The sequence below is a fragment of the Gobio gobio genome (assembly GCF_949357685.1).
Source record: "Gobio gobio genome assembly, chromosome: 19".
Classification (NCBI taxonomy): Eukaryota; Metazoa; Chordata; class Actinopteri; order Cypriniformes; family Gobionidae; genus Gobio; species Gobio gobio.
This window is the reverse complement of record NC_137112.1, coordinates 35912261-35984349: the sequence shown is the minus strand read 5'-3', so window position 1 is coordinate 35984349 and position 72089 is coordinate 35912261. Positions and strand designations below refer to the sequence as shown.

The 72089-nt window shown below is 39.4% G+C and overlaps 1 protein-coding gene across 6 annotated transcripts; it reads right to left on the bottom strand.

Annotated features, from left to right (window-relative positions):
* Positions 1 to 36763: 36763 nt before the first annotated feature.
* On the bottom strand, positions 36764 to 59134 carry alpl (alkaline phosphatase, biomineralization associated). Of its 6 annotated transcripts, none has more exons than XM_079843873.1 (12): positions 59012 to 59134; positions 53903 to 54028; positions 53017 to 53136; positions 47598 to 47713; positions 46653 to 46827; positions 44688 to 44863; positions 43496 to 43636; positions 42999 to 43068; positions 42785 to 42919; positions 41024 to 41215; positions 40801 to 40920; positions 36764 to 39240 (listed from the first exon to the last, which is right to left on the bottom strand). In XM_079843873.1, exons 2-12 carry the CDS (start codon positions 53970 to 53972, stop codon positions 38978 to 38980), a joined length of 1578 nt encoding a protein of 525 aa, XP_079699999.1. In that variant the 5' UTR covers positions 53973 to 54028; positions 59012 to 59134; the 3' UTR covers positions 36764 to 38977. The 6 variants fall into 6 exon arrangements, with proteins under 6 accessions (XP_079699999.1, XP_079700001.1, XP_079700000.1 ...); XM_079843875.1 differs by having other exon boundaries at positions 58832 to 59024; XM_079843874.1 differs by lacking the exon at positions 59012 to 59134 and adding an exon at positions 56374 to 56660.
* Positions 59135 to 72089: the final 12955 nt, after the last annotated feature.

The following is a 72089-nucleotide window of genomic DNA, read 5'->3' as shown; positions in this document are numbered from 1 at the left end:
AAATATCTGCACAGACTATACCAATCACAACTGACTGGGTCATCTGACCAATCACCGCAGATTAGCGTCACATAAAGGCGGGGTTTTGAAAAGTGAATCACTAAAGGAATCATTTGAGAATCGCTGTCAAAACAGGTAAAAATAAATGCATATTATAAGAAAACTAAAGTCTTTTTTGTCATTGCATGCATGCAAAACTGTTGTTGGGGACTTCTAAAACAATATTTGGAACATTTTAGATGCCATGATAGGTGCTCTTTAATACATGATTATTCATGTACTGTTATTGTAAAGTGTTACCCTTTACTCTTACTTTATGTCAGCTAATTGTCTCTCTTCTGTGCATTTTTATGTTTCCTACAGAATTTAAGGGGAAACAAGTGTCAAGTTGATACTATACTTAAATTAAATATAACTCCAGTAAGTGTCATGAGATTTGAAAGAGCAACCTCTGAGCAGTAAAACTGTACTTTTAGGAGGCAGATGGAGATCTTGTTGCGTGCGTAATTGTCTCTTTGTAAACACGGCTTCTCTTTGTAATGGGCCATATCTTTTATTGCCATCTTAAGGGCTAGACGGTTTTATTGGCTGAATGTGAGAGCACTCCAGAAGTTTTCAGATTGGATAAGTCACATTATTATCAGCAAACATAATACAGGGTCATTAGACAGAGGAGACTGACCTTTTTAACGCTCTGTCAACAGTGAAAATCATCGGTCCAATAGACCCTATGAGATCTGTGCGGCCTGCACACACTGCCAGCATCCTGCACATGGAGACCACAACATGTAAAACATGTTACTAATTTTATTTTACACAAAAGAGACAAATATATATGTAAGTGTGTTTCATAAATTGTTTGTGTCACGTGGTACAAATCTTTCTTTTAAACAGAAACAAAATTTGGTTTTAAATGGAGATACTGCCCCCTAGTGAATATAATCACTATTGCATATACTTAAAGGACCTCTACATTCTAGTGATACGTCGCAGCAGTTAAGCTTTTTCCGGAAGGCGGTCTGGTAGAAGATATTTTACTTTATAAAGTTTGAAAATATGGATATTTTTCTTACAAAACCCCATTGAATTGCTTCAGAAGGCCTTTATTAAGAAGGCCCCCCTCTGCCTTATCAGACAATGACTTGTAAGGCAGCGTTTGTGCATGAAGGCACCTCACGATTTCGGACTTCTAAGGCAGTGTAAATGTTTAATGATCTACAGCAAAATAGAGTGAGCTTTGGTGAGAACTAAACAAATATTTAATTACTACATTAGTCATTTCCTGTTAGAAATGACATCAGAAGTGGAAAATGTTGGTCAAAAACGTACATTTACAAACAAACTGACCAGCAAACGCAACTTTGGGATGCCATCTTTTTTTTTTTTAGCTCAACTGTCACAGAATGGAACGCACAGGATTGTAGGATCAAAGGCAGCGAAGGATACATTTATGATGCCTTTAAAAATCCACCAGATGAAGGTCTCAGGAGGCAGGTAGTGACACTAACATTAGATTCGGACGTGCCTATGCCTTCCTACCTTGGAATGTGTCCTCCGAAAGCAGCATCTTCCAGGTTTCGGACGCAGCCAAGGTGTGTTGTGAATGCAATCCTGACTTACATTCGCCATGTTGTCGTTATCATGTGACCTACAAGCGTCAGTTGTGTCGCTTCACTGCCATACACAAATCACCTGGGTCAGAAATCGTATACTTTCTTGAGTTGGTACGCTACTTATTTTGAATTAGTAATTACTTTACGACCACTAAGTACATAGTCTGAATGTCTGTAGTAGGCTATGGGTCTAATCTGGACATATTAGCCTGGTGATTTATCAGTCAGTTACCATCACTTCCATTCACAAATCCTCTCCCGTGGCCTCATGGGATAGTAGCTGTGTCGATCTTATGCGCACTTCAGAATCTCTCAAGAAGAAGTAGGTCATCCGGGTACTTTTTGCCTACTCTTTTATGAGCACTGTGAATTTGGACATTATTTTGTCACATACTGTTTTTCGCCTATATGTTTTTACTATATAGTAGGGGTAGTAGTATATAATTTCGGATGCAACCATACTCTGCCATAGATTTATGGGATAATAAAGTGTCCATCAAATGCACACTACAAATCTCGGCGGAAACACTAGGTCATCCAGGTAGCCTACTTTTTGCCTACTCTTTTATGAGCACTGTGAATTCGGACATACTACTCTTGTAAATTATGCTACTACTCATGTCACATACTGTTTTTTTTTTTTTTTTTTGCCTACTAGACTATAGTAGGGAAGAATGCGATTTTGGAAGCAGCCAATGATACATTTCTAGGTATTCACATAAAGGCAAGGTTGTAGCTATGGATTCTGGGTCTCCTAACTATATATTGTCCAAGGCCTTAAAATTAAGAAAATATTTCTTGGTCTAAGAATTATACATATTTTATATAAATCTTTGTTCTTGTTATTTACTCATCTTTGTTATTTGCTCATTTGAAAAATTAAATTAAATGGAATTAATTTAATTAAACTGTCTGAAAAGTATTCTGGATTATGGAATAATGCATTTGTTATATAAATTAGCATATTTTAAAGTTTCTTTCATGTGGTCTGCTTTGTAAACCTTTTCACTGCTGTAACAATGGGTTAATAAAATATTTAGAATAAATGACATTTTAAATATGTCCATTTAATTTCAAAGATGATGATTATTATAAAAAGCTAGACAAAATGCATTTACTCATTTCTTACACTAGAGGACAGCACTGTCCCAAGTAATGTTTTGGTCTTTCATTGATGTCCAGCTCTGTTGAATATTAGAAACAGGTGTTCATAATGTAAATTTTAAGTACATTTCCTTCAGGCAAGCACTTTTCTTTGCCTATAGCAAGTAAATATATTAAGCTGTAGGTTATGAACAAATAATAGTTGGCTGGACAGAGTTGCCCCAGCTCTTTGGGAAAGTCCATGTATTTTGTGTACTTGAGAAACAGATGTAGGCTATTATATATTGGTTTTTACATCTCTTGATTTCTGCGTTTATTCGCATAAACAACCTGCACCGCACAATTCCTAATGCATTAATAAGAAACTCCAAAAGACATTTTCACTTGAGAAGATTTCACTTGAGAAGATGTGTTTGCTCGAAGCTTCCAAAAAAATCATGAACGTGTTAACTACGATTTGACAACCCATCAGTCTGTGTGGTTTACAGCTCACATCAGATCAACAAGCGGCAACGGTTCCTGTCCAAAAGCATCAAGCATCGAGCCTTTTTTTACAAGCACAAAATGACTGTGAATCAGGCAATCTCACATAGAATACTAACAGCTAATGTGTTGTTTTGAGAGCCAGTTATGTAAGGATATCAAAGTGGTGTTTGCGTAGGGAGAAGAGACCAGCCTATTTGTATTTTATTGTCAAATTTGTTTGATGTGGCTTCTATATTCAACAAATCTGTCGATGGAATCCGTGTCCAATAACCAAAGACTTTTTCGGGATTTCTGGGGGGGGGAGACAAGAAATGGCAATTAACACACTGACATAAATGTGAAATTTTATCTGAGCATTAACTGTTTTATTTACAACTTCAGAAATTATGTCCAGCTAACAAAAATATATTCTAAGAATCCCTAATTTTGGGAACGCTACTTTAGAATGTTCTCTGAATGTTATTGGAACATTTAAAAAAAAAAACATTAGATGAACTAAATCCAACTAAAATTATTCCGGAAAAAAAAACGTTCCATGAACGAATATAGTTTTTGTGTTAACATTTTGAGAGCATTAAAGACGTTGAACAGACATTTACAGGAAGAACGTTCGTTCATAACATTAGCCAAAGTTCCGGGAACGCTCGCTGTTCACTGGGTGTTATCTTTGATAAATTTACAGAGGGGGTTCCTAGATGAAGTCACCTAAGGACATCCCTTTGCAAGAATATGTTCACTATGCCTAAATACACAATGATGTCGTAACCCAACCTCATTGTGTCCATGTCAGTGGGTGGCATTTTCAGAAAAGGGTCTTTTGAACGATTACTTAGCTTGACCCGCTGTGATCTTGGCTCCTTGCAAAGATCTAACTTAGAACAATATACACATACAAACAAGCCAAGCAAATGAACTTTTAACAGCGAAATAATATGTTAAAGAAAACTAAACAAAAACCCAGGACAAAAGTCAGCGGGTAGGCTGTGATAACATGCAGTTCCTGAAATCTGACAGAATCCCAAGAAATCACATTCTCATGCTCGTCCTGAGCCATACACTTCTGTTTGTAATTTTGACAATGGCGTTGGACTTGGGAATGCTGATGGTGACAGCTGAGTAGGGAAAATGTCCTGGGCATTACTGAAACCCTGGGGTGGGGGGCGGTGTTGACAGATGGAGTCTTGTTTAGGCTTCTGTTATTTCTGTTGCGTTACTCTTTTATTATCATCTGCCTTTGCTGTGCTTTGCTGCGTTGTATTTGCTAAGCCCTTTATATTGAACTTCTTGTGCGAGAAGATATTTCACTGCAGTTTGGTAGATTGATGTATTCATTCCCTCCCACACAAATACTTCAATAGGCATAGCTATTTTTCCCACTGAACCTTTCAGTGACTCGTTATTTGAAATAAGCGACACCATTATGTGTTGAAACGTACATGTGTTTTCTAGTTGTTTTTTACTTGTGTTGTGCAGTTTGCATGTTATATAGTTTTGTTGTGACTAAAGTATCCAGCGATATCTGGAGGGTATCCATTGATGTCTCTTTCCCGCCGGAAAACGCCTTCTCAGCCGGACTGAGTGGCAAAAGAGCCTGCTGCATGACTGGATTTAATAGGGGAAACTGAGAAAACACGAGTAAAACAAACAATTATCAATTTAAAACTAAAGTTTGGACTCGATATTAACTACTTACAATCCAGCAATCCATAGATATTGATATGCAGTCAGGAAAAGTGTTTCTTTACATTTATGTGCCTGATTTCGATGCCTGGGGAAATACATGAAGCAAATTTGCCTGTGAACGTATAAATACAATGTAGGTTGGTCTAAATCTGGGTGATCACTTCAATGTTATATATATATCGTCATAAAACTGGAGTCCAGTTGTGTCTGTGAATTGCAGTGATCCATTTGCTTCTCTTTTCTGTAGCTTTCGGCAGTCTGTAAAATATACCTAAGATTTCTTATCAAATCTATTTGTACACTCAAACTCAAAGCTCTGTGACGTCACATCAGACGAATACAATCGGAGTTATATTCAAAAAGTCCTGGCTCTTCCCAGCTTTATAATGGCATTGACTTGTTGGTTAGTTTTTGAAGTCCATAAAAGTACATCTATCTATCTATCTATCTATCTATCTATCTATCTATCTATCATACAACTGCTCCACACGGCTATAGGGGGTTAATAAAGGCCTTCTGAAGCGAAGTGGTGCGTTTGTGTAAGAAAAATATCCATATTTAAAACTTTATAGACTAAAATAACTAGCAGCTAGGTGTAGATAAAATAACTAGGTGGTCGAACAGCAAAAGAGTAACCCTTGAGGCATGCGTATTGACGAACGCAGAAGCGCAGAGGATAGAGCAAAAAAAAACACTGGTCATGAATTAGAAGTCTACAATAAGAATTCTTTAAGAGAAATGGTGGAGGTTTTCGATATAAGAGAAGAGGGGCTTGAGTTTGTTGCCCAGCCCTATCTGTGAGAGGCGTCAAAGCTTTCGATGCTCCTATATATCGTGTCAGGGGTTACTCTTTTAGCGCAAGTCGACTTGTGTACCGCTGACTGCCGCAAGCTAGTTATTTTAGTCTATAAAGTTTTAAATATGGATATTATTCTTACACAAACGCGCCACTTCGCTTCAGAAGCCTTTTATTAACCCCCGGGAGCCGTGTGGAGCAGTTATATGATGGATAGATGCACTTTTATGGACTTCAAAAACAAACTAACAAGTCACTGCCATTATAAAGCTTGGAAGAGCCAGGACATTTTTAATATAACTTTGATTGTATTTGTTTGAAAGAAGAATGTCATATACGCCTAGGATGACTTGAGGGTGAGTAAATCATGGGCTAATTTTCATTTTTGGGTGAACAAACCCTTTAACTGTATCTTTCTTTCTTTATTTATAATGCTTCATTGTTCTTACTAAAAAAAAAGAACGGATGCGGATGCTAATAGTTTTTCAAACCATGGAGTATGTGGGGATGTACAAAATGTATTTGAAATTTAACTGAAGATATTAATTAAATAAATAGGCTTTGCCTTGCCAATATTTTCACACATCTATTGATATTATTACTGTTTTATTCTGATTTCTAAAAACTGGTTAAAAATCATGAACTTAATCTCAGTTATTTTGTTCTATTTACATCCCAATTTTTAACGGCAAAAATGAAAAGCTAAATATGTTTATTATTATTATTAGCCTAAATATAATTATATATCTTTCTATCTGTGTTCAGTATAGCCTGTATGCACACACAGTAGCCATATAGGCCCTACAGTTGTGTGTGTCAATGTAGCCCAAACTGTTATAGGCTATTGCTGAACTGAATTGACCCTCATTTTCTTCCAGGCCTACTCTTTGTTAATATCAAATTGGCAAGATGCTATGTATTTGCTGAGGAAATAACATAGTTTATAAACAGCTATTTGAACAAGTTACAGAGTTTGTCTTCCAAAACATTACAGTCTAGTCTACATAAACAGAAGACCTTGAGAGGACAAAATGTATTCTTGCCAGACTCTAAAAGGCTACACAGCACACAGGAGCTTCTCACATTGTGCCATCCCATTTCCAATGTGGATACAGGAACACCTCACCCAGTCTAAACCAAAGTTTTGTTTTACTGACTGTTGGAAGACTGACAGGTACCTGGGACACTCTGAATACCATCCAATATAAAAATAAGGAGGGGACATTGTTTGTAAGGAAGGATAGTGTTTCCCTCTAGAGCTATAAAATATATCTTTGAATCGTCTGGGTTTGGGCTTTTGGAAATCAGCGCTAAATATACCAATTCCACCCGGAGTCCCTGGCAGTAAGCTGCCGGTGGTTGTGGCGCTCTCTGGAGTTCCACTAATAATCCCATTTCATGGGCAGATGGAATAGTATGGTGGTGGAGAGGGGATTAGAGACTGTTAATTATCATCTGATTTACTGAGGGACTGTTTGAAGGCGCAAGCCGTAGTCACTGAGAGAGAATGTCCTTGGATTGTCTGAGCCATCTGCTAAAAGGCATTTTGAGCACAAGCAAGGTGTTCAAGGATTTCATCATCATTGTTTTTGGGCTGATGTTGAGAATGAAGGTGAAGGTTGAATGAGGTGGCTCTGAATCATCACACTTCAGTTCTATTTGGTCTCACTGATAGCTGTAGGTATGTAGTTTGTTGTTAGGTCTCATTTTTCCCTCTGAGCATTCTGTTCATTCTGTTAAACGGATAGTTCAACAAAAAAATGAAGATTCTGTTATAATTTACTAGGGCTGTGCAATATATCGAAATTATCGAAATATCGCAAATGTAAATATCGCAATAGGCATATCGCAAGGGCACGCAATATCTGAATGATTTTAATAGGCTACTTTAATATTGTGAAAAGTGTACATTTTAGGTTGATGCATAGCAGAGAATAGACTGGGAACATGACTGTTACTTATGTGACTTGCTTGACGTTAAAAAGAGTTATTAAACGCAATAACTTGCGAAAAACAACTCCTTGCAGTATCGCGCTGTCTGCTGTCTGACACACACACGGAAACGTGCGCACAAGCTGTTCTTTTTGACGCAAACTGTCAAATACACACAGAGTTATATCAAAATGGCTGTCTTGATGAGTATTCATGAAAACACAGTCAGTTATGCTTTAAGTGAAAGATATCAGTTGGGGAAAGAAATAGATTTTACACACTTAAAGCAATATCGTATCGCATATCGAATATCGCATTATTTAACAAGGATATCGCATATCGCATTTTTCTTAAATATTGCACAGCCCTATAATTTACTTACTCACATGTTCCAAACCTGTATGACTTTCTTATTACTTCTATGGAACACAAATGAAGATATTGGGGAAATAAATCTTAGTGTTTTTTTGTTGTTGTTCAAAGTCCCCGGGGTCAGATGTTGTTTGAACCCCAATTTTTCCAGTAATTGCTAAAAGCATGTCGCTTGATTGTTGTACGTAGCCTTTAGCAGCAGTTCACTTCAGAAATGAAATGTCTAGTGAGTGGCGCTAAAAGTTTAATTCTCTATCGCGTTTTAAAACAACTCAACACATACACTAAACCAGACCCTAAACCTAACCGATAATGTTAACAAAAGCAAACTTGAGATAAATTTGGCATTTGCTGGAGCAATTTTACAAAAGCTATAGAAAATGGATCGGATCATATGGATCTGGTTATGTGGTGCAAACGTCAAAATGTATTAGTTTATAAATCATACACTATGACAGTGGTTCCCAAACCTGTCCTGGGGACCGCCCACCAGTGCACGTTTTGCATGTCTCCTCATCTAGCACACCTGATTCAACTTATCAGCTCATTAGTAGGGTTAGACTTGAATTTAGTGTGTCTAATGAGGGAGACATACAAAAAGTGCAGTGGTGAGGGCTCCCCAGGACAGGTTTGAGAACCACTGCACTATGGTCAAAGTGTTTTGAATTCATATTGTGCACAGAACAATGCAAAAATAAGTCTTTATTAATTGATAATCTCACTCTGCTATCATAATTTGAACATTTTAATTGCAAGGATGGGTACATTTTTGGAGTAAAAATGTAGGTAGAGGCTCGTTTCAATGAGCCTTTAGGTCAGGGATCCTCAAATCTGGCCCACGAGATCCACTTCCCTGCAGAGTTTAGCTTTAACCCTAATCAAACACACCTGAACATGCTAATCAATGTCTTCAGGTTCATTAGAAAATCACAGGTAGATGAGTTTGAAAAGGGTTGGAGCTAAACTCTGCAGCGCATTGGCCCTCCAGGGCAAGACTTGAGGAACCCTGCTTTAGGTTGTTCTTTCATGTTCCAAAGATTTGTAATTTTTGGGTGCACTGTTTCTTTAAATAATAGTGCTATTGTTGTAAATGTACAGTGTTGGGCAGTAGCGACTAGCTACAAGCTTAACTACATTTTTCAGTATCTTGTCAGTAGCTCAGTTACTTTTAAAACAGTGTAGCTTTTCCAGTAGCTGTCAGGGTGTGGTTTATGAATAAGGAGCGAGGACTCAAGTGCAAAAAAAGATGGGATTTATTAAATACAAAATAAAACAAACACAAACAAAACATCCACGAGGGGAAAATCAAACTAGAAATACTAAAACACAAGGAGCAGGAAGATGGAGCAGGACAGAGAAAAGACGTCATCCGACATAAGACAACAATCCAGCACAGAACTGCAGACACGAGGAGATTATAAAGAGTGACAAATCAGGCAGGAAATGAGGGAGAACAGGTGGGACAAATTAACCAATAATCAGATAACAAGAAGGGCGGGGTGACAAGGGACCAGAACCAAAACCACCACATGTGCTGCAAAGGACAAGACAGACATGTGACATTACCCCCTCCGTAAGGAGCGGCTATCAGACGCTCCACCAGGGGACAGACCAGGGAGGGACGGGAGGGACAGACCAGGGAGGGATGGGAGGGACAGACAAGGGTGGGACGGGAGGAACAGACCAGGGACGGGTGGGACAGACCTTGGACCCTGACCAGCCCTCTCTGGACGCTGGTCAGTGGCTGGAGCCATCTCTGGACGCTGGTCAGGGGCTGGAGCCATCTCTGGACGCTGGTCAGTGGCAGGAGCCATCTCTGGACGCTAGTCAGTGGCTGTCTACAGCAGAGCAAGATGTATGGGCGGTGCGGGCAGAGCAAGGCGTCTAGGTGGCATGGACGGAGCAAGGCGCCTGGGCGGCGTGGGCAGAGCAAGATGCCTTGACGGCGCATTAAGGATTGCAGCGACCTCCGGGATGGTCTTGCTTGGGACCACCGGATTCGGGACCACCAGACTCGGGACCACCGGACTCGGATCCTCCTCAGCAGAGGTCTCCGACGAAGTGGGTCCCTTCTTCCTCCTCCTTCTCCGTTTCCGGGTTATCGGAGGGCTGGGGCCTCCACTGACTGTAGATGGCAGGGAACAGTGAGTGGACTGGGACTCTACTGGCCGTAGATGTTCTGGCTCACCAAGATGGTAGATGTGGTGGACAAAGTTCCAGAATCCCAGATGCTCCAGCTTCTCCATCTCCCCCAGGCTGAGAGGCATATCTAAACAGATATTAAGCACCTCCTTAATCTCAGCCTCCATGTAGACCATGTGATCGACCTTAACGAGCAAACTGCAGGCGAAGTCCCTCACGTCAGCTCCCTGCTGACGGCGCGATCACTTGCATTGCACATGAACTGAAGCGTGTCTCATAAATAAACTGAAACTCAGCAGGCTACTTGCCTCACAGACATGAGAAATATGTGTATAGAAAGCTTGAAATGTCCACTTTTAAATGAAACAATTTTAAACGAAACGATCACGACTACCCAGAGAATTTCTGCTCAAAATGCTGCGCGCTCCATCACTGCATATTAAATTTAAGTAGCATACATTTTGTTCTTGCACTGATGTTAAATGTGTAGCCATTTTGCACTTTGACAGCCAGTTTGAGGTATAGGCTATATTTGAGTATTGTGTGTATCGGATAGTTTACTAAATAAAATGATTCTGACAGTTTTTGCCATTGAAATGACTGGGAAAAAAGTGTCCCAATCAACCTGAATTCACCCTATACTCTTCAACATCATAATTACATAGCATGTTGCTTGAAACCCCAAATATTAGAACATTCTTCATTAACAATTATTCAGTTATTTGTAACAGTCTTTTTTTTTTTAAAGAAAGAAAAAAGAAAAGTAGTTTCAATATAGCTAGCTACTTTTTGATAGTAACTTGTAATGTAGCTAACTTCTTTTTCAAAAGGGTAGTTTGAATGTAACTTAACTACTTACAAGTAGCTTGTAAAGTTTCAGAGTAGCTTGTCCAACACTGTAAATGTACAGCTTATGATGTGAATGCATTAATGTTGCAGTAGAATTTCATAAAATAAAGCTACCATGACTGAACGATAACAAGAAGAGTATCCTGTGGCTCTTGGATAAAGATACTATAATGAAGTCTGGCCTAATGTCCTCTTTAATTTGGTACATTATCCTGTGTGGCAGTCATTCAATGGGCATCATTCAGGTTCACCAACCAGGTTAATTGGATGTTAACAGAATTACGCAATGCATTAGAAACAAAGACAGCCAACATGAATCAGAGAGGCTGTTTGTTATGCATTCTGTAATATGATTAACTGTCAACTGGTGAACAACAGCGTTTACATCGGGCATCATCATTGTTGGAAGAATGCTGTGACAGAGATTATGTAAACCCCGGACTCCACAACAGGCACTTTGAGAGATTTCGGTCTGATTTTATGTGTCAGCCTTCAGAATGAGTATTTTATCATGAAGGAGAAATGTCTCATCTGCTCTTATCATGTCAACATTTTTGCATACAAAAACAGCATTGATCCACCCCACCCGCTGGGATCAGGAAAATGCAACCTTAATAATATAGTATGCTGTAGAATAATGTAATTGAATAAGAAGATCATATTTCAAATGTCATACTCCCAGACCCAAATGGTTTTTTGTACATGTACATTGAGCTTGTACTTCAGCGTTAAATTCTTGCCATTGATATATGACATGTATTGTCACAATCTGACCATGATTTTTGTTAATGACTTGACTAGTTGTTGTAAAACGTGTCTTGGATGCCATTATGCCCCCTCTTTGGAATGTAATGCCAAACCCCCTAGCTTCATTTGGCGGTAATTGGTAAGGAGAAAAAGACTTGGCACTGTTTCATATAGCATTTGGGGGGATGGTAGCTTCTGTCTCAGTGGCATGAGTGCTTGACAGCTGTTATGGGCTCACATTAAAGGCTGCAAGAACGATGCTTGGGTAAATGCAGAGTAGATTTAGACATCCTGACTTCTGACTACTGCTATGAGTCATTACACTTTTCATGAGTATGTGGTAACTGCTATTATATTGAGTGGGCTTTTTAAAGGGCTAAAATGGAAACAGAATTTTTTTTATTTATTTCTTTTATTTTCATGAGGTTAGAAACCACACCTCCAATGAAGCGATGCAAATCATGTCATATTTAAAAAAATGAGGATGCACTATAAAACTACAGACTTAATTTGCAGTATAAAACAATATACATCAATGATGATTATAGGGCTTTTCACACTTGAAATAGTTAATCCTGCGTCATTCCAAACCCCTTGTAAACTGAATCCTGGGCTATCTTGCTTCACATTTCACACAGCTCATAATTTACCCGGGGTTAACAATTAAGTATTCATAAACTGATGTTTCACATTGTAGGCTACATTCCTAAAGCCTGGGTTAACGTTATTATTTGCATATTTGCGGTTAGTGTCATTGATTGACCTGTTTACATAAAAGCTATAGCATTGTGCATTCTCGTATTGCTGAATGTAGCCTACTATCGAGTTTATACTGAATGGACATTTCGGAGTATAAAGGTGAAGGTGAAAAGTCTCTTCTTCACTCAAATTGTCGCATTTTCTTTCAGCATTTGACATTTTCCTCTGAAAGGCTGCATAGTTCAACTATCAACAGAACTATCAAAGGAGATAGTTCACCCAAAATGAAATCCCATAATTTACTCACCCTCAAGCCATTCTAGGTGTATATGGGTTTCTTCTTTCAGATGAAAACAATCTGAGATATATTAAAAATGCCCTGGCTCTTCCAAGCTTAATAATGGCAGTGAATGGAGGCCAAAATTTTGAAGCCCAAAAAATTCCATCCATCAAATGTACAGGCGCCGGGGCGTTAATATTTGCGGATTTGTCGTCTTTACAAGTGTTGTGCATCAGCGCGGATTAATTTAAAGTCCGCTTGGCTCATATCACATCAAACCGTGCAAATTATTATTAGTGTTATACTTTGTTCTCCAAGTTAATGCTAACAACATCAGCATTGCGTGACTACTTGTATTTAGTGTGTATGATTGTAGTTTGGACCTTTCTGGATTACAATCCGCCATCAAAATGATCAATTTAATCATTCCAGCTGCTGTGAGAAAAGGCTATAAATGATCCGCCACCTTCAGCATCCTACCCAGGACTCCTTCTTTATGTATAGAGACGTGACATAATGACGCAAAGATGAACGGCGCCATGCTCGAATTTCCCACGGAAAGCTAGCAGTAGGCCTACCACTCAAATAAGCCATTATTACAAGCTTACCATTGTGATTCAGGCTAAGGTAAGGATAGTTTCGAACACTTGCTAGTTATGTAAATCTCAAAAATGTATTTTGGATATTTGTTTCACCAAAACAAAGTTAGACTGCAGCTTTAAAGTGTAAAATGTGAACTGTATTTTTATTAACTAACATTAACAATGCTTAATAAATACTGTAACAAATGTATTGCTCATTGTTAGTTCATGTTAGTTAATACAACTAATGTTAACGAATGAGACCTTATTGTAAAGTGTAAATATCTTTTATGGATGAAATTAAACATATGGGCACTATAGACAGAGTAAATAAGTAGGTAAACGGGTGTGAAATGCTGAACTTGTCATCATAAGCTTACTCTGTCAAAAATATTAATGTTTAACAGTCTGTGGCTAACAGATTTACTTTGAAAGACCTCAAAGTCCCTTCATTATGTAAGTTTATATACATAAATGGGCCTTGCATTGTTATAGAGTCCAGAACTAAATATTATGGTCACTACAAACAACACAATGACGTCTCTGTCTAAAGAGTTAACTCTGGCGTATTTTGTGTTTAGTTTTTATTTGCCAGAATGGGCTGTTCATGATTAAGACTGTGCATGTGATGTTTGTAAAAGCATTAAATGGATGCCCTTTGTAAGTCTCAGTGGAGCTGTACTGTTACTGGAGAACTGTGGGAGAGACTAATGATATACATGTTTCATATACCGGGGCCTGCTCTGTTTTTGAACATTCGTTTTCAGTCACGCAGGGTACGGTACACGCTGTGAGTCTGGTCGTCCTTGTACTGCAAAGCCTGATTTCTAAGTCTCTTTCACTGTCTTTTTGGGTGCTTTCTTTTACTGTCTATGGTGCTTTCACACCTTTTTGCCTGGACCGAACCCGAGTTCGACTACTCCATCCCTGCCCCCTGCCCCCGCTGGACTGTGTTCATATATTATTTGGGTCCGAACCGTGGTGCTTTGCGTCATCAAAGCAGCAGCTATTTACCCCATTGCTTGGTAATGACTGCGAGCGAGACGTGGCAAAATGCATAGCGTTGCTCACCTCACTTTTATATTTTTGTTTTTGGTTTTGTTACCAAAGCTTCAGTAGGCTAGGTAATGGCACTTGCGTCTATATTCAAATGTACTGCAAATGCTCTAAAGTAATGTCCTATCGGCGTTTAAACAGTCTTTAAGATGTTTATGAGTTGGAATCTATGTTAAACTGACATCTTTAAGAAGTCTATCAGATGTTTGTAAACAGCAGATGCTTTCCAGATGAAGTGATATTTAACAGACATCTTGCAGATGTAGACTACGTGTGCTATCTGGGAAGGACCCCCAAATATGATGAACCTTTATGAGGGACCCCTTCCTAAAATCCATCTATTTTTATGTATGAAAAACATCTAAACTGTTAGATAAATAGCAAGTGTGACATTATTATAGATCATTTATAAATACAACATATTATTTCCTAACTTAAATTGGCTATTAATGTTGGATGTAAACCTGAAGAAGAGCATTTTCAATAAAAAATGATTTGTATAAGCAACTTTCACAATAAATGTATCCAAGCAGTGCCTGCCTTACAACCCCAGTGAGCAAGATAAAGGGGACTAGTGAGAAAAACTCACTAGAAAGATACAAAGCATACATATACAATTCTGGAATGTATACGGCAAGAAAGGAGAGAAACATTTAGAAATGAAACGGTTAGAATATTCAGTAGACTTTATCCATTTTTGCTTTGTCTTTTTATTCTCTGAAATTTTCTGGGGACCCTTATAACCTTCTGGAGGACCCCTAGTTTGCTCTAAACCCCTGCTCTAAAGAATGCTGAAGACGGGCAGAAATTAGATCTACAGCTCTGTGCTTTCAGTACGCTATGTCAGTCACGCTTGTCAGGAAAATGAGTGAAACACACATTTCTATCAAATCATATGTCATTTATAGCGGTTCACTTCAGCGATTGTGCTTTCACATCTCTAGTTCGGTTCATTTGGTCCGAACCAAGGGCAATCAATTATACATTGTAGCATTTTTCAGCTTTTTTGGTTCCTTTTCACACCACACTGATTGCTTTGGTCGTAACCAGTTGAAACAAAATGCAGTCACATGACAACATCCACATGACTCATTGGCCATGGCGTATTTCCTAAACTGCTCTTCGATTGGTCAGAATTTACGTGCGGGAAAATTCCAACAGAAGAGGAAAAGCCAGCAAACAACACGGAGACAACACAACTATGGAGAGACGACTTCGCGGGCTGGTTTTGTCCCTGGTCATAATCTATTACATTGTTTGTATACACCACAATATGCAAACAATACATTTCTATAATGAAGCGCGGATGCGGCTTGAAAACAACGTTCTAATGCACTGTAAACGACGAAGACAGTTTCTCTTCAAGGAGGTCTCGGTACGCTTGTTTGGTCCGCTTTTGCTGCACACCCGAGTGCGATTGCTGCTTTCACACCTGACCAAACGAACCGCACCAAAGGGGAAAACGAACTCTAGTACGATTCAACCAAACTAAATGAGGCAGGTGTGAAAGCACCCTAAGCGGACCTGGGTACGGTTCCCGAGTTCGGAAAGTTATTGAACATTCTCAGCCTAAACAAATCATCACACTTAACACTGTAATGGACTGACCCATAATAAAATGACCTGAAATATATCTTTTAATCAAAATAGTTGAGATAAAATCAGACTAGCTGCATCGTAGTGCAAAACTGAGAAATGTATTTTAATCCATTTTATTTTAATTATTTTAGTTAATCATTATGTCAAATTAATAAATTAATATATAATCTCTTTAGAACGCAAAAAAAACCCAACAACCTCTAACATCCCTTAAAGTCACCATGGAATTAAAATGGACAGTTCTTGTATTTTATGGAATATTGCACATCATTATTATTTTTAAAATGCATGTGCCCTCATAATGTTTAAAATCAAGTCCCGCCCTTCATTTTTTTCTTGTTCGAGAAGCCGCTTCACTCGGATCTTCGCCACAATAGAGTGGTGCAGATATGACGTCACTTTGTAGGCCAACCAGCAGTTCGCATCTTTTGGATTATCGCAAAAAAACAAGCTCTGTGATCAACAAAAGTTTATGATACTTACACGTTTTGTCCATCAAGATAATTATCACAGATGAACACAACTTTTATTAATTTTGAAGACAGAACGATTGAGTTAGACTAGTTTATAAGAGCTCAATTATGAGCATAATGAGGCTGTAAAAGCAGACTGAGTTTACCTTTTTGGCGTGATGACGTTTAATCTCCTCGACAGCCTCTGTAGTCCCATTTAGCCTCTTGTTAGCAACTGCCTTTTTCGAGACACGTAACAGCTTGCGCAATCATGAACTAGGTAATACTGATGTATTTTATGTCGTAGAATAAAACGTAAAAGTGTCTTGAGCTTGTGTTCACCACAGACTTTATTTCAGCCATTTAAACAAAATCCCATTAAAAACGGTACAAGGGAACCGGCAGTGCTAAAATGCTAACTCGCTTCCGCGTTTTGGCCTACACTCTATAGGAAAGAAAGCACTATCGCATCTTCTGTTTTATGCTGACTTTAAAACATGGTAACCCTAGGTTGTTAAAAAATTGCCATAGAGACTATAGTGACTGTAGTAATTTGCTATTATTTACTATGCAATTGCAAATATGCTGCAGATTTTTTTCAATCAGGTTGAGTTGAGTACCAAAATTATTTTAACATAATATCATGGCTCAAAGTGTGATCTACCAAATGGCTGAGAGGCCTATTAAAGGGTTAAAGCAGAGGGGTCAATATTTTCATGCCGAAACCTCAATGTATTCCCTGTGTTTGAGTGTTCATAGGCTGAAAACCATAGAAAAATGTGCAAACATTAACTTGTGACATAAACACCAATAGACCAATGGCGAACAGCTGTGCTGTAATTTTCCACTACCCTTTGTGATTGTTACAAATTGCAGTACACAGGAAATTTTAACACAGGACACTGAATGTTCAGTAAACACTAACTGAAAGTGTTTTGCCCTGACTCTCTCTGAGGAAACACCAGATGTATTACACGCTGAATAAAGTTAAAATAAACCCATCTGCACTCTTTGAAGAAAAGGATTCTGTCACTGTCATGCACTTTTGTATTGTAACATTATAAAATCTGACAAACTGCGTAACTAAATTGGCTTTTTAACAGGGTTTTCATATGAAAGAATCTTCTCAAAAACATGCTTTTGGAATGAGCCGAAGTGTTCAGCTGAATTAATTTTATGTCTTTTCATCTGTGGACTCATTTGTGGCTATTTCTTCTCATTATTCTCATTATGCTGAGCTCCTATGAAGAACAAACCAAAGCAATATGTGGGGGAGGCCAAGCAGAACTGTTCCCCTTCTCAATTAATTTAAAGACTGAGGCAAAAATCACCCCGGGGCTTTGCAGAAAGCGGGAACTTGTTATTCTGTGTGTATAAAGCAAAATTATGTGAGCGAGAATGGAGGATATTCAATGCCAAAGGCTCTTCGAAATCAGGCTAGATCATCTTTACATTTATTAAAGCCTTTTCCCTGATATTAGTGTATATTTATTCTTTCAGGAATGTCCCTTTCTGCAATGACTCAACTTCTTTTGGAGAACAGGTTTGTAATATAATAAGTAAGAAATGACACAGCCAAATATTTGTAAACTGCATGTAACTACTTGAAGGTTCATTGACTTTTCTTAGTATTCCTGTTTGTGTTGGGAATGTTCACCATGGCTGTCAAACGTGTGGACACACTCATTTATTACTTTAAATTATAACTATAATCTATAGTAAAGAGAACATTAAATCATTTGTTGAACAGACTGATGACCAAGCCTATATCATCAACATTTCACAAATCCAGGGCTTAATGTCAGAACAAGATAATAATAATATATATATATAATATTAATAATAATGTTGTTTATTGCTATATTGCTTGTAAAATGTGTTCTTCAAAAGCAGTGATCTATTTTGGAACACAGTGCCCTCCACTAATATTGGCACCCTTAGTAAATATGAGCAAAGGTGGCTATGAAAATAAATCTGCATTATTTATTCTTTAGATCTTTCATTAAAAAAATTCACAAAATTCGAACCTTTCATTGAAGTAAAACAATAGACCCTTTTCACAGACTGATGAAGCGTTTTAACGTAAATCCTGCAAAGTTTTTTGTATTTTCATTTTTTTAAATGCATGTACATTTATAACACTAATACTTTGTATTATATTCATTTTAAATCAAATTACAAAAAACAAGTTACCGCTGCTGTGTGGGAGTTTCTAATACAGCGTCTATGGGAGTGGCGGTAAAATTAACATCTTACTCTCTTTTGACTGCCGTTATCAATCTCACTCTATTTTTCCCCTCTTTTTGAAAGTTATGAAATCACTACTGTGGAGCTTTTCTTTTGCTATTTGAGCAAATGGGGACACAATTTAATGTATTCTCTCATTCATCGCTATAAAAGTTAACCCAACTATGACGACTTCTGCTTCTGAGAATTCTGGGGGGGGGGGGGTCTCATTATGAAATACATTTTTTTCTCTAGTTCACGTTGGCCACAATTATGGGCAACCAATTATTGCAAAGCCCTTTTCCAAATATTACAGCACTGAGTCTTCTTCTATAATGCCTGATGAGTTTGGAGAACACCTGACAAGAGATCAGAGGCCATTTCTTCATACAGAAGAATGAGTTGAGATGGCGCCGAGGACGGCCGCAACGTCGCAAGCTCTGCTGAAGCATTGTAGTTTTTTGTTTGTTCTGTTTATAGTTTTTGTGTTTTTTGTCTTGGATGTTGTCTGCCTTACTACGTACGACAGACAGACACTTTTGGACATTGGTTCGGCAATCGCACACCGAAAACCGGACTTTAAATTCATCAACGACGACACGCCGCTTACAAACACAGCAGCGGAACCCTTTGTCTGGGTGGCCCGGCCGCGGAAACGCCGCCGGAGAAGGGGCTGTAGAGCTGGCGTACTCGTCAGAGTAAGACGCCGCGCAAACCGACCCCCGCTTCCCAGTATTTTACTGGCAAATGTTCAGTCTCTGGACAATAAACTCTGCGAGCTGAGAGCGCGGATCTCTTTCCAACGAGACACGAGGGACTGCTGCATTATCTGCCTTACAGAAACTTGGATGTCCGCTGAGATTCCAGACTCAGCCATCGAAACCACGGGGTTCTCCGTGCATCGGATGGACAGAGAAAAAGATCTCTCCGGGAAAAGCAAAGGCGGGGGTGTGTGTTTTATGATCAACCGATCCTGGTGTGACCAGAGGAACGTACACTCTATCAAGTCTTTCTGCTCTCCTGATCTGGAATTTCTCATGGTTCTGTGCCGACCATTCTGGCTACCGAGGGAATTCACCGCGGTCATCATCACAGCGGTGTATATTCCCCCACAAGCCGACACAGACCGGGCACTAAAGGAACTGTATAGGTCAGTGAGTGAGCAGGAAACCGCGCATCCTGAGGCTGCGTTTATTGTGACCGGGGACTTTAACAAAGCCAACTTCAAGCGCATCGCACCCAAATACCACCAACATGTTAGCATCAACACGCGAGGGAACCGTGTTTTAGACCACTGCTACTCCCCCTTCAAGGAGGGTTACAAGTCCCTCCCTCGCCCACCATTCGGCAAATCAGATCACGCGTCCATTCTACTTTTGCCCGCTTACAGGCAGAGACTGAAACAGGAAGCACCAGCCCTCAGAACCATCCAGTGCTGGTCGGACCAATCGGACTCTATGCTACAGGACTGTTTTGATCACGCGGACTGGGAGATGTTCCGGTCGGCCTCTGATGACGACATCGAGGTCTACGCTGATAGCGTAACGTGTTTCATCAGGAAGTGCGTAGATGACGTTGTTCCGACCAAAACAATTCGGCTGTACCCAAACCAGAAGCCGTGGATAAATGGGGATGTTCGCGCGGCACTCAATGCGCGGTCCCTCACCTTTAACTCCGGTAATGCGGAGGAGCATAAACAAGCAAGTTATGCCCTCCGGAAAACAATCAAAGCAGCAAAACGCCAGTACAGGGACAAGATTGAAGGACAGTTCAACACCACCGACTCCAGAAGCATGTGGAGGGGAATTAACATCATCACAGACTATAAAGGGAACTCAAACTCCACCGTGAACACCGCTGCCTCTCTCCCGGACGAGCTCAACACCTTTTATGCTCGCTTTGAGGGAACAAACACCGCCCTCGCGGAGAGAGAGCTCGCGGCTGAAGATACAGAGGTTAGTGCACTCTCCGTATCTGAAGCGGATGTAACCCGATCCTTCCGGCGGGTGAACGTCCGTAAAGCTGCGGGTCCAGACGGGATTCCCGGCCGCGTCATCAGAGCGTGCGCGCGCCAACTGGCTGGAGTTTTCACGGACATTTTTAACCTGTCCCTCTCCCTGTCTGTGGTCCCCACATGCTTCAAAACGTCCACCATTGTTCCTGTACCGAAGCAAGCAAAAACCACCTGCTTAAACGACTGGCGTCCTGTTGCTCTGACCCCCATCATCAGCAAATGCTTTGAGAGACTAGTCAGAAACCACATCTGCTCTGTTCTCCCCCCCTCACTGGACCCACTGCAGTTTGCATACCGCAAAAACCGCTCCACCGATGATGCCATTTCATCAACAATTCACACTGCTCTCTCCCACCTGGAAAAGAGGAACACATATGTGAGAATGCTGTTTGTAGACTACAGCTCAGCATTCAACACCATTGTGCCCTCCATACTTGACATGAAACTCCGGGCTCTCGGCTTAAACAGCCTGTTATGCAGCTGGATCCTGGACTTCCTGTCAAACAGACGCCAGGTGGTCAGAATGGGCAGTAACATCTCCTCACCACTGACTCTCAACACTGGAGCCCCTCAGGGCTGTGTTCTCAGCCCACTCCTGTACTCCTTGTACACACATGACTGTGTGGCAACCCACAGCTCCAACACCATCATCAAGTTTGCTGACGATACGACGGTGGTAGGTCTCATCACTGACAATGATGAAACGGCCTACAGAGAGGAGGTGCACACTCTGACACGGTGGTGTCAGGAGCACAACCTCTCCCTCAACGTCAGCAAGACCAAGGAGCTGGTGGTCGACTTCAGGAGGAATGAGAGAGAACACCGCCCCATCACCATCGATGGAGCACCGGTGGAGAGAGTCAGCAGCTTCAAGTTCCTCGGTGTCCACATCACAGAGGAACTCTCATGGTCCGTCCACTCCGAGGCCGTTGTGAAGAAGGCTCATCAGCGCCTTTTCTTCCTGCGACGGCTGAGGAGGTTTGGAATGAGCCGCCACATCCTCACACGGTTCTACAGCAGCACCATAGAGAGCCTGCTGACTGGCTGCATCACCACCTGGTACGGCAACAGTACCGCCCGCAGCCGCAAAGCCCTGCAAAGGGTAGTGCGCACGGCCAGCTGCATCATCGGAGGTGAGCTTCCCTCCCTCCAGGACATTTACGCCAGGCGATGTGTGAAGAGAGCTCAGAGGATCATCAGAGACTCTAGCCACCCGAGCCATGGGCTGCTCTCACTGCTGCCATCAGGCAGACGGTACCGCAGCATCAGAACACGCACCAGCCGACTCCAGAACAGCTTCTTCCCACAAACAATCAGACTCCTTAACTCTTGACCCATCAGGATCATAACACACACCGGACAGAATATCACTCAGCACAACCCACTGTAGATACACACACATTATATACACATTTATTATAATTTATTATTTATCATTTATCATATAGCACCTATTGTACATTGGATCTCTACTGTGAATAATAATGGATACTGTACATTGTATATTATTATTACTATTATAGCTTAATGTATACTGTTTAATGTATGTTTAGTGTATATTGTTTAAAGTATATGTATATTGTAAGTATGTGTATATTGGTTAAAGCTGTGAGAACTACACTCACACATACCTGTCAAGTATCCCGTTTTGGCCGGGAAAGTCCCGTATTTTACCCTTCTTTCCCGCCGTCCTCCCGTATTAGTATTTTCCTGTAAATCTCCCGTATTTTAACCTGCGTTATTAAAAAACAATAATACCGGAGTAAAAAAACAAAAACATTTCCAATCTGAGCTCTGTAACTAGCCTCGCGATAACTGGCATCTGCAGTAGCCTACAGTATAGGTGTCAGTTGTCGCGAGGCTAGTGTGTGACTGAGGTCAGATGACGAGTGACAACGCGGGAAAAAAACAAAACAGAGACGGATGATGATGGACGTAACGATAGAGACGGATTAAGGCTCTCCTGCCAAAACAGACAAAAAAAAAACCCTCGTGTAAATACCGTGATCAATGGGACAGCGAATTTAATTATAAAATGTAAGTAACTTAATGTTAATTCATTGTTTATGGAACTGGCGTATGAAATCAGTGTCATTTCCAGTCGTGATGGTATTCTGGAAAACAACACTCTTGTTAGTGTAATGTTGCTTAACTGTATCATATGTTATAAATATAATAACTACACCATTTTAACCGTGTATGTTAACTGAGTTTCTGTGTGTGAGCGCCGCTCATTTGTTTTCGATTTTCTCTTCGAGAGGCTGCGCGAGCCTCAACCACTCAACATTGTTGTCAGTTCGTTTTATATTATTATCCACTATCGATCGCCACTTACACTAACTGAATGCAGAATCATTACTGCACTTTGGTGATTCCCTGGTTATTTTTTTGTTTTGACATTTTACTCAGGATACTTCTCTGTTGGGCAAGTAAAATTATTTTTCACTTGCCCCTTCAAAAAATCCACTTGTCCCGGCGTACAAGCGTTCATGTCTCGAGCCCTGCCCATAGCAATGCAAGTTCAGAAAGGGTATTTAGCATGGTACGAAAGATTGTTACAGAGAATAGGATGACATTAGACAACAGAACTGTTTGTGCTCTACTCTTGTGTAAAATGAACCACTCTGGCCCAGCCCACAAATACACTCCTTCCAAAACAGTCTTAAAAAATGCAAAGTCTGCAACAAATGTGTACAATAACTCACTAAAAGAGTAAAGAAAAGTTGTGTGAAATGAAAAGAAAAGAAAAACTGTAAAAGAAAAGCAATATGAAATGAAAAGAATGTGTGGAATGAAAATAAAATCTAAAGACAAGCAATTTTAAATGAACAGAAAATATGCAAATAAGCCTTTAAATAAATGCTCATTATATATACCCTTTTGTGTTTTCATTTGGGCTATAACACCTGTCTTAAAATGTAAGGGATACTGGAGCTTGGTTGGGGTGGTGGGACTGCTTGCGGTGGGCGCCGAAAAATTTCCCTTATTTTCAAATCCAAAACTTGACAGGTATGCACTCACATTGTGTAAATTATTTATTGTAGTGTTTACTGTGCTGTGAGTAATTGTGGGCGCATCAGATGTGTAATCTGATGCTGCTTTAAATGTTGTACATGTCATGACTGCTATGTTGCTCGGAACTGCACCAAGAATTTCACCTGCTGTTGCACTTGTGTACATGGCTGTGTGACAATAAAGTGATTTGATTTGATTTTGATTGAATCTCTCCAGATCCTTCCAATTCCCAGATCCATGTTGGTGCTGCTTCTCTTCAGTTCACCCTACTCATTTTCTAGAGTTCAGGTCAGGAGACTGGGACGGCCATTGCAGAAGCTTCCTTTTGTGCTCAGTGATACATTTTTGTGTTGATTTTGATGTTTGTTTTGGATCGTTTTCCTGATGGAAGATCCAACCACGGCCCATTATAAGATTTCTAGCAGAAGGCTAGAAGGTTTAGATTTTTTTTTATACGTTGGTATTTGCCAACGTATGAGTCCATGATACCATTTATCTTAATAAGAAGTTCAGGAACACTCCACCGTTTTTAGAAATAGGACTTATTCAACTTCTTTCCTACATTTAGATATGTGGGCAAATGCATTTTTGTCTGAGTGCATGCATTGTTTTAGTTTGGCAGGGTCGTCGCTAGCTTAGCTTAGCATAATGAATGGAATCCTATGTTGCCAGCATGTCCAGAGTAAAAGTGATTTAAAAAAAACCCACCGAATTACTTCTTGTGGCCTGCGTAGTCACAACGAGTACAAATAGCGATGCAGATTAAAGGCCTGTAGACACTGAGACGAATATCGTGCGCACTTATCGCCAGCGTTTTTTGTGACGTTTTTCTGCGCGTCTTGAGTGTTCACACCTAAGCGATTTTCACTGGCGATGCGCCGAGGGAACGTGCACATTCAGTAGATAGCGCTCCCGGTACACAAGGCGGTGCTGCAGCACTTGTCACACAGAAGAAGAAGAGAGACAGTATTTACGTGCTTGCCAAAACCACAGATATATTATGTCTATGGCCAAAACCATTCACACACTTTTTGCTAACTGGCAGGCAGCATTAGCAGCTCATTTTCTTCTTTGTCTACTTACTACTTCTTCGTCGTATCAATGTGTGCTCGGCAAGACCGTTTTGTGCTTGAGCGCCACCAAGTCGTGTTTTACGGTCACTTCAGCAGCTCCAGGCACGTGAACAAAAGCGCTGATCTCATTGGTCGGCCAGTTTTTAACGCGCTGCGTCAAAATAAAAAAACTAACCCGAGGCGTTTAAAAAAAAAATGACGCTTTTACGCGTCGGTGTGTACACTCACATTGGCGCCCATTGTTTAGTCACGAGGCGTTAAACGTTGGCGATAAACGCGCGCGAAAATCGTCCCGGTGTGAACAGGCCTTAAGACTAGGCGAATTCCTAGGCAGATATTGACTTGGGACTATATATAATGGGGAAGTACAGGCGAAGCACTGCTACTTGGGTGCAGAGATATCATGCAACACATGAAATCCCATAACTTCCGTCAACATACCGGCGTGAACAGTAGCTGGCTATTTTTCACACAGTACATGAATGGCAATGAACATGGCTGATTTTGAGAGACGAAGAGGGTTACTTCTCAGACAGTCAAGATCCAGAACCATACCTCTATGAACCAGAGTTTTCAGAAGAGGAGCTACGCCTGCGTGCTTTGCAAATAGAACGACAGGAGGAGGAGGTTGCGATTGCTCAACAGCCGAACAGCACATGAATGCAATGTCATATATGTCAACATATAAAATGTACATAAACATTGAAGACTGTTCTGCTACTTCCTTTGGTCAAACTGCTTGTAGCCTTCTCTCTAGTAGTTATATTAAAACTCCTGAGTCAAAAGAACCAGGCTAACTCAGTGAGAGAAATATAGCTAACTTAGCCCTCATTCATTTCATTTCACAGGTAACAATAACATCATTTTTTATTTTAGTTTCGGTTGTTCACTCTAAACAGGTTGAATTCAACATGAGGTTATACTAGAGGAACTGTAGTCTATATACAGCTTCTCAGCATCTATCTTACAACCGAATAAAGACAAACAATAACATAAGGAAGAGTAATAAAAGACAACTTACATGTGCACTTTGTTCTGCCTGTGCTTTGAAAATGGATGGGACGGCCGTATCTTTCAGACGTAGTACCATCTTTCTTGGCCCATATTGCATTTTTTCAAAGTAGTCCTCCGGTGCAAAATGCTCTTCGCAAACACGATAGGCCTACTGTTTAATTTTGTAGAGAGGCGTTGAAGTACAGATGTCCAGAGCAGATAGCCATTTATTTCTCAGTTCCACATTCGATGGAATTCTGTTCAACATTACATTAGTGTATGTCCGTTGCTTGTTCTCACAACCTTTTACTACGCAGGCAATTACCATGTGTGCTGTAACTGTAGCTATAACTTCTCAAAATAAACAATCCAAAAGATAAGTCACTCGGTGCAGGTCACGGCGATATGTTATACTTTTTTTCCCCGTGTTTTGTCGCGTTGCACGCCGGTATGTTGACGGAAGTTTGGGGATTTCATTTCAAGTAGCAGTGCTGCTTCACCCTTATATAGTCCCAAGTTAATATCTGCCTAGTAAATCGCCTTGTCTTAATCTGCATCGCTATTTGTATTCGTTGTGAATACGCAGGCTACAAGAAGTAATTAGGTATTGTTTTTTTTTTTATAATTTTTACTCAGGACATGCTAGCTGGCAACATAGGATTCCATTCATTATGCTAAGCTAAGCTAGCGGCGACCCTGCCAAACTAAAACAGACAAAAATGCATTTGCCCACATATCTAAATGTAGGAAAGAAGTTGAATAAGCCCTATTTCTAAAAACGGTGGAGTGTTCCTTTAAAGTATATTTAACCGTGGGCATGAGGAACTTTTTAAAGTTCCAGTCGTGTCTGACAACTACATATGCGGGAGTTTGCAATTGTCTCACTTGCAATTGTTTTACTGCAATGAAAGGTTAGAATTTTGTGATTTTTTTTTATGAAAGATCAAAAGGATAAACAATGCAGATTTATTTTCATAGCCACCTTTGCTCATATTTACCAACGGTGCCAATATTAGTGGAGAGCAGTATATGCTCACGTGTACCATCCAGTTTATGAACAACTGTGGAAAATTTGCTTTTGGGTGAGGACAGAGCTTACAGAAAATTGCAAAAAGACATAAAAAGCTTATAAGTTGTGGGAAACTCACAACCAATGTGTACAGTACTAATGCTTTGTCAACACACTTAAACACTTATAAATGTTTTTAATAAATTACCTCTCCACCAAGAACCTGCTGGATCCGTCACCACTCCTTGTACCAGGATATAACAAAGCAACCCAAAATTGTTGATATGGTAGCAGTATATTATATAAGTTTCTCTGACGTATGAACACAAAGTTACTGTGTTTGGTTTGCTAAGCCACAATAAAGCCCACAAATGTAATCAATTATGTTGTTTGATCTGAAAATAGTAGATGCATTGTTAGAGAAACATTGTCACTTTATGACTGCTTCTGAATGCTCAAGTGTTGTGTAAGAGGTCAGGGAGAGAGCAATAGGGGTTAAAGAAGGATATGGGTTTTGCAAAAGGGAGCATTACTGTCTTGTTGCAGCCTCAGCACTCCTTTTATGAGGGCAGCCAGTGGCTGTCAGCTTGGCCCTGCTCTCTGGATTTGATCTGAGAGAGTCCATCCACAGACCCTTCCCCTCAATTATTCAGCCCAGTTACGCATGCCTTACGCCAGGCCTCTCAAGAAGACAGATCACGAGATCAGCTCTGCAGAGGACAGTCTTTCACACAGTATCCTTTCAGAGGAAGAGGTTAGTTTGGAGAGAAGGAGCGGCGCGGAGGAGAGAGAAAGCGAGAGGCAGATAAAGACGCAATGGTGCCACGTGCTAGCTAGTTGTCAGACAGTGCCCTCATTCCCTGCTCTCAGATAAAGACTTCCTCTGATGGATTCACTGTGTCAATCACAACTGCTCCAAAGAGGCTTTGAAGATACAATCAAATTCTCTTCAGGGTCATCTGTAACTGGCACTTTCCACCGAATATGGTGCACATTGGTATTCCGTCTTTTCCCCCCCTATACGAATTTTAAGAATTCTTTAAGAATATAGACATGATATTTTTTTAACATTAAATGAACGTCGCATAAACATTAGCTTTTCATTAATCTCTGCAAATTTGGATTGCATTGGTCAACCTCAGGACCAAACTCGCTCATCCATGTCTTTATGGACCTTGCTTTGTGCACTGGTGCGCAGTCATGTTGGAACAGGAACAGGCCCTCCCCAAACTGTTCCCACAAAGTTGGGAGCATGAAATTGTCCAAAATGTCTTGGTCTGCTGAAGCATTAAGAGTTCCTTTTACTGGAACTAAGGGGCCACGCCCAACCCCTGAAAAACAACCCCACACCATAATCCCCCCTCCACCAAACTTTACACTTGGCACAATGCGGTTAGGCAAGTACCGTTCTCCTCGCAACCGCCAAACACAGACTCATCCATCGGATTGCCAGACAGAGAAGCGTGATTCGTCACTCCAGAGAACACGTCTCTACTGCTCTAGTCCAGTGGCGGCGTGCTTTACACCATTGCATCCGACGCTTTGCGTTGCACTTGCTGTGATGTAAGCCTTGGATGAGCTGCTCGGCCATGAATACCCATTCCATGAAGTTCTCTACACTGTTCTTGAGCTAATCTGAAGGCCACATGAAGTTTGGAGGTCTGTAGCTATTGACTCTGCAGAAAGTTGGCGACTTTTGCGCACTCTGCGCCTTAGCATGCGCTGACCCCACTCTGTGATTTTACGTGACCTACTACTTCGTGGCTGAGTTGCCGCTGTTGCCGCTGACCATGGAAGAGCCTATTTAGTAGTGAGGAAATTTCATGAATGGATTTATTGCACAGGTGACAACCTATCACGGTACCGCGCTTGAATTCACTGAGCTCCATCACAAATGTTTGTAGAAGCGTCTGCATGCCTAGTGCTTGATTTTATACACCTGTGGCCATGGAAGTGAGTGGAACACCTGAATTCAATGATTTGGAGGGGTGACCCAATACTCTTTTTTTCAGCACATAAATACTCCAACTGCCAAAGTGTGATTCATCATGGTCTTTTTGTTTACCACTAGCGCACGCTGATGAGGTTTTATTCTTCTACACTCTGTGCAGAATTATTAGGCATGTTGATTTTGTGATCATATTTTTTTCCAGGCACATTTGACCAATTCCAAACCACAGTAATCCTAATAACTACTATTCATTTAGTATTTATTAATGTATAAGTGATATAGTGATTCGAGAAAAGTGAAAATATATAGTGATTCGAGAAAAGATGGCGCCGCCGTGCTCGGTCGCCGTTCAGGTCGCTCCGCTAAGACTTTGCTTTTATTTATTATTCTACTCTCTTTTACTCTCTATTTTTTCCAACGGATCATCTGCTTTGATCTGTTACGACAGCAAAACACTTCTGGAAATTGGTTACCGCTACACTGACCTGTTTCAGGACACTTTCTCCAATCTTCCATCTGAGATTCGCCGGGACGCCGAGTTGAACAATGGCCACTCGAGTCGACGGCGAAGATTCAAAAAACACCGCGGGAAACGCGCTGGGATCCGCAACAGACTGAGAAAAAGAGCATTCAGTCCTCCTCTCCCGAGCATTTTGCTCGCAAATGTCCAATCCTTGGAGAATAAGATGGACGATCTTAGAGCCAGGATAAGTTTTCAACGGGACATGAGAGACTGCAACATCTATTGTCTGTCCGAAACATGGCTCACGCCAGCGGTCCCGGATACAGCCGTGACGCCATCCGAGAACTTCTCTGTTTTTCGGATGGACAGAACAGCCGAGACCGGGAAATCTAAAGGCGGTGGAGTGTGTTTCATGATAAACAAGAAATGGTGCGATCCTAGGAACATCTCCATTCTTTCGCGATCCTGCTCTCCTCACTTGGAACATTTAACTCTCATGTGCCGGCCTTTCTACCTGCCGAGGGAGTTTTCCTCGGTCATTGCCACTGCCGTTTATATTCCACCACAGGCAGACACGGGGCTGGCTTTATCTGCCCTCCATGATGTGACCAGCGGCTTCATAAACAAACACCCCGACGCTGCTTTCATCGTCGCGGGTGATTTTAACAAAGCAAACCTAAAGAAAGTATTGCCAAACTTTCACCAGCATGTCTCCTGTCCCACACGAGGAGCAAACACACTGGATCATTGCTACTCTCCGTTTAAGAACGCCTACAAAGCTCGTTCACAGCCAGCTTTTGGCAAATCGGACCATGCCGCCATTTTCCTCACACCGGAATATAAACAAAGGCTCGTTCAAGAGCCCCCGGTGAGGAGGGAAGTCAAACGCTGGTCATCCCATTCAGAGATCACGCTACAGGCAGCTCTTGATGACGTCGACTGGGACATGTTCCGCGCGAGTTCTGAAGACGTCAGCGAGTTCACAGAAGTGGCGCTCTGCTTTATCAACACACTGACAGAGCAAGCCACACAAACAATAACTATAACGTCCTTCCCTAATCAGAAACCGTGGGTGGACAGTTCAATCCGCACTGCAGTTAACACGCGCACTATCGCGTACAATGCCGGTCTCCAAACGGGGGATATGAGGGAGTACAAAGCTTCATGTTACGCCCTCCGGCGCGCCGTTAAAGCCGCAAAACTCCGCTATAAAGACAGAGTGGAATCTCATTTCCAACTCGACGACTCCCGGCGGATGTGGCAGGGACTGAGGACCATCTGTGCTTTTGGAACTAAATCCTCTGCAGAGGTGAGAGCTGATCCGTTGCTGGTGAACGAGTTAAACTCTTTCTACGCTCGCTTTGATGGTAATCGCGGCAGCGCGACTCCGGCGAGTGACGCGTCAGAGAGAGTCCCTCAGAGCAGCAACGGTCACGTGATCTCTGTCTCGGAGGACGAGGTTCGGAGGGCACTCAAACGTGTGGATGTCAGGAAAGCTGCTGGGCCGGATGGTATTTCAGGTCGTGTTCTGCGGTCCTGTGCTGATCAGCTCGCAGGGCTCTTTACATCCATATTTAACGAGTCCCTTGCTACATCTGTTGTCCCCACCTCCTTCAAACGATCCTCCATCATCCCTGTACCTAAGATCAGTAAACCCTCTTGCCTAAATGACTATCGTCCAGTGGCTCTCACATCTTTAGTCATGAAGGTCTTTGAGAGACTCATTAAAAACAACATTTGCTCCTCCATTCCTGACACTTTGGACCCTCTTCAGTTTGCCTATCGTCCCAATAGATCGACTGAAGATGCCATTTCTCACGTCCTTCACTCCTGCCTCACTCACATCGACAGCAAAAGTGGGAACTATGTCAGGCTGCTATTTATTGACTATAGCTCAGCCTTTAACACCATAGTTCCCATTAAGCTAACACACAAACTCCTGGATCTAGGCCTGAATTCTTCTCTCTGCCTCTGGATTGAAGATTTCCTCACTGGCAGACCCCAGGCGGTGAGAGTAGGCCAGTTCACCTCCACCTCCATCACCCTGAGTGTTGGAGCTCCACAGGGCTGTGTGCTGAGTCCCCTGCTCTACTCTCTCTACACCCATGACTGTTTGTCCACACACAGCTCCACCTCGATCATCAAGTTTGCTGATGATACTGTTGTCCTGGGTCTCATCTCCAACAACAATGAGACGGCATACTTGGACGAAGTGGAGCAACTGACATCATGGTGCCAGGACAACTGTCTCTCTCTGAATGTTAACAAGACCAAAGAACTGATTGTGGACTTCAGGAAGAGACAGCATCGGTCATACTCCCCTCTCATGATCAGCGGGACACCGGTAGAGAGAGTGAGCAGCTTCAAATACCTGGGTGTGAACATCTCCGAGGATCTGACCTGGACTACACACATCCAGACACAGGTGAAAAAAGCCAGGCAAAGACTGTACCACCTGCGCCAGCTGAGGAAATTCAGGGTTTCACCAGCCATCCTGAAAACTTTCTATCGAGGGGCGATAGAAAGTGTCCTGACTCAGTGCATCACAGCGTGGTACGGGAACAGCACCAGTCACGACTGCAAAGCCCTGCAAAGAGTGGTGCGCTTATCCGAGCGCATCTCAGGCTCAGCTCTCCCGTCTCTGCAGGACATCTACACCAAACGCTGCAGAGGTAGAGCTACCAAAATCATCAGAGACATAAATCACCCTGCAAACTCTCACTTCACCCTGCTGCCATCTGGTAAGCGCTTCCGTAGCCTGATGGCAAAGACTGAAAGACTCAGGAGGAGTTTCTTCCCCCAGGCCATCAGACTCCTGAACTCAGTCACGTGACTTCACTTCACCCCGCACACGCATAAACAACCAGTTTATACATTAACATTCACATACTGCCATTGCACTGCACTTTACTTTCCTATTGTTACTGCGTAACAACCTGTAATAAACCTTGCACATTATACTTCTTTATATATATATATTTATGTTAACCACTTATTTCTAAGTCTACAGTTTATCTCACTTATCATATCCACTTATTTTTTTTTTTTTTTTTTTTTTTTTTTTTAATTTTTATATATTTTTTTTTATCTTATTTCCTATTTTTATCTTTTACTTGATTTATTTATAATTCTACTTATGTTAATACTTTTTATTCTAATTTTATTCTATTTCTATTCTAATTTCTTGTAACTGTTATTTGCACTGTCCATGGAGCGGACCTGTTTACATTTCACTGCCAGTTGTATATTGTGTATATAACTGTGTATGTGACAAATAAAACTCTTGAATCTTGAATCTTGAATATAATTGTTCATGAAGGCTAGAAATGAAAAACACCTTATATTCAGGTGTGCAGAATTATTAGGCATGTTTTCTTTTACAGATAAATTGGGCCAAAAAAAAAGATTTAACTCAGACTGAAAAGTCAAAAATTATTAATGCCCATGAGAAGGATGCAATAATGCAATACTAGACATTTCAGTTAAGGCATGACCATTGGACAGTGAAATGCTCGTTGGGTCAGCAGGGTCAGACAAAAACATGTGGCGGAGAAAAGACACCTGTTAACTGCAAAAGAATTAAGAATTAAGGTGAAGAATTAAGTGTGAAACCATCGGGAACCCTTTAGTCTCCAGCGTCACCATTTTCCAGAACTGCAACCTACCTGGAGTCTCCAGAAGTGCAAGGTGTCAGGATCTCAGAGACTGATCTTCGGGATGGACTAAAATGAACTCCCAAAATGTACTGGCAGATTCTGGAAGATGAATTCTTCAAACAGTGGTACTAGAGGATGTGGTGCTGGTCCTCCAAGAGTCACTCTCAACCTATCTGTCTATAAAGCCTATAAAAAACACTTCTTCATGTATTTTACAAGACTTCAGCTTGTGATTCTTATTTAGTGGGGGTCATTTTTTAGGATTCTTTACCTAATATAAGTCTCTGAGATCCTGACACCTTGCACTTCTGGAGACTCCAGGTAGGTTGCAGTTCTGGAAAATGGTGGTGCTGGAGACTAAAGGGTTCCTGATGGTTTTACACTTAATTCTTCACCTTAATTCATAATTCTTTTGCAGTTAACGTGTGTATTTTCTCCGGTACATGTTTTTGTCTGACCCTGCTGACCCAACGAGCATTTCACTGTCCAATGGTCATGTCTTAACTGCAATGTCTAGTATTGCATTAGTATTGCATCCTTCTCATGGGCATTTAATAATTTTTGACTTTTCAGTCTGAGTTAAATCTCTTTTTTGGCCCAATTTATCTGTGAAAGAAAACACGCCTATAATTCTGCACACCTGAATTTAAGGTGTTTTTCATTTCCAGCCTTCATGAACAATTATATATCACTTATACATTATTAAATACAAAATTAATAGTAGTTATTAGGATTACTGTGGTTTGGAATTGGTCAAATGTGCCTGGAAAAAAATATGATCAGAAAATCAACGTGCCTAATAATTCTGCACACATTGTATAGAAACTTGCATCGTAGCCTACGAGTCAATAGGTGCCACCTTCATACAATCTACTACATACATGTCGTACCCAAGTTTAATAGATCCATGTTGCACAGTGTGATTTGTAATGATCTTATAGGATTGCTAAAATCGTGCAGTGTATCCCAGGCTTAAAAGGAGGAGCGAGGGCAGTGAAGGACGAGACCAGTGCGGCGCACAGCTGGCGCTCATTATCACTCACGTCACCGGCCTCGCCCCGTTCTCACGGTCCCTCTGCCTCCTTCTCACGGTCCTGCTTGCCACAGTATATTTCTAATTCATTGTGGCGCACAAATGCAGGAACTGTATCAATAGCAGCACATAGCCGAGCACTAACGGGAATGACTGATGTAACATAAACTTTTGTAAAACAAATCTTGCTCCATCCTTTATCTTTACTCAAAGTAGTACCGACAGACAATATGCATTAATAAACCCAGTTTTAGTTAATAGTGGGCAGATATATTTCAGTAAGACGGTAATAACGCAAGTTAGCCAGTTAACCGGAAACGTACACAAAAATAAAACACAAAAACAGCCACAAAAACACCCGGTAGAAAATATACATCAATAATTATTCATACTTAAGGCCGCGTGTCCACCAAAGCGATTTTAGCCGGCTGAAAACGCTAGGCGCTCTCGCTGTGTGCGCTTGAGAGCGTTTTAGCAGCACAGCGTTTTTTTCAGTTGAGATTCTTTGCTTGTTATGATATGGAATATCCACGGAAGTGATACTAGTATCTCATTTCACAGATAGTTTGTTTCTGTATTGATTGTATATAAAAATGCTGATACAATATAAAGTATTTGCTCTGGCTCTTGTTTTAAATTATTTTGTTCCATTATTATACTGCTTGTTATCATCTGTTGACGTTGTACAGTACAAGCAGAATGTTGCGGTTGGTCGGTGTTGTATTTGTCCCGCCCCTCCTCGACTCTGATTGGACGGCTGGGTGAAAAGTGACAGTGATGAGCTCAAGCTGTGTCACACCAAACGCAAATAGAGCGTCAAAATCGCGTCTACCACGTCTAGTTGGACGCTTGAACATTTTGAATCCATTCGTACACAGCGAATTGGACGCGCGTAGAAATTGAGCGTTTGAAGCTAAATAGACGCGCGTTCAATTATAGATGCATGACACCAAAGATCGCCCGTTAGATCATCCACACAAGACGAACCACTACAGGACATCAGAGCCAGCGGCAAACGTCAGAAGGACTAGCCAAGGAAAGGCTGCTCTCGCCGGGGTTAATGAGCGCCGAGTGCCCGGTGATCGCCTGGATCTCACAACTCCAAAAACGCAAGATTATTTTTTTTTCACACCAAACGCGAATAGAGTGTCAAAATTGCGTCAACCGCGTCTAGTTGGACGCTTGAACATTTTGAATCCATTTGCGCGAACACAGCGAATTGGACGCGCATAGAAATTGAGTGTTTGAAGCGAAATAGATGCACGTTCAAGGCGCTTCAGGAGAAATATGTCATAAAACACCACTCTGCCTCTTTTCATTTTCATTAAAAATATATATCAAAGGGTTAGTTCACCCACAAATGAAAATTCTGTCATTAATTATTTACCCTCATGTCGTTCGACACCCGTAAGACCTCCGTTCATCTTCGGAACAGAAATGAAGATATTTTAGTTGAAATCTGATGGCTCTGAAAGGCCTCCATTGGCACAATGGCACGGTTCACTCTCAAGACCCTTAAAAGGTACTAAAGATGTCGTTACAAAGTCCATCTCACTACAGTGGTTCTAAAATAACTTTATGAATCTGCGATAATAGTTTTTGTGCGCAAAAAAACCCTAAATAACGACTTACATAGTGATGACGATTTCAAAACAAGGCATCATGAAGCTTTGAAGCGGTATGAATCAGCGAGTCGATTCAGCGGTTTGAATCGCCAAATTTCAGCAGTTTGATTCATAACGCTTCGAAGCTTCATGATGCCTTGTTTTGAAATCGTCATCACTTTTCATGTCCTTTTCAAAGGTTCATGTCCATTTTTTATAGGAAGCTAGCATTTACAATAATTCCGATGGCACGTGAAGGCAGCATAACCCATCTTTCAAGAGCAAGCGTTTTGCAAATTCCTTGTTGAACTCTAAGATTTGGGATACAGTCGTCAGTAAAATCGTTAGTAAAATGACGTAGAAACGTAACGCAGTTGGATTCCAATTACTGACAACTCGTTTAGGTCGATTCTTTCTTTTGGGAGACATTAACTTTATTTATTGTGCACTTTAGACTTTCCAACTTTGCAGAACGTTTGCATTCTCAAACAGCTATATACACTGCATGAAAGGAAATTTTCAAAAACATACATTTACATTTCAGCAGACGCCACATCCCCCACTGCTTTATAACTTATCAACACTTTGTGAAAGCCAGAAGGGCACTAGCGCTCACAGCCTATGGAAATGAACAGCTTTGGCATTTGAATGTCAGGGTGATATAGGCAGATGTAGATTGAGGACATAAAAACCACTAGCCTTGGAGAAGGGAGTGGGGAAACTCTGGCAAATTGTCATGTAATGCAAAAATGGGTAGGTGATGATAAAGTCAACTCGCCTGGGAATCGACAGAGGTCAAAGAAGCTAAAAGAAGATGAGTTTAGGGCCATGATATCCCCTTATTTCCATAGAGGTGGTCTCTCAGGTGACATCAAATACAAATATCACATTCCCTCATTAAAGCAGCAGGCTGGCCGAGAGAGAGTTCGGCTGGTTTGTCACACTCTGGGACAAAAAATGAGAAGATAAAATGTGTGTTTTAATCTATCCTTAAATCATGCTGCAGGAGAGATTTCTGCAAGCCGGTGGTGCTGACTTTTTTACCACAAATTTGATGCAGTCCTGCGTGATCGCTGTTTTTTATGGAAATGCATCTGCGCACTGTGTTCACAATGTCTCATAAAATATTCTTTCCTAGAAGTCTTTAAAATGTGATGACGGTAGGTAACTTTTCTAAACTATCAGCATAGATCCTCTTGTCTAAATGTCAATGTTAGTCATATTCCTTTCCCATATTGCTCACTAAGGGCCATTTACTGCGGCGGAGCTCTGTGTGTTTCACTAAAACCACAACAGTGAATGAAAGCCACCTAAAACAAAATGACACATGCAAAAATGTTTCTCCCCGTTTTTCCTTTATTGTGAAATCTTTCTTGCATCTCCAGGCATTTGTAATATTTTTTAATGACTTTTGCAATGTCTGCTCTAACAGCATATTTGAATTTGGGTCCAAGTGAATAGCCAAGGAAAATAAACTCTCTGTCTTTTACTTTATGTTTGCCATTATTCATGAACTGCCAACATTCATAGAGAGACTCACAGAATGCTATAAACAAACAAACAAACAACAATTGCACCATTCAGATTGTGCATTCAATAAAATGTGAGAACATGAACAGTATTTTTTTTTAAACACCACATTTGGTCTGATGATCAAACAGGTTACAGATACAGCTCTGTTTCAGATCAATAATGAATGTAATGTACATTTTTGTTTTCCATACAAGGGATTGCTCTCCATAAAATGTTAAAAACATGACTCAAAACAAGAAAACAGTAATTGCTCCAAAATGATTGACTTGTTTAAACTGGTCTTCACAGGGGAATGTAATGCAGGTAGGGCATCACATGCCAGTGAGGTAGATTATATTTGATTTCAAATGTAGGGGAAAAAAATAGCAAAATGCTGAATGAAAGAATCCTTATAAGTGGAGTAATTTTTGCATTAGGCCTAATGATTGCAGAATCGTTCTTTAATAAGCACAGACGCGATTTCTTATTGTTATAATTCTAATCAATTGCTGACACTTTTTGCGCAGCCAATATGTGACCCGGGACCACAAAACCAGTCAACAAGTCGCACGGGTATATTTGTGGCAATAGCCAACAATACATTGTATGGGTCAAAATTATTGTTTTTTTCTTCTATGCCAAAAATCATTAGGATATTTAAGTAAAGATCATGTTCCATGAAGATATTTTGTAAACTTCCTACCGTAAATATATAAAAAATGTATTATTATTAGTAATATGCGTTGCTAAGGACTTAATTCGGACAACTTTAAAAGCGATTTTTACGACTTTTTTACACCCTCAGATTCCAGATTGTCAAATAGTTGTATCTCGGCCAAATATTGTCCTATCCTAACAAACCATACATCAATGGAAAACTTTATTCATTTTTCAGGTGATGTATACATCTCGATTTCAAAAAATTGTCCCGTATGACTGGTTTTGTGGTCCAGGGTCACATATAAGGTTACTAAAAATGCCAAGCTAACACTACACAACTGTCAAACTCACTACCCAAAGCACACATCTTCTGAAATTCACTGTTTTTATTATTCTGTACATCTTATAAACTTCCCAAAAGAGCAAAATCTCATTAAAACATCATCTGCTGACATACACTATGCTGTTCAAAAGTTAAGGTCTGTACGATTTGTTTTATGCTTTTGAAAGTCTTATGATCAACAAGACTGTATTTATTTGATCCAAATTACAGTAAAATCCCCTAAAGGGACAACAAAGTAATGGGAGTAAAATGCGAGAGAAGGCAAAAACATTGAAATATTTTTTTCTCCCATTCCATATTTTTTGTTTTACCACCATGTCCCTTTAGGAGTTCTGTACAAAACAAAAAAAAAGTATTATTTTGAAATATTATATTTCAAATTTGAGATATTGTTTTAATTTTAATATATTTTCAAATGCTATGTATTCCTGTGATGGCAAAGGATCCTTCAGAAATCATTCTTATTCTTACAGATTTCTTATCATCAATGTTGAAATCAGTGGCGCTGCTTCATATTTTTATGGAAACTATGACAATATTTATAGGATTCTTTGTTGTAATGTGAGCTTGTTAAACAACAATTAGTACCCATCCTCAATTTTGCATTCGTTCCACAGACGGACTGTCAAACTGCATGCTGCCTTGCGACAGAAAGCATGATATTTTTTTGCCGTCCTTCGGAAGTATTTTTGCTAGCCAGATTTTATCACAATTATTCATTGTTATGTTCTTTAGCAGCAATATCACACTCACATTTGCAGCAGTTATGATATTCAGTAGACCAGCAATCTTACTTGTGTGACATCGCTTAAATGACAAGTAAAAAAAAAACACACATTTTACATTTTGTTCCCATCATTGCAACAGAATTTCTTCAAATTGGCCTCTTCATAATGCCCACAAATTGGTCCTGAAGTTGATAAATGATTTAAAAATGAATCACATACTATTAAAAACAAATCGTAAACTCCACTGGAGAGAATCAGTTCCTGATCAAATCACGGTAGGATAAGAGATGATCCACAGAAGAGGGGTCAGCACAGAAGCCATGCAACTGAAAGAAGAACGGCCAGCATTGGGGAGATTTGGCTGAGAGAAGAGGAGCTGTTTGTAGGGCAGTGGTCTTTGTTTTGGCCGATGCAAGCGGCGTAGGCCATGACATGGGGAATGTAATGCTGCTCCTGGACTCCATGAAGAAGATGAGCCATGGGGCCTTTGGAGAAGATGGCCACGTCTTCACCGCCATGAGTCTCCATGCGTAAGGGAACGGCAGACTGAGCCTGATAGTTGTTTTGCTCTGAGGGCAGAAGAAAGAAGAGTTGTCATGATATCAAAATGACATTTTTATTGCAATTTGTTCATATTAATCTTGATATTTTAATCGGAATATTAAAATTTAATTACAATTAATATTAATTTAATATTAACTAAAACAGCACTTTAGTTAAAGATTAATATGAATATTAACAAAAAAAACAATTAGGCTACATACTATTGGCTTTAATTTTGATTTATTCATATTCATTTTTGATTAACTATTGATTTAATCTAAATGTATTAATTTGTATAAATTATTCATTTATTTCTCTTCACTTCAGAGAAATGCTTTCATGCATACTGTTAAGAGAATATGAATATTAACCAATTAAAATTAAAATAAATTCTCAATAATTAAGAGAAATTATTGAATAATCATAACTTTATAAAAAATGAACTCCAATTAATATTAAGTTTAGTTTAATATTAATATATCAACACTTTAAAATAGCATGTAGCCTGAAAGCATTTCTCAATAATTAAGAGAAATAAAGTGTTATATTTAATAAAACATTACTTTAGTTAAATATGCATATAAATATTAACAAATTAAAATGTATGTCTCAGTAATTAAGATATATAAATGAATTATGTTTAAATTAAATTACAATTAATATTAATATGAATATTAACAAATTAAAACATTGGTATGTAGCCTGCAAGTAAAACTGAAATAATTCAAGTAAACAGTAATAAACAGTAATAAATAACAAATAAGAGCAGGGAGTTCTCTTTTTCTTGTCTACAAAAAATGTTAGTTAATTTGTTTTTTGTTTTTTTGGTATTTTCTTTTGACATCCCCAGAAGAATGTCAGCAGCAGGGATGACAATGCATTTTACTTCATTGTTTTTGGATTGTGTTCTATCAGTGAAAAAAGAAATTGAAAGAGTCAAACCTATGCTGTGGAATAGTAATGAGACAAACAGGGAGAGAGTGATGGGGAAGAAAATGAGAGAAGAGAGAGAACAAGTCAGAACAATAGCCATAATTCTATGGCTTGTCAAACATATAGAGAAAGAGTAAGAAATATGGGTGGTGGAAACCGGGAGAGATGCACTTTATCATCATTCAACTACCGCTGAGTTTGACATTCAGAGTCGACGCTGCTTCAGAGAACACTGCCGATCCTGATGGGCGCGAGTGCATGTGCTATTTAAACGTGGCACTGGATGTGAAAATGATAACGGCGTCGGCCTGAAGCTAGCCAAAAAACACTTGTGTCGCGCCTGGCGTCGCATTGCGCCGGGTGTATGATACTTTTGATCAGTTTAATGCATCTTTGCTAATGAAAAATATTAATTTCTTTTTAAATCTTACTGACCCCACACTTTTAAATGGTAGTGTACAAGAATTTACATCATTCCAATCCATCAAGAACTGTGTACCCACCCTCATTGTACACCCTCCAGAGTATACATGCCATAGAAAAGCAAGAAACAGCCAAACAGGAACAATTAAAAGTAAAATCACAGCATTCCAAGTCACCCAAAAGTAGGTCCCTGGGCAGAACCACGAAGCATAAGGCCTGTAATTACTTACCGTATTCCACAGTTGAGACATTTTCTCTAGAACCGTTGACCAACTTGAACCCTGGGCCATTTCCATACAAAATGGATGTGAAGGGCTTCTGGTCAATATCACTCAAGGTGGGGGCCAAACCTGCGGAAAGGACATTTAAAGCTTTGAGTCAGGGCCATAAACCACCAAGAAATCACTCGGTAATTAAAGTGCTCCCAATATGCCTTGAGCCTTCATTACCTACCAAAGATTGAGTTTCCCCGTGGTGTGTAGCCTCCAAAGCTGAAGACATGAGAGTGATCAGCCGTGACGACGGTTAGTGTGTCATAAACACTGGTGAGGAGACCAGCTCGAGTAATGGCCCGATCCATTTCCACAGCCTCATGTAAGGCCTGCTTCGCTTTGCCCTCATGGTGTCCGTGGTCAATGCGCCCACCTGTCAGAGGACAGCCCGGTCAGAGGTCTTATATAGACATACATTAATTCTGTACATATCTTTGAATGAATTTAATTCATTTTAATTTAATTAATAAGTGGTTTATTTTGACATTTTTGTCACATTGTATTGCTACGGGCAAACTGAGGCAATCATCAAATGAATTTTATTGCTTCAAATGAATTTATTCAAAGTCACCATCCAAATATTTAAATATTGTAGTGTTTTTATTTTTCTATAAATTATTTTCATTCATTAAATACATTTTAAACTGGTTAAACTGGAAATAAAATTAAATATTTAATTTAAAACACACACATATATATACAAATAATATTTACACAAATCAGGCATAACATTTTGTGTAGGTCCCCCTTTTGCTGCCAAAACAGCCCTGACCCATCGAGGCATGGACTCCACTAGACCCCTGAAGGTGTGCTTAGGTATCTGGCACCAAGATGTTAGCAGCAGATCCTTTAAGTCCTGTAAGTTGCGAGGTGGGGCCTCCATGGATCGGACTTGTTTGTTCAGCACATCCCACAGAATAAATGATGATTGGATTGAGATCTGGGATATTTGGAGGCCAAGTCAACACCTCAAACTCATTGTTGTGCTTCTCAAACCATTCCTGAACCATTTTTGCTTTGTGGCAGGGCGCATTATCCTGCTGAAAGAGGCCACAGCCTCCAGGGAATACTGTGTCCATGAAAGGGTGTACATGGTCTGCAACAACGATTAGGTAGGTGATATGTGTTAAATAACATCTACTTGGAAGGCAGGACCCAAGTTTCCCAGCAGAACATTGCCCAAAGCATACCTGCCTCCGCCGGCTTGCCTTCTTCCCATAGTTCATCCTGGTGCCATGTGTTCCCCAGGTAAGCAACACACACACGCACCCGATCATCCACGTGATGTAAAAGAAAACGTGATTCATCAGACCAGGCCACCTTCTTCCATTGCTCTATGGTCCAGTTCTGATGCTCACGTGCCCACTGTTGGCGCTTTCGCTGGTGGACAGGGGTCAGCATGGGCACCCTGACTGGTCTGCGGCTATGCAGCCCGATACGGAACAAACTGCGATGCACTGTGTATTCTGACACCTTTCTATCAGAACCAGCATTAACTTATTGACCAAAATGAGCTACAGTAGCTTGTTTGTTTGATCAGACCACACGGGCCAGCCTTCGCTCCACAAGTGCATCAATGAGGCTTGGCCACCCATGACCCTGCCGCCGGTTCACCACTGTTTCTTCCTTGGACCACTTTTGATAGATACTGGCCACTGCAGACCGGTAACACCCCACAAGAGCTGCAGTTTTGGAGATGCTCTGACCCAGTTGTCTAGCCATCACAATTTGGCTAACTTGCTCAAAACCTTACGCTTCCCCATTTCGGTCATAAAGTTATGCCTGATCAGTGTATATATATGTAGCACTAATATAATGTATATATTAGTCCCTAGAACTAAAAAAAAAGCCAAATAATTGATACTAATTTAAGTAGATGTTGAAATGACCTCCCATTGCACATCTGCTGTTTAATGAACAGTGATGTACACTATATGTTTACCTTCCACCAGCAAGTAGAACCCGCGTTCATTTTTCTTGAGGATCTTAATGGCCATGTCTACCATCTCAGTGAGGGAAGGGTCAGTTTCTTTGTTTCTCTCAAGCTCATAAGCTAGGTCGGCCGGCTCAAACAGACCTGCAGCGCAAATAGAACAGGAATTCAGTAAAGCATTGTCTCAAGAAGATCAAATAACCAGAATGTTTATAAAACTCACCCAGCAGATAATCCACATTATTTGGATTCAGGGAAAGGAGATCCTTCTTGTTCCAAACATAGTAACCTCTCTGATTATACAAAGGTTAAGAGAGAAACAACAGATAGATTAGAGAAATGGCCGTACCCTCTTATATTTAGAAGCTTTATAGAATGTATAACAGCACTATGATTCAATATCTTGCAACCAAATCTCTGTAATACAGTTTCACAACAAGTACAAATAGTCTTCATTTGTTATTAACTGCACAGCTGTAAAGCCTGCTTTAGAGGCCCCGAGAGCATCAGATCAGATTCAGGGAAGTCAATAAAGAGGGCATCATCAAAAGAGCACAAATACACTGCCAGAGTAGGGCAAACACAGAGAGAAAATGAAAAAGAGATTTGTCAGCAGAGGCATAATGTGGAAGCATTTTTTTCCTGAACTGAATTGAACATGGCATTGTAAATGAAAAGATGGAATGAAGTGCCCTGCTTTTCCCTTGTTTCGTCTTTCACCTTAGCCTTCACTCTGTCAATCCACTCCCCCACAAGGTTCCTGCCATCTTTGCGTGTACCGTTGAGTTTCTTGTCTCCTGGGTATTCCACATCTGGTGTGTTTTTGGGGTACATACTTCTCCGCCCACCCCCCATAATCACCTACTCATCCATAATGAAGAACAAAAGAGAAACATCACATTTATTGTACACAGTGCGGTCTAACAGAAAATACAATTTAAACCAAAATGTCCGAATGTCCGAAAGAAACCGAAAAAATCAAACATGATGAAGTTTGTAAGTAGAAATACTTAAGATTCTGCACTATTTATAGCTATGCTGCTAAAATTATTTGTAATTATTTAATATTTAATATAATTAGTAGCTTAAATATTTGTTTATATTTATTACTAATATTATTAACAATAATATTAATAATAATGGTTATTATTATTATTATTATTAGTATTAATAATAATAATAATAATAATTTTACTAAAATTAATTAATAATTGATATAATATTAATTTTACAATATAATACTATTAATAATAATAGTTACAATAATAATTATTATTAGTTGTAGTAGTAGTATTAATATATTAATAATAATAATAATATGAAATCATGTTAATAAAATTATATAATTTATTTAATATTATTATAAGTGGTAGTAGTAGTAGTAGTAGAATAATTATCAATAATAATAACAAATATATTTTTTATTAAAATATTTAAAATATGAACTACAAATAATTGTATCATATTGTTATTATTATATTATTAATTACAATTATATTATTAACAATTATAATTTTAAAGTTAATATTTTAAATATGTATTATTATTATTGGATTATATAATACATGCTTAATAATAAGTATTATTTCAATATATTATATTATATTTTAATACTTTTTATTATTTATTTGTTTTTAATACATTATTAATTTAAATATTTATTGTTATTGTTATTATGATTACTACTAATAATAATAATTGTATATTAAATATTTAAGAAAAAATGCTAAACAGAACTAGTTGTCTCAGAATTTTATACCTCACTATATCCTAATGTATTAAAATATACCATGGTGGTATAAAACTAGGCAAAGAAACACAATATTAACAGAACCAGATATTGACTGACCCAACAACACAACACTATAAAACCAATTTATAAAACTGGGGGAAAAATCATGAGAAAACTCACATTAATGTCAGGGATATTTTCAAAGAGTTGTCTGGCAATGTCTTTGCATCCACTCTGCAGTGCTTCAGCTGGCATGTCCCCATCTGAATACCAGTCCCGATCTACACAATGGGCATATGAGGCACTCGGAGTGGCATGGTTCACTCGTGTTGTTGTGACGATTCCCACTGATTTGCCTGGGGGAAAATACAGGTAGTTGCAACTGTTAATTGTTCCTATAGGGACATGCCCATGTTTATTACTATATATTCTAGCTGATTACATATTTTTCCTTGTCTAAATAGTGATTAAATAACAAATATTTAAAGTGCCCCTATTATGCTCTTTTAAAAGGTTCCAAAAAAATTTTCGGAGGTCTCCTACAACAGGTTTGCATGCATGCATGAAAGGTAAAAAAAAAAAAAAACACTTTCATTTTCTCATAATATACACTGCACATCACCACATTTTTCAATTATTCTCAAACGACTCGATGGATGAATCAGAATCTCTAAGTCCCTCCTTTCCGCGAGCTACTCTGCTCTGATTGGCCAGATGGCCCAGTCTGTTGTGATTGGTCTACCGCGTAAAGCACGTATTTCAGAAGTAAATGCCCATTACCATGACTGAATTCAGCTCCGGAGGCTTCCTAAAGCAAAGTAATTGTACACACTGTAAAGACAGTAACGATGACATTGATTTTACCATATAAATCCGAGTCCGGTGATGACACATTGGAAGAACTATAGTTATTCAACCCGAACCTCCATCGCAAGGATGATGTGAGCAGATGCAGAAACGTACACAATATAAAACATCTTTCAAGAGTGAGTTTTTTTTAAATCACGCATTGAAGGGCAGGCCAACTTGTTCGTGAGCGGACAACGTACAACATAAGTGGGCATTCACGAGTTTGTGTGCCCATATAATCTTAGTGAAAGTGGTAAACAGATCTGGCTTGCTGTCTGCTATAGAGGGGCTCGGAGAGGATATTATACCCGAGCTCTGATTGCCCCCCAAGATTGTACAAAAAAAGGGATGCTGCAAGAACTAACAATGGGAAGAGGTAAGCTGCTGGTTTTATACCTTGGTATTAATTGGAAGATTAGATTAGATTAGATACTCCTCCCGAAATTACGTTTAATAACTTCACTTATGCAAATGTCTTATCTATGGACGTAAAACAGTAAGGCAGATTCAAATTACTGACGACTTGCTTAGGCAGTACAGAGTCGATTCTTTTTTTTTTTTGGAAGACAATAACTTGATCTATTGTGCACTTTCGACTTTACAACTTTGCAGAATGTTTAAATTCATGAACAGCATGAAAGGGAATATTCGAAAAACCATATTAGGGGCAAAATAGGTACAAAATGTTGTACTGGACAAGGAAACAGCTTGATTTTAAGTCTTGTTGTCTGGCTGCGGTCAAGCAGTTGTATGGTACACTATTTTAATGCATTCTCAGAACATAAGCACCCAAGTGAGAGAGCCATTCCCTGTGTACTCAGATCAGGTCAGGTTATCAGTTTGACACTGATTAGACCGTCCGCCTTTTCAACCTCTCAGCTGGATTTTAAAATGTTTATTCTGGTCATGTTGTGCAAATTCCACTTGGCTACATTCACCTCTACCTTCAGCAGAGGACTTCCATCTTATAAAACGCTTCATTTGTTTTTATTTTCAACATGAGAATAAAATATGAGAAAGCTGCCTGCGTGCTGCGCTCATCAGTCAAACTGTCACTCTTCTCATTTATTCCTTTACTTTAGATAAGGACGTGTTTTTCTACTTTCCTCAATCCTTTATCGGCTCAACCTGGTTTTTTGTTCCAGTGTCACCTTTGTTTCTCTCATGCAAAAATAAGTTAATGGATCGCAAGAAAAAAAAATGAGCCCAGAAACAAATATCCCATCTATATTCTAATTACAATAGAAGACGGGACAGAGAGGCATTATAGCTGCTGTATGAGACCGAGCATCTCACCTGCTTCTTTGGCCCATTTAAGAATGGAGGTGACCTCATTCCCCTGAGTGGTGTTGCACTGGGATCTTACAGCTGCTGCGCTCACTCCAACCGTACCCTCATTGGCTTTGACCCCACACAGAAATGCCGTGGCAGTGCCTGCACTGTCTGGTACCTGAGCATTGGTGTTATATGTCTGGGGGGAAAAAAGACATGTACAATTTTAATAGCTGCAGGGATTATTTTACAAGAGCACTTAGTGTAGTTATATAACTGTTTATTCAGCATTATTAAGCATGATTATAAGCATCTATATTGATTAGTCCAATAGTCTAAAACCATTTGCATTTTGTTTATTTTATGTAAAAATAAAATCATAAAAATTGTATTATCAGCATAAGAATTTAAATCATGACATGAAATAATACTAAGAATATTTTTTTTTAATCGAATAGTTTATTGAAGTTTTTTTTTTAAAAATGTTCAATCTAATAAAGATGATTGAGAGATGTACAAATAAATGTTCCTCGAAAGCCTGATATATTATATTTGATACGCACAGATTTTTCTAAAAAAATCAAGTAAACCTAAATTGCTTCAGTCCAGTATGTGTTCATCTTGAATTATCACTAACAATATCAAAGTTATTCTTATGTTTGCTTTATAAAAATCAGTATAATACAGTAGGCTTTATTGGGCTAAGAGAAAAATATTAATGAACCCAAAAAGAAAAACAGCTTAATAAATCTTGGAGATAAATATTAATTGACCATCTTTAACCGTCCTCACTTTTAATTATAACATCTGTGAAAAAATTAACTATGTGAGAATCATTGTCCCAGAACTGTGGCGGACAGAGAAATCAAACTATGATTTGAATCTGTTCTCTGTGACCCGGGGTGGGCAACTGCATGGATTATGAACACAAAGGAATGGCATGATGGGATTACAACACAAGGGATGTACCTTAGAGAGGGCAACATAGGGGAATTTGTCCATCTCCAGTAGTGTTTCCTCACCGCTCTGTCCACTCATTTGACCCTTTAGAATCCGTGCTGCTGTGATCGTAGGTACACCCATACCTATACCAACAACAAATGTTGACATGATTAAGACATTTTTTTACAATATATTTTTAAACAATATATGCTTCCCTTCAAGCACCATCCATCATGAATAACATGGTCTGCCTGTACCTGAGAGAGGTTGCAAAGAAGATGAACATTTCCAGTAGATTTCCAGAAACTTCTGCAAAGTTTCCAAAAATTCGGGAAAGTTTCTGTAAACTTTGCAACCCTACTTTTCACTTAATAACCTGCTATACTTAATATAGCTTATATAAAGCACAAGCTGTTACGGGTGGGCATACAGTCAGACAGGCAAGGAAACAGGCAGACAAGAGGATCCACATGCAGTTAAGGTTTAATAATCCAAACGAGAAACAAGGAAACACGGAACGAGAGCATGAACCGCAAACAACGACTGACAAACCACAAGAGAAACACAAGGGCAATATATACACAGGCTAATAAGCTAACAAGGGGGTGTGGTAAATTGTCATGGGAACACACGCAAGACACACCTGGGGAGACAAATATTAAAAACTACAAAGAACTTCAAAACATGGCACAAGACAGGAAATAACACAAAAGTCCTCACACAAGACAGGGGAACACAGGCTGGGATCATGACATAACCCCCCTCAAAAACAAGAAGTGGAGGTGGAGTGGAGGCGAAACTGAGGGCGAGATGGACGGCCAGGTCCATGGAGTGGAGGAAGGACTGGGGATGGAGGCAGGGCAGAGGCGGCCAGGGTGGCGCAAGAAGCAAGGGCGGTGCAGGCTTGGCAGGTGGCAAGGGTGGAACAGGCTGAGCAGGCGGCCAGGGCGGAGCAGGGTGAGCAATCGGCAAGGGTGTAGCAGGCATTCAGGGTGGAGCCGGCTTGGCAGGCAGCCAGGGTGGAGCAGGCTTGGGTAGGCGGCCAGAGAGGAGCTGGCTTAGCAGGTGGCCAGGGTGTAGTTGGTTGGACAGGCGGCCAGGGTGATGCATGCTCTGGAGCGGAGTCAGGGGCTGGAGCCATCACTGGACCCTGGTCAGGGGCTGGAGCCATCACTGGACCCTGGTCAGGGGCTGGAGCCATCACTGGGCTCTGGTCAGGGGCTGGAGCCAACACTGGACTCTGGTCAGGGGCTGCAGCCATCACTGGGCTCTGGTCAGGGGCTGGAGCCATCACTGGACCCTGGTCAGGGGCTGGAGCCATCACTGGGCTCTGGTCAGGGGCTGGAGCCATCACTGGACCTTGGTCAGGGGTTGGAGCCATCACTGGGCTCTGGTCAGGGGCTGGAGCCATCACTGGACCCTGGTCAGGGGCTGGAGCCAACACTGGACTCTGGTCAGGGGCTGGAGCCATCACTGGACCTTGGTCAGGGGTTGGAGCCATCACTGGGCTCTGGTCAGGGGCTGGAGCCATCACTGGACCCTGGTCAGGGGCTGGAGCCATCACTGGACCCTGGTCAGGGGCTGGAGCCATCACTGGACCCTGGTCAGGGGCTGGGGCCGATACTGGACCCTGGTCAGGGGCTGGGGCCGATGTGTGTGCTGTCCACACACACACACACACACACACACACACACACACACACACACACACACACACACAATATAGCCATGGCCCATATTGCCAACTATACAAACTCAGAGGACTCTGACATGGCGTACATTTTGCCTGAAGACTCAGGCGTGGCAACCTGCACAGCCTGCTCTGCCCTGGCGACCTCCCCCACTCCATGTTTCAGACTTTTGTTTCCATGTCATCGTGTTAGTTTCCTTGTGAAAATAGCCCTGTTTTTTAGTCTGTCTGTTTGAGACGTTGGCTTGCATTTTGCATTCTTGTTCCTGGTCAAGATTATTATTACAATTTACCTTGTAATAATAAATAAATCAAAAATATTCCAATCTTCAATAAAACTATAACTTGAAAAGCATTCTATAACCTCATAGGGTTAAGTAATCAATTTCCAATTAAAACATCTTCATTTGAACAATATTGGCTCTTAAAACCCCAAGATCAATCTTGCCAGCATTTTCACAGTCAACTGGCAAATTAAGTCATATTTTATCCGTGTTTGCAGAACAAATTCAATTTGATTTGGCAAGAAACTTTTTATACTGAGTTGTCCTTGCGGGTACATAACAATGCTACCAGTGTAGACCAATTTATGAACAAATGGCTCTTTTAATCTGTTCTGTATGAGTGAATGAAATGCACACAGTGTGCCGATCTTTTTAATGTATCATACATTTCAGTTACCATGCAAGTCAGTAAATTCTTAAATAAACTCACTGAATCTGTCAGAGGGGTTACTTAACATCAAATTATCATGACTCTGAAATATATAAACTTCTTTTCTGAATTTGGTTGGCTGACCTCCAAGAACATCATAAGACACATTGTCATTTTAATAATCTTAATGCATGAACCAAAAGGTCAACTGATCCAAATCTTCTTGTATCTCTATTTCAGCAGTGGCTTTTAGAAAATCCTGTAAGTGAAATCCTCCTTTTTGTAGCTGGCATGTGTTTTTTGTTGTGGTGGACAGTGAACACTGAAATAAATCTACATAACAGTGGTTGAACTGAGGCTTCAAAATATATATTTTTTTGGTTTTGGTAAACTGGTGTTTTATATCAGCATTTTTTTCACAGGGGTGTGGTGCAAAATAAACCAAATTCTTCCTATAAAATTGGATGATTTCTGCCAGAATAATCAAACTTCCTTCCTTCCTTTTGATGTTCAAGCTCACTTTGATAACCATTGTGCTTTCGGGTTTGGCCAGAAGAAGCATGATGTTCCGACGTTCACCCTGACGTTGACATTGGTTAATTTGCTTAACTACCCATGTTAATGCTTAATTTTGAAGCAGGGTCATACGGTGCTTTTAAAAATATTTAACTATTTATGCTAGACCCCGTATTTCACAATTTCTTTTTTTTTTTTTTTTTAAAGGCTTGGTTGAAAAAACAAACAAAAGCAAAGTGGATTGATATTGTTTGAATGAACAGAAATTACAATTGATTTCAACTTACTGTCCATACTATAACCAGGCAAATATCTCATGGTAAAGATCCACAGGGTTGACTTCGGTTCATTTGCTTACCCATCACTGCCCATGTTAACTCCCATGTTTCCCCGCCAAACACAGAATTTTCCGTTATTTGTGAGAAAATGTTATATGCTAGGGTGTGCTATTACACATCTTTTGAAAGAGAACTGAATCTCCTGATCAAAGCACATGCGAAGGAGAAGCAGAAACAAGCGATCTTATTTGTAATAATATGCATGTGTAAAATAACGTAATCATCAACATTAAACAGCATATAAATCAAAACTGCCTTATGTTACTAGGGATGCACCGAATCCAGGATTCGGGTTCGGCCGAATATTGGGCTTTTTGACGGGGTTCAGTTTCTGCCGAACCTCAGAATTTTTTTCCACCGAACCCGAACCCTAGGCTTGCACTATGCACGCCCCGCTGGTCGAACGTAATGAAGCCGCCGTTGAAAGTGAAAATGGAACTCATGAACAGAAAACGTGGCAGTATGCTACTTTAAGTCAAAAGAAGGCGATTCAAGTCGAGCTACATGTTCAATTTGCAATGCCGATTTGTCTCGTGATGCCAAGGACCCTAAACAACAGCTGCTGTTAAAACATTTGCGTATGAAACATCCGAGAGAATACGAGTTGTGCATGAAGGAATCTACAGACAGCAGCCAAAATGTATTTTATTTTACCGTGCAAACAGCCGCATATAGATCAGATAAACTATAAATAAAAAGAATAAAATACATAGGCCTACACTAAATATTTTTCACTTAAATAATTACCAAATTAGGATGACAAAACGAAAATACACTGAATCCGTAAGCTTTGAAGAACCGGAATCGTTTTTTTTTTTCAAATAAAAATAGAAGGCCTAGGCTCCCTCAATCCACACCTTGTATGTTTTTTGTTTGTTTTTTAAGTAACATGTCTAAGTGATGTGGGTTAGTCTGGAGCACAGCCTGTTGACAGTTAAACCCGCGGCAGAAAACAACCTCAATCCTTCTGTCTCCGCAGCGCGCGAGCCTCGGCTGACAGAGCGTGCCTCCTGCGCTCTCCGTTGTGTTCTTCTTTTAAACGACAGAGGACGACCCGGGGTAATTTTTCTATAAACTATCAGGAAACAGCAGCGAGAAGAACATACGCAACAATGTTTAAACTTGACCAAAACCACACTATTAAAAGCCTTAAACAAGGCTTCAGATGGACCTGATGTCCCGGGAATACAGAGATAACGCCTCGCTAGAGTGGCCAGCCTCGGGAAGCGCCGTTCATTTGCTTTCCACCAGTCAGGAGCTTGTACTACTGCTGTATTTTTCTGTCAAAATGGTGCCACACAGTAAGCTTTTCCATTGCTTCATTTTGCGAGATATATCTGGTTTGTGGTTGCACATGTCGACGTGCTCCGTGAGAGAACAAATAACGCTATACAGCATATTTTTCTTAACCACGCATCAAAAAACAAACAAACAAAAAAGCGTTCAAAACATTTAAACCATTTAACTGGTAGTATTAATCTGTCAAAGTTTTTACTTTCGGTAACGGTTAAATGGTCAATAGCATCCCTACACTGCTGTGGACGTTGTTTACTTCGTTAATGTGTTTACTGTGATAATGGACTGAGGATGGGAGAAGGATTCAGTATTCGGTTTCGGACGAATTTTAACCAGTGGATTCGGTATTCGGCCGAACCCCAAAAATCTGGATTCGGTGCATCCCTAAATGTTACTGAATGAAATGTCAACCCACGATGAGCTACAGGACTGTGCAAGTATTAGGGGCGTTGATGGAGTCAATTTACTCCATCTATGTTTGGATCATCATTCTGAATCCGATCCAGATGTAGTTTTTGACAAAAACTTGATTTTTCTCAGCTTTTTCTCAAAATGTTTCTTTTTTATGAAACTTACCCATATTCAAGTGTTGAATAAAAAAGAATGCATGAAGCTAGAACAAAATAGTTTTTTGTTTCAAATTAGAGGGTCTGTTCTTTCTTTCGATATATTCCATGTTCAGAATCTGTTGGCCATGAAATTTTTGTGAAAATGACCAAAAACACTGGCAATTACTTTTTTTTTAAACGCTGGTGGGGAAAGAGTTCCTGCCTTGTTAGATATTGTATTGCACAAACAGTTTTCAAGGCTTGGTTGGGGGGAAAAAGCAAAGAGGATTGATATTGTTTGAATGAACAGAAATTACGATTGATTTCAACTTACTGTCCATACTATAACCAGACAGATATCTCATGGTAAAGATCCACAGGGATACACGGATGGCGTGACTTACCATCACCAAGAAAAAGGATGACGTTCTTGGCAACGTTCTTGTTGAGCTCTTGAAGGGTCAAAGCAGCTTTTAGTGAGCGCTGAGCCCAGCCCTTCCAGAAATCAGGGTCCTTCTCTTGTTCTACAAGCCGTAAGAAAACATGTTTACACGTTTGCCCACAAATTATAACACACAACCAGCAAAGATGCTCCTGCAAAACAAGATAATGATAATGGCCTTAGATGGAAGACTCAATTTAGAGATGATGAGTATGCTATATCTCTCTAAACTAAACTGAGCTAAATTTAACAAATGCTGGACAAGAACAGCAGCTGCATTTCTATTGTATGCATATCTTCTTCTGTCCACATAAGCTTCTTAAACCCACAATCATGTAAATGAACATATCTGGGACCATCTGACCCGAGTGTCCAATCTTTTTATAGAAATTAACATACATTTGAAATGAGTTTTATTCTACATCCATGCTTGGAGCAAGGTCGAAAAGAAGACTATTAAACCTTCAGTGTTCTGAGATGGTGTTACACCGTTTATGAAGCATTCATCTGACACTATGACTCTATCAAAGACACTACAAGCAAACTATAAGGCAGGGGAGCTCATTTCTGTTCCAAGAGAGCTACTTTCCCATAGAGTTTCGTTTTAAACCTGCTCCAACACAAATGTTTGTCCAGAAGATCTAGACTAGCTGGTTCAGGTGTATTTAATTTAGGTTGAAGGTACACTTTTCTGGAAGGTAGATCTTCAGGAACATTATTTAGCACCACTTCTATAAGGTGCATTAGTCTCTTGTTCATTTTTAAAGAGCCAGATGCTTATCATTGCAGAGAAAAATGTCACTGCCCTATCTAACAAAGGCAAATAAACAAAAAGTATCTTAACTGACCTGGAAACTCAGGCTTTGCCAAACCTTCCCAAACCAGGCAACCGATGATAAAGAGTGCAGCGACCTTCATTTTGTCACCGTTTGCAGAGTAACTCACGTTCCAAGGATGTCAGAAGCCTCTAAGATCTGCAGTGAAAAAAGTTCATGTCAATGTCAGTTCGGAGATAACTATAAGTAAGCCATTCATATGCTGATTTGAACTCTGTGTCAATGTGGCACCTGCATATATTTGTTTGAGTGGTCTAGCGTAATAATATTGGCACAACCAATGGTGTGAGTTTGGGGCAGGGCTATCTTTCTCCAGCTATTATAGACCTCCTTGATTTGAAAACAATCATTATTTTTGCCGTTACGTTTGGTGCCACTACAGTGGCGCAGAAATGACACACTTCATCTTTAGGCACAGAAAACAACTATGTACCATCCCAAGACTTGTTTTTTCCATCATAATCTTATCATAATGTGCAAAACAACAAACAAGAGGATAGACTGTTTCAGCTGGGGATGTATGTCACAAAATCTGATACAAACAATCATTTAGTGGAATATTTGAACATTAATTTGAGTAGCTACCTAAAAGTTCACACCTGAAAACGTGATATGGCTTTAGTATTAAATGCATTAGTATTAAACCTCTCTGTCTTTTACTCTTTAGTCAAGGTCACTTTAATGGGATTGACTGCCATTGCACACAGTGCTTTAATAGGCATGACAAAGCTGATTAACTGGACACCTCTGTTCCAAGGCACAGGACCGCAAGATTTCTATTACGGACACACGATTCTTCAGCTTACTTCACAACCTTTTAATGGGATCTTTAGTCATTGTGCAGAAACCATCAATCAGCATCAAAGCCATATGTTCAATCAAACCCATGCCGGAGCTTTGACCACTTTGTCTTTACATTTGTAAAACTGAGGAGGTAACACATTGTGCTAGTCACGCAAAGCATTGAAATGCATCTATAGGGTTCTTAGTTTACATAACCGCTTTGGTAAAACTTTATATTAGGTGTCTTTAACTACTATACTTACATAAAATATGTTGTTAGGTAAACCATGTTATTAAGTTGTTAGGTATACCATGTACTTATTATGTCGTATTGCAAAACACTTTTGCTGCTATTGAGGTGGCATATAGGTAAGGTGACAGGTTTCCAGGTATGGTTAAGTTAAGTGAAGGTTAAATTTAAGGGTGGGTTAAGATAGTTCACCCAAAAATGTAAATTCTGTCATCATTTACTCCCCCTGAAATTGTTCCAAACATGTATGAATTTCATTCTTCTGCTGAAAACTAAGGATGATATTTTGAAGAATGTTGGTGTCAAAACAGTTGCTGGTCCCCATTGACTTCCATAGAACGAAAAAAAAAATACCATGGAAGTAAATCGGGACCAGAAACCGTTTGGTTACCATCATTCTTAAATATTTTCTTTGGCATTCAACAGAACAAAGAAATTCATACAAGTTTAAAACAACATGAGGGTGAGAAAATTATGACAGAATTTTCATTTTTGGGTCAACTATCTATTTAAAGGAACACTTTAAATTCTTTAACACTTTAAACAGTTGAGTTTTACTGTTTTCTAATCCATTCAGCCGATCTCTGGGTCTGGCGGTAGCATTTTAGCTTTGCTTAGCATAGATCATTGAATCTGATTAGACCGTTAGCATCTCGCTCAAATGACCAAAGACTTTTGATATATTTCTTTTTTAAAACTTGACTCTTCTGTAGTTACATCGTGTACTAAGGCCGACGGAAAATGAAAAGTTGCGATTTTCTAGACCGATATGGCTAGGAACTATATACTCTCATTCCTGCGTAATAATCAAGGAACTTTGCTGCCGTACCATGGGTGCAGCGTAGCAATGATATTACGCAACATGCTTGCACAGGGAGCGTGCTGGGAAAATGCTGCATAATATCATTGCGCCTGAAAATAGTCCCCAGAACACTCCCTGAGATGCTAACGGTCTAATCAGATTCAATGATCTATGCTAAGCTATGCTAAAAGTGCTACCGCCAGACCCGGAGATCGGCTGAATGGATTCGAAAACGGTAAAACTCAACTGTTTAACTCTAGGAGAGTTGGAAAATTAGCCTATTTTCAAAAACAGTGGAGTGTTCCTTTAAGGTGTAAGGGAATGGTCAACAGTGTAAATAAAGTTATAACTCGAGAAATGTATTAATTACAGCTGTAACTAGTGCAGGTATTTTTTTTAAATACAGTACAAGGTAAAAAACAATGTGCATGGATTTCTTTCTTTCTTGATAATTAAGGAATGTGGCGTTAACTGGTTTGTTTAAATCTCCCCAATATTGTTACAAACCCTTTGGTATTTGATTATAAAAGTTCACAACCCAACAAAACAAGAGGAGGCCAAGAGCAATTCCAGTGAACCTCTAAGCAACCCCCCCCCCCCCCCAACACACACACACACACACTAGTTCTGTTACAGAGACACTTTTACCATGACTTGAGGCTCATTCACAAGCTCTGTCAAAAACGCTGTGGGGCTCCAACTGGCAGTACCCTTGAAGCTATTCTGCAGGTGAAGAAACACAGCAGTGCCAAAACACAAAGGAACAGCAAACCGGAGAATAAAGTCGTCAACAAAACAGAAACTCCTTCTCGATTCATGGTATCTTAATGTAGAGAGGTCCTTCTCTTGGAAGAAAACGCATCCAAAACAGAAACATAGAAAACCACCTATCCTTTCGACACACTGGCCCGAATTAGAGCTGCAAGTATGTGCTCAGGAGGATCAGGATTAGTGTGATTACTGATGGAGACAATCTTCCTTCATACCTTCATCTTACAAAAAGAGACTTTACATTATTTTGAAAGGAACATTAGCGAATAAAGTATATCAGTACCTTCTGTAGAGTGAATTCAGGGTGATTGGGACACTTTTTCCAAGTCATCTCAATGGCAAAAAGGGTCCCAATCACCCTGAATTCACCCTAGGACAAGCAATTTCATGTCTACTCTAGAGTGGCATCCTGTTTTCCCACGATAAATCATTTATGTTGTCAGAACCGGTCATGTTTTTTAAATGCCAGTAAAACCCTAAAGGCTAAACCGAAATTCGCTCTAATAAACAGGAACATTAGATCACATCATATTACAGGATTTACATTTAACACCTACCAACATCCTAGAGGCCATTCAATCACAGAACAAGCACAGACATGAGAATTTTATTAGGCTGTATGTCTTGGTAAACACGACACTTGGTAAACACAAGATGAAACCAAATTAATCTAATTATGCTGATGAGTCTCTCTGAACAACAAACCCTTTTAAGGAAGAGCAGAACATTTAAACAAGATGTTCTCAAGTTTATAAACGGAGGCTGCACTGGGCTTTCTATTCGAGCTATTGTTACATCTAGTATCATTGCATACAAATCAGTTGGGCACATAATCAATAAAAAACTCACAAACTCATATTATGTCTGGGAAGCACTTAGGAAGTTGTAAAACAAAACCTTTTATTCCAGTCCTTGCATCGCATCGTTTTCTCTTTATGATCTTTCTATATTTCTTCTAATTATGTTGATGTGATTTAAACAAGATAAAACAAGAAAGTGTCTTATCATTTCCTACAATCACAAATATGATAAAGTAGAGAAAGACACAAGGCTAGACCTGTCTCAACAGTTTGATACCTCATCCAAACATTCTAAAGGAATGCTAATGGAAATTTGATCATCATTTAGAACCAATCAATCCAGGAAGCCTGGTTGGAATCCTTAAAAAATCCAAATAAGATCCTACTTGAACTTAAATCCCCGTTTTTCAGGGTTTTCATCAAGCATGATCATATTTGATTTTTAGATGATTTTGTTTGATCCACTTGGGATTGGTTCCAAATTGCAATAGAAAGTCCATTCATTCAGAGCAGCCAGGAAAAATGCAATGTATTACTGGGGCAAAACTGTACAGAAAAGTGAGATTGTGCCCTAAAATTAAATAAATGAATACATTAATAATAATTAACCATTTCAAATCCAATATACAATACATACTTTAAGTGAAATATACTTGGTGTATGTGGAAATTCAAAAATATTAAAAGGCATATGCATCTCTCCCTATGTAACCTCTTTTGCAGTGTTTTTTTTTTCTCTAGACTGACCAACATGACTATACTTTATTCATAAATGCAATTCATATAGACAATTACTTGAAAAAAACCTCCTCTGTGATTAACATTTGTTCAATGTCTGAATTATTATTTTTTGCATACTATTTATTTATTTATTAATAGGCTACAAGAAAAAAAAACTTATTCCCACCAAATCTAAGTCAATGTGATGTAACCAACATGCAGGAAGCCATTATTCAGCCATGTGACAAGGACACCATAAAACAGAGAGGACCCCTTCAGACCTTCAGGACGGTGTCAAGGTCATTAAAGATTTTTTTTTAATGTCACATATTTTCAACTTTTTTTTTTAAAAAAATGCACGTTTTCATGCCAGATGGAGAAAGCCTAAAAACGTCTTCATATTCCAGACATGAGATTTGTAGCAAATATTTGTATCTTAAAAGGAAAGTATTTTGTGCAAGAAAAGTATAATTATTACCTGATTGATGCATGCAACCAACCATTTATTTGTCATTAACCCATATATTTTGGCCTGCTTTGTCAGTCTACAAATAATCTAAGTCTTTACAGTTAGAATCGTTTTCCCTGGATCCCTGCCACTCAGTGTACCAGTGTATCGTGTGATGCACAGAAAAGCGTTTCTCTTTTCAATTACATCCTCTCATCTTTTCAGATCACATACAATGTAGCCATTGGCTGCCAAAACGAGATCACCGCTTTAAAGAACAGAAAACACATCAACATTCCCAACATCGCTGGAGAGAGTCTGGGATTCCCGAATTGCTTAATTGCATTAAAGTTGGAAGAGCGACTCACCGTTATACAAACTGAGATAATTCACAACGCAACATGAGCAACTTGTTGAATTGGTTTGAATGAATACCAGCACAACTCTCCAACTCTTCCCAGCGTTGCCATTACAACTCCAGTCACATGAGGCGGTGTATGAACAGGGTCATTCAGCAGATAACCAGCTCTAAAAGTGATCCTACTCACCCCTGTGATGTGTGTATCCGTGCACCTCTGCGGTTCCAGTAACACAGAGGACTCACGTTCACGTAGCCTACTGGTCTCTAATCGAGCTTTTATAACGCTACACAAAGCGCCAGCCCAGGAGAGAGAGAGAGAGAGAGAGAGAGGGAGAGGGAGAGAGAGAGAGAGAGAGAGAGAGAGAGAGAGAGAGAGAGAGAGAGAGAGAGAGAGAGAGAGAGAGAGAGAGAGAGAGAGAGAGAGAGAGAGAGAGAGAGAGAGAGACCCCCGGCTCATAGAGTCCACTATTAATAAATAGCGCTATCTGAATCGCGAGCTCCTCCTGTTGATAGGAGCCGTTTGAGTTGAAGAACATCATGTAGTAGCCTACGTTAGATTTACAGTTTTATTTATTTTTTTTTACCTCGTACCTATCTTATATTTCCCCCATTTTATTCCTGCATGTCTTTACTTGCTTAAAAAAAAAAAAAAAAAAAATGTCAAAGCAGAATTCATGCCAGATTGCAGTAATGTCACTCATTTGTGTAAAATGTTATAGGCCTACATTTAAAGTGAACAATTTAAATTCAGGTTAAAATACATAACTTGGCCAAGTAAAGAATAAGCAGTGCAAATTAATTAATAGGTTTCAATTTAAAGATAGGCCTAGATAATAAAAGTGATATGCATCCGTCCACCCTTAAACCTTGCAGTTGTCGTTACTTTCATAAAAACAAAGGCTACAATGACCTTTATCATCAAATATAAACCAAACAAACGATTGGGGATACGTCAATACGGTTCATAGTATAGCCTAGGTATACATAGGCTAGCCTATATACTATAGGCTAGGCTATAGCCTACTTGAAATTAAACTATTTTAATATATCGAAAATGATTATTTATTTTCATTCAACTTTCCATAAAAACATACGCTACAATTACATTTAACATTAAACATAAACCAGACAAAAAATTGGGGATATACATCATTACGGTTTAGTAGCCTATATATAGGCAATACGTGTTTATATAAAAAGGTCAAGTAGCCTATGTATCAAATCCACAACACAGTTAAACGTTGCAGAAGTCTTTGGCAATTCAGTTTTTATCAAAGCAAGTTAGAAAATAAAATAAAAAATAGAACCACCCCCCCCCCACACACACACACACACACACACACACACACACACACACACACACAATTAAACTAAACTTAAAAACAAAATAAAAAAAGATTTACACCTATAAAATAACAACAAATTGCAACATAGCCTATCCTCATGTGTCTCATGTTCTAGATTTCATTATAAGTGTTTCCCTAAGGCAAAAAGTCGCAAGTCTGTATACTTACTAACAACAAGATCGCTAGAGACTCCTTCAAATAATAATAATAATTAAAAACACTTAAGGACTTCAGTGTGCTCATGATGTGTATGAGGCGTGTGTTTACCAAACATTAGGCTATCTCATGGCTCTAAACTTTCTACCCTTGACTTTCTAGTTCTTCATCGACATTCTGACCAGACTAACCACAAGATGTCACTAAGAACGCAACAATGTGCTTGATTGCCCATCAGAACTATCTCGCTCAATGAAACTCTAACGATTGGTAATCGGCCATTGACCTGTGGGCATTTGCTCCCCTGCGATTTCCAGCTGTGAAAAGACTCCCAATAATCCACATAAACCTCCTAATAACTTTAACAGAGCAGTTTTAGCGCTAAATAGCCTAGCCTACTTAAAGATTGACATCGTTTACACGTGAAGGATGAGGTCATTTCTGAAAGGTTTTGCGTAAAATTAGTTACCAATAATAGCTAAGACTGTAATCGCTCAGGATGAAATATGCAGGCATGAAAGCTGTATTTTTCTTGATAATCTCTTCATAAAAGGGGCCTCTAAGTGGTAGGCCAAGGCCTACTTAGTGAATGAATCATTTACGTGAACAAATCTTCCAATTGATGCTGAAGACGTCAGAGGTCTTGAATAAAGCATTTATCTGCATTAGAGTTCACACAGAACGCGTTTTTTCCCCATTCGACTGTGCTACTTTCCATTGTTTGTTTGTTTTTATTATTTGTGAACGCGCTAGACGGACCTATTGATTCGCATGCGTCTCTCGTCTTTTGGTTCAGCCAAGGCCTTAACCATGTCTTGAACTTTGGGGGGACCTTTTTTATTTTTATTTTTTATAAAGCATAAATAAACAGAACAGTGAACGAAATTCTAGGTGTAATTCTAGTTGGGAAATAATCATTTTGGGACTATTTGCAAACAATATTTGCATTAATTTGCGTCACATATTAGCCTAGAAATCTAGAGGCAACCTAGTGGCAGCAAATCTAATTTGCAGCCAGGGTAGTCTAGCAACTCTCAGTTAGCTTGCAAGCTGGAAAAAACAAACTCTGGTCTGGCCAATCACATTGTGTATAGAGTCGGTGGCTTAACATAATGACGGCAGAGTTGGCGCGGTTCTGCGTGCTACTTGTAAACAAAGAAGCTGGTAAACAAAGAAGCTGTCAAACAGCGGCCTTTCGAATCGGCTTTGGTCGTGTTGATGTGTTCAGAGTTTTGCAGACCGGATACGGTGAAAGTTTAATCTATCAACTAGCTCCTCTTCACCTTCTTCGTTGCTCTGGTTGGTTGTAGCGCTATCCTATTGCGTGCAGAGGGAACTTGAAAGACAACTGTTTATCCCGTCCCTCGGATTGAGCCCTGCCAATGTTGAGTTGCTGCATAGTGTTTGGCCATTTCTAATTATTGGGTGGGGGGGGGGGGACTTGTCCCCCTCAATGTCTATGGTGGTTACGGCCCTGGGTTCAGCTTCTAAAAAATGCATTTCTGCATGCTTCTGCATTTTTGCTTAGAAATGTTTTGCTTTCTGTGTGAACCGAACCCTAATTCCTGAGCATCAAACAAACTACATTTGAGTAGGCTTATAAGGTAAGAAGCAGATTTTCTGCTGCCGCCATGTAGTGAATATGGAAGCTTGTTTCCATCACAGAATAAATAATAAAAAAAGAGGTAGGCTAACTGTCAGACTTTTTTTTCTCGCAATTCAGAATTGCGTGATATAAAGTCAGATTTGTGTAGCCTGACAGGGCTCAATTATCCCACCATTGACAGGGCTCAATCCGAGGGGCGGGATAAACGGTTGTCTTTCAAATTCCCTCTGCACGCAATTGGATAGCGCCATGAGCGCCACAACCAACCAGAGCAAAGAAGAAGGTGAAGCCGAGCTAACATTTGTTGATAGACTTTCACTGTATCCCGTCAGCAAAACTCAGAACACATCTTCTTTTCTTAAAGCTACACTGTGTAACTTTTTTAGTTTATTCTTAGCTAAAAACACTTAGTTCTTTCAAAAATATATGTGCTCATTAATGGATATTTACTTCTTTCAAGTAATAAAGTATTCTCGTAAGTTTATAATATGCCATTCAAAAAAACATACGTAAGGGGTTCGATTGCGGGTCGCCATATTGCCCCTCCATCTTGAAAGTACATTAGCCAAAGAGGGACATACCCGTAAATTCAAGCTTCGCCTTTCGCGTTTTAACACTCGATGGCACCGCGTCGAATGTGGACGAGGTCGAACTGGAAGCCATGTTAATCTTGGACTAAATCGGCCACCGTAGGAGTTAAAACGAAATCGGAATTGAGAGGAACAGAAACTAAAATTCACTGGATGGTCATATACATTTTCACCACTAGATGGGGGAAAATATCACACAGTGTAGCTTTAAGAATGACTTCAGTGCCATTCTTTGTTCTTTTCTCAAAGAAAAGCTTAACTCCAAGTCTTCCAGAGTCGCGGCCAAAGCCAATTCAAAAGACCGCTGTTCGTCAGCTTCTTTGTTTACGAGTAGCAGGCGGAACCTCCGCAACTCTGCCGTGACGTGCCGTCATTATGTTAAGCCCGCCCACCGACTCTACACACGCTGTGATTGGCCTGACCAGAGTTTGGTTTTTCCAGCTCTCAGGTCTACCGAGAGTTGCTAGACTACACTCGCGACAAAATACATTTTCTGCCGCTAGGGTGCGTCTAGATTTCTAGGCTAAGATTTGTGAGTTTATATCTCACAATTCTGAATTTATATCTCACAATTCTGACTTATCCAATTCTGACTTTATATGCCACAATTTTGACTTTAGGCTATATTTTGCGATTCTGACTTTATAACTCGCAATTCTGTCTTTATAACTCGCAAGTGCGACTTTATATCATGCGATTCTGAATTGCAAGAAAAAAACGTCAGAATTGTGAGATAAAAAGTCGCAATTGCCTTTTACATTTTTTTCAATTCTGTGGTGGAAACAAGCTTCCGTAGAAAAATGTAGTGTTTTTAACATTTAGCCTAAGCCATTGAACAATTAGGCCTACAGCTGACCAATCAGAGAACATTACGCTTCAGAAGGAGGGGCTTCATAGAGACCTGAGCGTTACTTTTTTATTGCTTGAAGAAACATACAAGATACCAAACAAACCTCAAAAAGACAAACGCTTAATACAATTCCAAGAAGTCCAAATAGCAGCAAACAGAATAAATAAACAACATAAACCTTAAGTAAATTATTATTTACATTATTAATATCATTATTATTTAATTATCATATTAAGGGGGGTATCACCAAAAATACCTTTAGAAAATTACCTATTTTATGGGCCTTTTTGTTACGTATGAATCATAAAGATATGAAGATCATTATATCTTTATGGAAAAGTAGAATGTGGATTCTTAAAGAATTACATTAAAGAATGTATTTAGTCATTGACCAACAGCTCAATATTGTTTACCAAAAGACAAATATTTTATAGTTTTAAAATCAAAGTCAGGTATTACATATTTCAGACTTAACCAATAAAGGTCATAAAGCCATAACATAAAGTTCATCCCAGAATTGTTTTGAGAATTTGCAACAGTGTTACTGACAGACAAGAGATGTGTTGCAAATGCAATAATGTAAAATATGTGAAAAAATATGTGAAGTCATTCAAGCAAATTTGAGTAGACCCCAAAACAAAATCAAGAAATGGGCATAGTAAGTCCTTTCTAAAGTCATACAGGTGATGAAGTTGACATAAAGAATAGTTTTGCCATGATATTTGTGGGGAAATGGTTATGATGCCTGAGCTTGAACTCTAGTTTTGGAGTGTTACATTATTAATTTTAATTTTAATACAGAACAATACAACTCGTTTGTAACTTATTTCTATAGAATCATGATTCGGTGACTTACTCATAATGCACACCCAGAGAGCACGTTCAGTCTTACCAACGTTGGCAATTGGAGGGCACCAGCGGCAAAGTATCGGAAGGGGTTTTTCCCCTGCACACCAAAAAAACTTAGGTGGGTAAACCATCGGCGCGATGGTATACAGCCATCCAATCCATGCTCACTCCGGAGATCGGCGGAGGAACCGTGAAGAACCATTTTGCCGATCCCGCTTCTTTTTTTATCTTCCCCACAACTGCTGCTGCCTAGCAACAGGTCCACATCAAGCTGGCGGTGTAAGCGCGAAGGTATGTTGAGCTTGTCCGTATGCCACAATTTATATATGATGATAATACCCAACAAACATACGTCCCAAACAGGTTCAGAAAAAAGATTTTAAAAAAATTATGCAATTTAAACGACACAATGAGTTCTAAACGTAAACATCACGGTTTTTTTTTAGACATTTTGTTTAGGTTTATGTTATCTTTTTATAAATGAATTTTCAAGCACGGACCAAAATCTACTGCATCTCTTTTGAGTATAATTTGCAAATGTAAATATTGTCATTTTTTTAACCAAGGGGGCGTTTAGGTCAGGTGGCGCGTGCACATTTTTATGCGCGTGATTTAACTTAAACAGAAGCATATCGCCTCGGTAGTACTGGACTCTCTTGTGGTATGTTTATCCATTTCAAACACACAATTTTCAGGCCAGTATGTGTTTATTTTGTTTTGTGTACTTCTTTTTTTATTGAAAAATATTATTTTGTTAGAAAAACGTCGAGTTTCCTGAGAAATGTTTTCGATAAACGGGTGACAGAAATTGGCGCCAGACGTAACTTAACGTTACGTGTTTTTAGACTTGGTTAGTTGTTAACTGTTGACTTGGTATTAACTGGTTTATATTCGCGTGTTAAATATTTTCAATGAGTTATTTTAGACAGTATTTTTAGGGGAACTCGTTTTTCTCTTTCAGCCTGAGGAGAATCGTTTGGTAAACAGCCAGGTTAAACTAATAAACGGTCATAAATTAAAAGACTGTCTTTTGTCCACACAAAAATTACTGTCCTTTTATAATATTAACCCCTTACACTCTGAAGGCATTTTTTTATGATTTTGTCTAAGTGACATGTTTAAAATTAAAGGCTGCTCTTTTGTTGTGCGCTTCTATGGTAACGTTAAAAGTAGACCTGTCAATCAAAGAGCTCAGTTCAGTACAAGCGCGCAGCCACTGTAGATCAGTGTTTCCCAACCGGGGTGCCGCATTTTTCAAATAATTCTCTATTTGTAAACTTTGTTCAATGCTAGTGCTGTGGTATGTTCGAATATGACCAGTCCTTTTCGCCGTCATCATCCGGGTTTAGTGCCAGAAGACGCGAATGAGAAGTCGCGCGCTGTGAGAAAATTTGTCTCTGTGCGCTCATCCGAAGCGCGCACACGTCTCACAGCGCGCCAATATTGAGTTCTCTTTCAAGGCTAGCTCTTGAACGGACAAACTCACGCAAAAAGTATGTCAACATGTCCATCTTGATGAGTATTCTAGCAGACATAGTCTGTATATGCCTTAAGTAAACTTTTTAGAGTCTTGAAAGACGACGCATATCCGAGCATTAGGTCTCAAGGGTCTGTTTAATGTCAAACAACAAAAGACAAGGACATCACTCGCTGCTCTTGATTGAATAGCTTTTGTAAGCTTCATAGGATTAATCTTTAATTTATACAGTCAAACATGCAATGTTATTTTATTTTGATCAATTTCTGTACCTCAAAACTATTATAATAACATTATAATTTTAGACCTACCAGAAAAACCTGAAAAGCATAGTTTACTTTATAAGTATCTTTGCTCAATATTATTTATTTGTGCTGCTGCTTGTATTTAAGTTATTTGTTCTTATTATTTTCTTTATTTTTATTTGACAGTAACTTAGTCCTTTTTTCCCTGAACATAGCAAATACTGAACCATACCGAAACCGTGAACCTAAAACCGTGATACAAACCGAACCGTGAGCAATATGTACCGTTACACCCCTAGTGTAACGTATGCGAGGGGGGGCCACAAAATGGAGAACATTTTCATAGGGTACCATGACTGAAAAAAGGTTGGGAAACACTGCTGTAGAGACAAGTGGTTATGAAGTAGTTAAAGCTACACTGTGTGATATTTTCCCCCATCTAGTGGTGAAAAGGTATATGACCATCCAGTGAATATTAGTTTCTGTTTCTCTAAATTCTGATTTCGTTTTAACTCCTACGATGGCCGATTTAGTCCAAGATTAACATTGCTTCCAGCTCGACCACGTCCACATTCGACACGGTGCCATCGAGTGTTAAAACGTGAAAGGCGAAGCTTGAACTTACGGGTATGTCCCTCTTTGGCTAATGTACTTTCAAGATGGAGGGGCAACATGGCGACCGGCATTCGAAGCCCTCACCCGTATGTGTTTACAATGGCATATTATAAACTTACGAGAATACTTTAATACTTGAAAGAAGTAAATATACATTAATGAGCACATATATTTTTGAAAGAACTAAGTGTTTTTAGCTAAGAATAAACTAAAAAAGTTACACAGTGTAGCTTTAAGTGAAGTAAGTGTTTTTTTGGACACACACCTATTCATAAAATAGAGCCTTTATTAACCTTTCTCATTTAAATTTAAACAAAATAGAATAATTGTCTTTTCTGTTTTTTTCAGTGATCGATTTTCATCTGATTTTTGTAAGTGATCAATCTAGAAGTCATCCCACAATTCTGATTTGCTATGTTCTTAACATACTGTTTTAGTCAATAAAGATAAATTAAAACTGAGTGCATAGTAATTCACAAAGGCATTTGCAATATAGTTGACTCCTTTTCATGTTTCTTTTTTCTCAACAGGAACTACATACACCCCAAAGGCTCTTTTCAGAGCCATATTACTCAACGTCTTTGCCTTTGCCTTCGTAAGTATGTTTTAATTAACCTCAAAGACTTCACAAAGACTTCTTTTAATGATGTAAATTCCCAATTGTCGACTTTTGAGCACTATCGGACATTTTTCAATCGTTATTGATAAAGATGTATCTAGTTAAAGTTATTTTGCACATATATATCGATACACACATGTAATAACTTGCTCCTGTTTGCTTGTCTTGATTATTGGCATCCTAAGAGTTTTTTTTTTTTACTGCCTGGCACATTCTTGGAGTTTGACTTTTGATCTGTCTTATGGTGCGTTCACACCGGCCGCGATTCGTGCAAGTGATTTACATGTTAAGTCAATGCAGAGATGCGAAATGGCATTCTGCGGCGCAAATTGAGCGTTTTGAACGCGTGATTCGCGCGAATCGCTCAAGTTGAAAAATCTAAACTTTGGCGGATATTTAACCAATCAGGAGCTTGCTCTAGTAGTGACAACAATGAGGAGAAAATCTGTATATTAATATCTGGTTCAGACAATATGATTATCACTGTGATAACATTAAATGACATGAAACACAACCCAGTCTCTTTTTGTTAAATGCAAGTTTATGTATGATCAATAATACAAAAGTACAAGTAAAAGATATAGGCTACACATGAAATAAAGCAAACAATTCAGTCAAACATTCAAAGTCAGTGCTAGTAGGCTAATGTTACAACAGTAACGTACAGTTATAGCCTAAAAATAAAAAAGTAATGAAACTTCACTTTGCATTTGACATTATTCGTGTCAATCGCGTCCGGTGTGAACGCCACATTAGATATTCATAATAACATAATTCTCAACATTTGGCAATGACTGTACTGTAATATTGTGTGTCAACAATTGTGAGTAACATATTAATGTTCTTTCTTTAATATATTAGATTTTTCTTCGTCCTCCACTGCCTCCAGAGTTGTTTCCTGGCATCTCTTGTTTTAAGGTTAGTCATTTAGGCCTGCCTCTGGTATAATCACAGCCGTGATGGTATAGAGCTCTATCACACTCCTACTCGAGCGATATTGCTTAAATAACATGATGTTTGTAAAAGGCTTTGGTAACGCTTTAGATTTTCATTGTATTTCCCTCTAAACACAGATAACCACATTAAATCAGCTGGGGCCTCATTTATAAAGTGTGCATACACACAAAACGGGGCTGAAAACATGCGTACGCCACTTCCCACTCAAAGGTTGTGATCTATAAAAAAAAACTTGAGAATGTGCGCACCTGTAAGTAAACTCTGACCCATATGATATGATATTTGGTAGAATGCATAATCCAGTGTAGGCTTACGTTTTGGAGATAGTAACATTAACGGTTAAGTTACACAAGATGTTTCTCACTGCAGTTTACAATGCTTGAATCTTTTTAGTGAATTGATTCAAAAGATTCGAATCACTGACCTGGGCTGCGTTTCCCAAAACCATCGTAAGCTTAAGTTGATCGTAGAACAATTGCCACCAATGGTCTCTACGGTCAATTTAGGCTTACGATGGTTTTGAGAAACGCAGCCCTGATCAGTTGGTGTGACTGAATTACTTTTGAATCTAAGAATTTCCGTATAGGTCTATTTCCTCTTATAATAATAGCCTACTAAAAAATAAAGACATTTTTTTTGATACACACATTTTTTAATGAGAATAGAATCTGCCACAACCGTTTATGGTATGGCATAAACGTTATGGCACTATCTGACAAGATACAATTCATACAATTATTTCTGTAGGCGCCAAGCCAGCCTGTTATGCTGCGCTGCCACAAAAGACCCGCCCACAGCTAAAATGCAATTGGTCAGAAGTTGAACGTGGGAACCTGATTTGGAATATGATTGGTTGACTGAAGTTACTATTATAATCCCGACGGGTATCTAGCAGTTAAACTCAACTGTGTATATTCGTGAGCACGGCACGCTGTGTCGAGTCAACAGGGGAATACTGGCCTGGAGTCGTTTGTTACAACCGAAAAATATATGTAACAGGCTATAGTGATTATTACACCAGAAAGTGGACAGCTGCACAGGAAAGAGAGAGAGAGAGAGAGCCTAAAAATATAATGGTAAGGAAACAGAACTTTTCCTTGTTTGTCAAAATGCTGGCATGTTACTGCATTGCTGAATTAGCTCCAAAAATGTTGTATATTTTGTAATATGAATTTGACTTAGCTTGAGCTGTATAATGTAATATTAGGCTATGTATATATAAATATACATATCTAACGTTACAGGCTACATGTCTCGTCTAGTAAGTTTGTGAATCTTTCTGTTATAAAGAAAGATCAATATACAAATGGTGTGCCTATCTGAAAACTATTATTAAAACTTCTCGTTGAATTTGTTCTAATACTTTAAGCCACATTACTGTAAAAAAAAAAAAAAAAAAAATTTTTTGAAACTGAACTAATCAAGTCAGTTCCGTGTGCTGCATCAGTTTGAACAGAGGTTACTTATTACCTAGAATTGAATTCATCATGTGTTTCCGTAGGGCAACAAAGTCACATCTGTACGCAGACTAACAACAAGGCTGTAAACACGGTCTGGCGTGTGACGTCTTCAGTCTTATGTAAAAATAATAATACGTTTAATGTTGATGTAAGTAGCCTACATATTGCCAAGAATGCTCATGGGCAGAAATACATCAAGGACATGCATTTTTAGTATGTACTAATAGACCTATAATACTATTATACTAGTATATTATAACGATAATAGTATATAGTATATACTAATATATAGTATAATAGTATATGCTAGTATATACTAATAAACCTATATTACATATATATTTACTGTTGATTAAGTATGGTTACCAGATTCTCGGCCTAAATCTAGACACCGATAGCCATGTCTTGCATCATTTCCTCAGGAGATTAAGTTATCCAATGGTTTAAGTTTTTATCTGTAGTGTAATTCTAGAAAGGAAGACTGTGCCGGGGAATCTCTGACACCAGAAGTTGTGACCTTTGTCGTTATCATGAGACTTCATGTTGTCATATGTTCCAAAGCGGAGATCAGCATGTTGATGTTGGTCCTCTCCTCTGTATATTTCCTTCTTAATCGGATGGGTTTCTACATAACACACGATTCTGTACTAACTGTTTCAGTTTGTATGACATTTGTGATTTACTGGTTTGTTAAGTTAAAATTGGTAACTGTGGACTGGGGCAGAGGGGGAGCTGGAGCAAGACTCTTAAAGGCATAGTTCACACAAAAATTAAAATTCTGTGATTTACCACCCTCATGTTGTTTCAAAACTATGTGAAGTACTTTCTTCTTTGAAACACACAATTTTGTTTTGGCTACCGTTGGCTTAAAAAAACATTGAGACATTCACATTTCTTGTCTCAAAGAATGTCACAAAGGTTTGGAAAGACATGCGGGTGAGTGATGAAAGAAATAAAAACATTTCTCCACTTGTTTTTGTGATTGAACTACTGGGGATTTGTGAGTTGACAAAAACCTTAAATGAATAAGAATAAAAATATATATATTTAAAATAAAAACAATCAAAATAACAATTCAAATAAATATTATTTTAAAATATAAAACTTGAAAAATAAACTTGAAAAATATTTTAAAGTTTTACCTGCATGTCATGTGAGAACTGTGAATTATTGAAATATTAACATGAAATTTCATGCACTACTTCAAGAAAATATTTTAGTTTTAGATATTTTGACTTCAGACCACAGTCCCCAATATGTTAGTGTCTTATCTGAGTGTAATTTGAGATCATAAATGAAACGCATGGACTGAAAGTATTAAAGGGGTCATGAATTTGTATGAGCTTTTGATATATAAAAGGTCATGTAATATAATATAAGTAATATAGGTAATATAAGAATATCCTGTAAGTTTCCGAGCTGAAAACTTCCTTGTTAGTCAAAGAAAAGCTTTTATAGACACCAGGCCCAGCAAACGATCGATTTCAGAATATGCCACACCTTGATGTCATCGTGTGGGGAAACACCGCCTCAACAGAAGAAGAACAACGCCTGATCTTGAAGCCCCGCCCACCGTCTCGTGCCACTAACATGACATAGGCCTACATAGAGCTAAACCGCATCGAATTTCTAAGCAGTAAACATACTAGGGATGAAACGATTACCGGTTTCACGATAAACCACAATAAAATTTAGTGACGGTTAGTAATATCGTATAAAATTTAATTATCATTAAAACCGCGTGTGATTATCACGATTGTGAAAACTCGTGGTAAATCTTGTCCAGTCAGCGTCAGTCTAACGCAGCGCACCGCTGCTTTTTGAATGGGGAGAAATGGCAGAAGGCAGTGACAGCACTCTTGGGATTGTTCAGCCTCTAAAAGGACCAAATCTGAGGTGTTGTCATATTTTGGCTTTTACAATAGTCATGAGGGAAACTTAATCGAAGATGGTCACCCTGTCTGCAGAACATGCCAGAAGATGGTCGCTGTAATAGGGGGAACACTTCAAAACTACGAACGCAATGCAAGTGGACGTTGACCTCAATACCAAAACTACGTCTGGCAAATTATAACGTGAAGCGAACAAACAAATTCAGACAAGACTAGTGAGGTGACATTTTAAGGGATAATAATCAGGGCTTGACATTAACAACCGCCATTTGCGGGTGTAACGTTATTTCGGCTGCACACTAGTCACTCTGGCTGTTGAACTTATTATAGTCTTCTCAAAAGCCGTCTGTTATAATCGCGTTGCGCATTATAACCACTCACACGTGTTTATATTGAGTTTATGAATGCAACGTCTCATAATCAGAGGCGTTCAGATTAGCCCGAGTTTTGTTCGCGCCGCTCTCTCTCTCTTGCTGTAATCTGACGTTACACTCAGAGCAGATTTAAACGTGCGATGTATGCAGGAGATTCACTCATCATACAGTGATCGACTGTTTTTGTTCTATTTCAGCAGCGAAAATAGTTTTAAAAAACACAGCAGAA

Bases quoted from the DNA above. Each gene is read 5' to 3' on its own strand.
- alpl (XM_079843873.1), bottom strand. From the start codon at position 53,972: ATGAAGGTCGCTGCACTCTTTATCATCGGTTGCCTGGTTTGGGAAGGT. The intron at 43,637-44,687 runs GTGAGTTTTCTC...ATGGATGAGTAG, and splicing joins AAAATATCCCTGACATTAAT to GTGATTATGGGGGGTGGGCG. The intron at 41,216-42,784 runs GTAAACATATAG...GTCCTCTGACAG, and splicing joins GTTCTACTTGCTGGTGGAAG to GTGGGCGCATTGACCACGGA.